This window comes from Tyto alba, unplaced genomic scaffold, assembly GCF_018691265.1.
Source record: "Tyto alba isolate M040663 unplaced genomic scaffold, T.alba_DEE_v4.0 Super-Scaffold_16, whole genome shotgun sequence".
NCBI lineage: Eukaryota > Metazoa > Chordata > Aves > Strigiformes > Tytonidae > Tyto > Tyto alba.
Window position 1 is genome coordinate 8,422,579 of NW_024881278.1, and position 71,799 is coordinate 8,494,377.

Genomic DNA, 71,799 nt, shown 5'->3' on the forward strand with positions numbered 1-71,799 from the left:
GTGATTGTGGCAGATCTGGGGGACAGGTTCTTTTCCCTCTGTAAATCCTCCACTTCAGCAGACTCTGAAAATCAGACTAGATTTCCCTTAGACTCACTGGTTTTGGTTTAGAGGAGGAGAAAAGAATTCTAGTGGAGAAAAACCTGGGTCTGGGGAGTGTTGGGCTGCCCTGGCATAGGGTCATCGCTGGGATCTTTAATAAAGCCATTTTAGTGATTCTTTCCTAAGAAAGATTGCAGGTTAATATTTCCCAGTGCCACGCAAAGATGAAGCAGATCCGAATTTTCCTTTTTTTGTAGAATGGTTGCAGATATGGTTTTAAATATCCTCACTCTATTCTTGGGTCCCCTGTGACTATAGACCCTCTGAGTGGGATTTCTTTGGTTTTGTCCTGTGATAGTTTATATGCCTGTGGGCACTAAAGGGCGCTTGGTCTCTGGCATCTGTGGGAAGATTCCTGGGGGCTCTCCCAACCTGAGCTATTCAGCAGAGAGTTTGGGGTGTGCTTGCAGATGTATTGAGTTATTTTTTTTCACCGCCCTATAGAAAAAGGATGGGGGGGGGGAAAAGGAAGCGATACTGTTGCAATCAGCATGGTGTGTGATAAAGATTTATTACAGGTAGAAAGCAAATAAAGGTATGGTAGGAACTTCTTTATTACCCATATCATGATTGCTTATGTGATCAGTGACCTGGAATACATTCAAATTCATGTTAAATAAAAGCCTAATAGAATTTTTTTTTCCCCCCCCCCGCCTTATGGTGACATGTGGGCAGTAGAAAGAGCAGCCAATTGCCGTGTTTACCTGCTTCCTGCTTTTCTGGAAAGTCAACAGTTTTTAAAGGCTTAGGCTGGCTCTGAATTAAGAAACCTGCACTGGTTTAACTAAGGTCATTGGAGGACAAATGGGATGTAACTGTGGGTTTTTTTTTTTTTTTTTTTGATTAAGCAGCTGTGGTGCCAGGCTCACCCTACCCTGCCCCTCCACTCCCACCGTGCTGTCTGGTCCCCTGCCTTTCTCCAAGCCCTTGTCTCACTGGTTTGAGAAGAGGACATCACCACAGGCAGGCTGCAGAGGACTAAAACCTTCCCAAGGCACACAGATGATGCTGAGACCATGTTCCTCACTGCCCTAAAGCTGTTGCCATCCCACCCCGGCACTTCGGTTTGTGAGGCAGCCCCAGGGGTGCAGAGGGCCTGCTGTCACCCCATTCCCAGGTGGGCATCACTAGGTACACCAAGCCTTCTTCTTTTGGGTTAAGACCCCAGAAACCCACCGCTCTGAGGGCAAGTCCAGGTGGTTGCACCTCCAGGAGGGACCCACAGGCTCAGATAAGGCCTGGAAGGTCTTATCTGCTCATCCCTTTCAGACCTTTCTTCTTCTGGAGGTTCATCCATCACTAGTTAACAGGGTACCCTTGCGAGGCTGTCTTGCTTTGTGTGGTATCTTTAACCTCCTACCAGTAAATACCCTTTGTACACATGTATCTCGCTCCCTGATAACGTATTGTATTCCTTCCACCACCAAAAGCACTGGTGGCATGAGGAGAAAGAGTCCATTTAGATAAAAAGCAATTAGCACCTCCCAGGCTGGCTTGGTATATATTGTTAAAGAAAAGGGCCCTCACAGGAGGTTGGCAAAATTCCTTCTGGCTGGAAAGAATAATAAAAAAAAAAAAATGCCGAGGTTGTTTCAAAGGAAACCTCTCCTACAGATTTGGAGAGGCTATCTTTTTTTTCTGAAAATTGGGCAACAAAACCATATTTTCTTGCAGCTTTAGGGCAAGAGTTAGGTTTTTTTGCTGAAGAAGTTGTTGTGGTCTCTTGAGAATGGAAGAAAAGTTACTGATGAGCTTAAAAAAAATTAATAAAAATCACGTCTTTCATTTGCTTCCCTGTGGTGTGGTCCTCGTGCACCCTTTCAGCAGGTTTGGGGTGGGTGGCAGGAAGGGTTTGGGGGCTGCAGCTTGGGGACTCAGCCCAGCAAAGTATTTTGATTTATAGTCCCCTCCCATTGGTTTTATCATTATACATGATGGGCTTTAACAACACAGTGCGAAGCAGTTTCTGCAAGTCTCTAGGAAGAGCCATGTATCTTCATTTATATGTTAATTTGCATTAAATAAATGTCACTATAAACAACTTGTATCTCGGGAGAAGGTGGAAAACATATGGGCATTTGCCAACCAGGGGTTATTAATTTTACACTTTCCATCTGGAGCCTATAAAGGGTCCATTCTCAGAAACAATAAAGACCCAAGGTCGCCGGAGAGCACGGGGAAGGCCACGGGCAGGGCTCTGGCGTGTGTGACATGGGAGCCCTTAAAGCCTTTGTTCCCCCTCCAAGGTGCACAGGCCCCTCTGCGATAAAAGCCGGCGTGCACGCTGGAACATGCTCTCCTCTTCTGAGGCACCCTCCCACTCCTCCAAACTCCAGAACCAACTGACGGCGGTGCCAGGAAGAGGCACAAAAAGGGGACACCTTGCTGGCGGGGGGCCGGGGAAGAAGCATGGAGCTTTCCACCTCCTCCTCTTCCCCAGCCGCGCCGGGGATGGGAGGTGCTGCTGCAAAGTCTCCCCATCCATGGAGAGGAGGCAGGGGGGAGATGTCCCACGCCTTGGAGAGGTCCCAGTCATGGGTGGGAGGAGAAGAGAGCTCAGTGATGTGCAGGACAGGGGTGGTGGGAAGTGACGAGGTTAGTATTTCATGCAAAAAAGTGGTAAGATGGTACCCAAAAGATCACCCCTTTCCATGATGGCTGGTTTCTTAAGAGCTGCAGGGGGAAAAAATAAAAAGACCTAAGGAAGGTGAACGGGCCCATCCCCAGCATCCTTGGGGCTGGGGACACCGGTCTGCACCAGCCCCCCCGAGGTCAGCAGAGCTGCTGGTGGTGCAGTCACACCCGCTGAGAACAGGCACACGCTGTGAAATGCCGTGGTGGTGTTACCCCTCGTCGGGTGCTTGTGCAGGCAGTCCCTCGCCCGACCCTCCCACTCCTCCTAACCTGTCGTCCTCTTGCTTTCCGTGGTTCTTGTTCCCTTTCTCCTCCTTTTGTTGCAGCCCTTGTTTGCTTTTCTCACCGCCTGCCCCTCTCCCTTCTCACCCCTGCGTTTATTGGATTTCTCTCTTCTTTCTTGTTTCTCCCTGGTTCATTCCTTCACCCGCTTTTCCTGAGCAGGAAACAAAACTCGGTGGTGTTGGCGTTGGTTGTCTGAACTTTTGACCCTCCTGGGCGATGTAGTGAGTCAATTTGAGATGTGGTTGCAGAAAATATGTGCCTCTACCTCTGGCACCTGGATCCCAAACATCCTCCTGGGGTGCTGGGGCTTCCAACCAGGCTTAGAAATTGTGTCCCAGTGGGACCTGATCTGGTGAGAGCAAGGAGTGACCCCAATATTGTGTACAGATACCCGTGCAAAGGCCAGAAACGTGTTAGCATTGAGTTTGTCTGTCTCAAAGGGAAAGGAAAACCAAAACCAGTCAGATGAAGCTGTACTGAAGTACCTTCACCGGAAACAGGCTACTTTTTTAATTTTTTTTTTTTACATATTCCCTCCTAGTCTCCTGTTTTTTCCAAATCTCCCAGTGTTTCGGCCAGGAGAGAATATTCCCTAAACCAAGCTGTGTTTTGTTTAAAAAAAAAAAAACAAACCCGACCAAACACAATCCAAACAAAGAAGCCCTCATCTTAAGTTATCACAGGAGAAAATGTAAAAAAAATACCCAGATTCATCTGGGCACCCAGGTTTTATTCTAAAAAGTGAGTGAGGGGGCCAGATTTTTAGAGGGTACCTTGAGTTTTAGTGGGGGTTTGCAGCAGTGCCAGCCTATTCTGGAAATGCTCCCTGGATACTGGCCATCTCGGCATGTAAATGTCTTTTAAAATTGGTTCCCTAGGAGCCTTGAAAGTCACCAGGACTTATGCTCCTAGGTCATTTAGGAGAGCTGAAAACTTCAACCTGGAGCTCAAAGTAGAGCTCCATTTGTTTGGGGTGTGATTTTGGTGTGTAAGTTTTTTGGGGTTTTTTGATTGAAAGTTGATTTCCTTGCCATTTGGGGAAGGGAAAGCTAGTGTTGTTTTGAAGAACATTTTGAGAGGAGGAGTCACTGGGCGGTCATTTCTCAAGAAGGCTGTTTCTGAGGTGGCCCTGTGCAATCATTTTCTAGCCTCCCTAGGCTGTAAAGGGGGAAAAGGATGCAAATAATAACTTTTTCCTTCTGTAGCGGAAATCAACACAGCCCTGCATCCAGGGTGGGTGGTCAGTGCAGAGCCAGGCTGGAAGGGTTTGTGTGTTAAGAGCTGGTGCACCGTGGCTTACAGGTAACACATCCCCGCCTCCCACGAGGGATAAAAAAAAAAAAAAACAAAAACCAAACCTTCCCAGGGGAGTTTCTCCCACCCAATTAAAAGCAACCGCGCCAGCTGCCTGGAAGCCCCCGATTTCCAAACACACATGTTTTATTTTCCAGACGTGGAAGGCTAGCCGGCCTCTTGCTGGGTATTTCCATACTGCTCCCAGCTCCGTCCTGCCCCGTTCCCAGTCCGACCTGTCCCGTAACAAATCTATTCAGGGAGGCCTCTGAAAAGGGAGAAAGAAATGCCATCCATTCAGCAGCCCCTGCTCCTTCTGACACCCTCTGTCTCCCCATCCAGTTCATAAAGGACTTTCTGTTGGTTCGCAGCAACCGGGGAGCAGGAATGCCGCCGGCCGATCATGGTTTATGTCGTCTACAAAACGCCAACAGTATGGGGATCAGATGACCCTGGACATGTTTATTGTAGTAGGGGAAATTAGCAATAAATAAAGGCAAGTGGGCAGAAGAAAACTGGGACCCTCTGGGACTCTTGTGTCTATAGGGTCAGAATCAAAAGAAGGCTTGATTTGCTCCTATAATTTAACCCAGCCCCTGGGCTCCTTTATCAGAGCAAGGACAAGGACATGCTAATCTGAGTGCCCATAATTTAGCAGAGATATACTGTACTTACACTGTGCATTTAGAGGGGGCTGGATGGTCCTGTGGGGCCCCTGGTCCTGGCCGAGCCGGCGTTTCCCGTAAAGCTGCTGCAGCAGGCTTGTCCTGCCACCCAAAAGCAGTCAATTTTGGTGTTTTGAGGCTGTTTAAAGCCTACGGGTGTTTTCTGGCCAGGGCTGCCTGAGAACAGGGTTTTAGAGCGTGTTATTTTGCATTGGGGTGCTGATTTTCCTCATCCTGTCCCTTCAACGTGGTGAAGTGCTGGGGTGACACACACCAGTGTTGCTGCCTTATCTCCAGGGGATGGGTCCCCTCACCCAACTCCAGTGTGGAGCTGGGCTCAGACATGTAGGCATTGCGGGGGGGGGGGGGGTTATGAGCCCTCTCTTCTCTCACACCCCCAGCACTCACCCCATCCTGCTCCATTCCCCTAAACAGACAGCCACTGGCTACCCTCTCCTCTGGGCTATTATTTAGGAGGTTAATGGGATTACCCCGCAGCTAAGTGGTGTGTGCATGGGTAAATGCAGTGCTGGATGAGGTCCCGAAGGCCCTGCACTCCTGGGAAGGGCAGGGAAAATGCCCCTCTGCAAATTGCCACCTCTAAGTCCTGCTCCTGGGGCTGCTGACGGCTTCATGGTGGGCCAGGGGACCTGGATTTTGACTTGCATCAGCCTGGGAGAGGTGTTTTCCTCCCTTCAAAACTACCTAGTTGCCTTGTTCCTAAGATAGTTTTCCCTTCACCAAGGATTGTTCTTCCCATGGAGGGAAAGTAAAAAACAAAACAAAACAAAAAAAACCAAAACAAAACAAAAAAACAAAAACAAAAACAAAAACCCCAACACACTGGGGTTTTCAATAATCTGCAATGGCAGAGCAAGCCAATAAATTCTCTGCGTGAAAGAAGAATGACTACAGTTAAAGAAAACAGAAAAAAACCACCAAATCCTAACAAAACCCTCTTCCCCCAGCCCCTGTGTGCTGTACCACAGGTGTCTGTGGCGCTGAACCAAACAGCTTTCTGCCAAGGAAAGGCAGTAGTGAACAAAGTGGGTTTTTTCCCTTGTAAAACTTGCCTCCCATGACTGAAAAAATTTCAGGCTGTGGGTTTTGGTGTTGTGTTTTGTTGTTTTTTTTTTTTTTTTTTTTTTTTTTTTTTCCAGTGCATGTGTGTGCACAGATGCTTTCCTCTATTTCTGCTATCTAACCACTCTGTAAAACTGCAGCTCCGGCAGCCTGCAGGTGCCTGGGGGTGGTAGGTGCAGGAGCTGGGGCAAGACCCAGTGGGCTCCCATCAGCTTCAACGTTGGTGCCCAGTGGCTTTGAAGGGGTTTCTGGCCAAAAAGCTGGCTGTGGGTGGCAGTCCCCTTGCCATCTCACTGCAATGACCCCTGCGCATGGGCAGTTTGGGTCTGTGATGTCGGTGTCACCACATCCCGCTGCCATGGGAGGGATGGAACCGCAGGGAAAACACTGATCCTGGGTGCCTGCTCCCTCACCTACCTCCTTGAGGACGCAGTGGGGAGCAGTTAGGGACCCCACTGAGGGGTAAAAGTCTTGTTATGTAAAATAAAACGTTAAACCAGGCGATAATGGAGGAAATTAATAATGCCCAGAAGACATTAAAGGTAAATATAATTGTAATGTAAACATAATGGCTTTAAATATTGGCTTTTATGTGACAGCTGCTCTCTAAGCACCTGCTTTAGGCTCTTATTCACAACACTAATTTACAGGCAGTAGCTTTTGTTGCATGGCACCAAAAAAAAAAAAGAAATATCCCTATAATTCCTATTGTCTTGGGGTTTTTTCCCTTCCGTTTCCTCGCACAGGATGTATTCTTGACCGCACTTCGTCCCCGACCCACTGAGACACATTAATGCCGTTATGGTCCTGATGCCAGACCACAGACCGCAAAGGGGCATATAAAAATAATGTCCCAACCCCTTCCCCGGGAGCAGCTGGTACTTGCTTTCTGGGTAGCCAGGTTTTTTTGGAGCCAAGAAATGTGTGGGGCTGGGGGCAGTGGCTCAGGGGGGCAGGAACCATGGGTTCCCCAGCTCAGGGGGGACAGATCCTGCAGCACCAGCTCGCTCTCAGCTTGAAATATATTCTTGCCTGGGCATAGTTTGGCTGGCTGGATATAGGATGGCAGTGGTGAAGTGAAGGGGTGGAAACAGCTTAAAGCTAAAAGTGCTGATTTTCTGCTTTTACACAAAAAACTGCATTTTCTTTTTGGGCTATATAGTGGCTTATTTAGGAACTGCACCGCACCTATGGTTTTCCCCCTATAGGTGCTCACCCACAGGCCCTGGCAGTGGTGGGGGGAGATGTCAGGCTTTGCCTGGCACTGGGGCTGGTGGCACCACCCACACTAGGCATGTTTATGGCCCCAGGGCCAGTGGTCCCTGGGCACCTGGTGCTGCCCCGGGAGGGACCGGGGGGGGGGCTCCGGCACCGGCGAGTCCACAGTATGGCCAGCGACCGTGTTTGTCCTCGCCGCCTTACCCTGCCGAGTCCTCCCCTGGGTTTCCTCACTCCTTTTTTTTTTTTTTTTTTTTTTTTTTTTTTAATTTTTTTCTTTTGCACTAGGTGTTTTCTGCCCTGCAATGAAAGGTGGTGCAAACCTGGCAGCAGTTTGCCTTTGGGCCCCCATGGTGTTGAGCTCAGTGATGGGGGGGGTGCAAGACTTGCAGCAGCACCTGTGACTATAGGAATTACCACAGTTCTCAGATTTTTACATATTTTGCTTATTTTAAAATGCTGGTTTCCAGAGTTGTGTCATTCTGCAATGAGCCTCTCACATTCACCTGTAGAAAAGGAAGCTTTATGCCTTCCCCTCCCCTTTTTTTTTTTTTTTTTTTTTTTTCTTTTTACAGCCTCAAAGCCCAGGAGGGAAGTAAAAATTACACTCATCCAGGATTTTTTTAATTATGTCCTTTCAAAGGTCATTCCATCACTGGGTATTAGTTTCATGGAGTCCTTTCTGAATTCTGGTTGTTACCAGCAAAGCAAATTCACCTCCCAAGAGTGGGACAGGGCGGTGGGTGCCCAGCAGAAAGGTCCCCCTGCACCCTGGTAGCTTTTTCGTGGCAATTAAAAGTTTTGCCTTGGTGTGGTGTTAGTTGTGATTTCTAATTTTGCAGAAGTACAGCAAGGCTGAGGGATTGCATTGTGCTGGATTTGTGGGCTGGAATATTCCCCCGGCCGTACCAATATGGAGAGGCACGGTAAACTTTTACCTTAAAAGAGCTGTGGGGATGGATAAGAGATGTGCCCGAGCTTTGTATTTACTTTAAGATTAGTGAAGAATTGGCTAGAACAGTGTGTTTTCTGTTGACTGTGGAAACAAGCACGGCCGTGGCCCAGGCTGAACCTGGCGGGGGGGACGAGCCCCATGTGAGGGCAGGGTCCCTGCCTGCACCTGGGTGCAGGTTAAACCTGACAGGAGCACTGCTTTCAGCGTGGGATGGCAAAGGCTGCAGCCGTGGTGGATAAAGCAAGCCAAATCTGTGCTGGGGGAGGGGGGGGTGGGGTGGCCGGGACACCCGCTCAGCTCTTGGCTACTTCAGGACGTTTTTAAAAGGCAATGAACGGACAAACATGGGAGGGAGAGAACGCTTGGGTAGCGTGGCTTCAGCTCGTGATAGAAAATTCAAACAATATTAGACTCAAAAAGTCAACATTAGACACACTTCTACTAAGGACCTACAAACAAACAGAGTTCCTCTGTACACACATTAACAAACACAGCTCGGGTGATGATGGCTGCTTTCACCTTTTCACTGCCTTGTCTTCTGCCCGGGTGTTGTGGTGGTTATCGGTGTCCCCCGGCACGGCGGGGGGGCCGTGTTGCAGAGTGCCCTTGCTGCTTGTTCTCTCTCGTCCATCCTCTCCTCTACCTGTCGAGCCTCCTCAGCGTAGCACGTCCTCTGGGGTTTTGTAACTCCGAGTTCAGAAAAGTTGAGAAGAGTCGCTGCAGTGCTGGCAGGGCTGGGGTGAGCCCCGCGGCAGAGCTCGGAGGGGCTCAGGCTTCCTTCCCCACTTTCCGGCGGGGTTTGGACCTTGTTGTCGGCTGGGGGCAGCGGCGGCAGGTGCTGGCGGTGATGATGATGATGATGATGATGATGCTCCTCGGGTTCGCTCCACAGCGAGGAGCAGGAGCACGAGCTGCAGCGGCTGGGCAGAGGTGGGTGCTGCACCCGCGGGTGCAGGGCGGCTGGGTGGGTTGCAGGTAGACGGTGGTGGTGACGCAGGGGGAGTGAGACCTGCAGACAGATGGATGGACAGCTAACCCTGGCTCGGCCTGTGTCCAGCCGCTTTGGCAGAAGCCACGACAGCTGCTAACAGAGATGAAGTGCCTCGGGCATGACTCGAAGTCTGATTTTCCACAACTTCACAGCCACCCTTGGGGCTGGATGTTTCTAACGTGTGATTGAGACTCTTCTTCCCCAAAATGCTCTCCTTCCCCCAGGCCCTGCTGGTGAAGGAATGAAGTGGGTGATGACCTCTTTTGAAAACCTGCCCTTAAATATTGAACTGAATAATGAGTCCTGCATTTGGGGAAAAGGAAGAGCAAAGGGAGCCCTTGTGCTCTGCTGCTGCTCTCTCCTCTTCCATATTCCACCCCGAAGATTGGGGGGGAGTGAAGGGAAAGCCTCCCTCCTAAAGAGCATCCTAATTGTCATTGTCCCCACGCGAGACAGTCAATAGCACCCAGCAGGCACATCCAGGGCTGCTGCTGCTCCTCCGAGTCCCTGGTAATGCAATGCTCTTCCACAGGATCAAGGTATTAAGGTTTAGGTTATTTGTATTGATTTTATGTGCTGCCATGCTGTGTCAGTCATGCTCATATTTGTGGTTCACAAATTCCTCCTTTAAATGTCACAGCCATTTCATCTCCCTCTGCCATCAATACTTCCAGCCACGGGGGCTGTTTATTAACCCCCGGCTCCTCACACACGCACTGCACTTCTCCTTTCCAGACCCCTTTTTTATTAGCAAAAAAGGAAAAATAGAGTTACTTCCCCGCAGAGGGAAAAGATCTCCCGAAAGCACGTCTCCCTGCCGCCGGCGTGTTGCTCTGTACAATTTTTGGGCCCTCTAGTGGTTAATGCCATTTTTGGACGAAATTTCGGCATTTCCCCGGCGCTGCGGTCGTGGCGGCGCACGAGGCTGTGGCTGCCTCCTGGCAAAGCTGGGACTGTTTGGATAATGTGATTGCTGAGCAAGCGAGTAGAAAAGAAATCGGCAGAGACAGCTTCATTGGGAGCCCGCCTCGCTCAGGGATTCCCCTGGAAAAGCAGGAGCAGGTCTGGCACGTCACCCGCCCCAGAGCCCGGGCTATCCAAACGTGCTGCCCTCCCAGTGAAGTGACCGGGAAGCCCCACAGGTACCTCCAAAGATATAGGGATAATGACTGTATTTATTAGTCAGTGTCCTATTTTCTTTGCAATCCTTTAACAAACAGGCAGTGGAAATAAAAACAGCAAACATGTTTTTCCTCTATTCCTCTGCAAGCGCTTACTTAAGCTTTTATTATATTTGGCCATGGGACGTTTGGTAAACTTACTGATGATATCAGAGAATGATTTTACAAACAGTAAAAGTTACACTATTGACACCTCCAAATTCGGGAGTATTTACATTGTGTTAGGTGCACACTTGCTCAGCGAGATTAACAAACATTACTCGAAAGGCTATAGCCAAATCCACCGTGGTTGTTTATAAAACCTTTACAACTCATCAGCTTCTACTAACACACTGGCACTGTTCAATTACCATCACTTTTAGAGAGCCTTAGCAAAACACCCAGTGCCCATGTAAATAGACAAATCTGAAAACTAGCTGGTCTGTTGGCTTACATACTGTAGGTAATGTTTTCTTTTGCTCAAATTTGTTCTAGAAACTAATCACGCTCTGATAAAGCCATCTGCAAATATGAGAAAGATTGACATCCACATGTCAAAGTTTACACAGCCTGACCAAGTGTACATATAGTGCGGGCGATGCGAGGGCCCCGCCGCGTTCCGCAGGGCCGTGCGGCGGGGATGCTTCTTCGGGGACTGAGCCCCCCGCCTGGGTGCCACTCGCCGCCGCCTGAAATGCAATGCCTTCCCAGGGAGGGAGGGTTAAAACCGAATTATTCCAATGTAAACAGCAGGTCTTGGTTAAGTCCGGTTGGGATGGAGATGCTCTGCTGCATCCCCAGCTCCCCTGAGGTGGTGGGGACCTAGTCCTGGGGTGCTCCCACACCGGGATGCTCCCGCGTCCTGAAATTATCTTCTGTGTAGCACTTAGAGTAACTTTGGCACATCGCCTTTCTCCGGGAGGGAATTAAAGCTCTTCTCTCACAGGTTTTTGCTGGGGTGCCTCAAAGAACAAGGCCAAAGGGGCATCGGTAGGATGCCGAGCCGGTTACGCCACGGTGGAGCTGGGGGCAAGCAGTTGTGCCTGTGCCACTGGCTGCCATGCCATGCTTTCTGCATGGCAACAGCCAAAAAAAAAGTTGGAAAAAGCTTCGAGGTGAAGCTTAGCAAAAGGGTTTGACACAAGACTTGTTATCCTGCCGAGGAGCGATCATTAGACTTGGTCCAAAGTACAGATTTCCGTTTGGCTTTCGGTTGCTAAACACGGCTTTTGTTGACTCCTAAACAAGGCCAGCGCTTGAGATTTGGAGCCGACCCCAGCGGCTGGCACCCGGGCCCTGAAAACCCAAATACAGAAGGAGAAAATAAATCACTAACGTTTCACTTAATCGTATTGCTAAAGAAAGGATTTAATGGACTTCCCATCCTTCTTTAAATCAAATAAAATATCCTGCCCGCACGGGGCTGAGCCTGGACATTTGCCTCGCCAGCGCAATGAGGGAGCCAACTTGGAGTGTGCACTGAGGGGAGCCAGATAAAACCCTGGGCCAGCCGCCCTGGGCTCAAATCTTAATTTTCAAGCCCTAAAGGCTTGGTGCAGGACCTCTAAAACCAAGAGGCTGGGGACCATAGCCGCAGGCTCAGGAGCTGCCACCACGGTGCAAGTCCCATCCATGTCATCTGCTGATGCTGCTTGGGGACCTGTGCTGCCCCTGGGAGATGGGGTTTGCTATTGCTTGCCTTGCTGCTATTGGTGATGTTTGCATGTTGTTACAGAGCCAGGCTGGGATGGAGAAACGAGGATTTCTTTATTTTTTGTTTTTGGAGCTGAGGGGGAAAACACCGCCTCCAGCACAGTGATGCTTTATGCAGAGCTACTCTCCTGGGGTCCCTTCGGTGCTGAGCTGAAAGGTTGGAGTCCTGGATGCTCCCTTTGTGCTAAGTGGTTGCCTTTTTCCATCGATTTTGCCTCTGTATTTCTGAGCTAGCAGTTTTCTCAGCCTCTTTGGTAGATAGACAGATATTAAAGGAAAATTCTCACCCCTTCCCTTTCTCCCAGCTCCCACCAGGGCTGCCTATGCTGGACTGCTGCTGCCCGCAGGCAGATCTCCCTTGGGAAGGGGCAGCTATGCCATCCTGGATTTCCTCACATCCCTGTGGAAATCCAGGCCTGATTGCCTGGGCTTCGTTAGGCTAATGGGGCCGTCTAGCAGGGAGCGACGGGGTAAACCCCAACTGCTCTAGGGCTGCTCCACACCAGGAGGCTGCTGCAAAGCAGACCTTGTCCGAGGGGAAAAGTCGGCCTGCAGAAGGACCTTTAGCGGAATAAATAAATAAATGGATAAATCCAGGCTCGCGTTTAATAGGGGGCTCAAGCTGCAGGTCCATACGTGCTAGCATTAGGTGTTTAAGGCGACTTGTTTGAAAGCACATCAGCATCAATCATTGTCTGCTGCTACTTGAAAAACAACGCTGATAGACTAGCGGGGAGCAAAGCTTTCTGCCTGCCTCCGCAGCATGCTGCAATTCAATTAGTCATGGTCAGAGGGTGGCATTATTATTCATACATTACTGATTGTTCCCAAAGTAAACAGCGCAAGGATGGGGTCTGTGATCCTCTCCGTGCCCTTAGCCAGGACACAAAGGGAAATGTGATGCAGACCCTGGGGTGGGACGTTGTTTGCAAACTTCACAGTCAGATCGTGCTGGTTTTCATCCTCCTTGCAGATAAGTGTCGGTGTATGCATACAAAAAAGCCTCGAGATATTTTACCCCAGTCAATTCCGTGATGGTTTCTTTTAGCACTGATAACTTTTTTTTTTTTTTTTTTTTAAAAAAAGCCACATGCTAATTTTAGATAGGATGGATAGCTTAAACTATGCAAATACAAACCCTGTCACTGCAGAATATAATAATGATCGACAGCTTAGCAATTAGCAGTAAATAACCTCGCTGTGCAACACAGTAATATCATTTGCATGCTCGCAAAATAGTCACCCAAAGCTGTAATGGCCTGTGAAGCCATCTGTTTATCGGCCGTACAGTGGCAAAAGCCAAAACACGCATGGCACGAGGACTGACCGAAGTGCTGGAGACCAACTTCTGTCATCACTTATGCCCAGGGCTGCAGCAGCCGGAGAAACCTTCCCCTGGAACAAACATAAGGAGGAAGGCTCCTGGCAAGACCGCTAATTGCTTTACACCTTCCCGTCTGTCCCCCCCCCTTGCCCCCCTGCTCCGTTTATCACCTCTGCTAATGGTATGAATTACCGCCCAGGCTGATTTCCTCGCCTTGTCCGGGGTTTAATAAGCGAATGCAAAGCCGTGGGGAAGGGGGTGAGTGTTGCAGCACCAGTGAAGGCAAAGCTCCCTCCAGCCTGGGTTGCTGTCTGTTTTCCTAGTGATGCTGTGGAGCAAAATTTATGGGATTCTATGGATCTGTGAGGGGCAAATGCGGGAGAAGCCGTCGCTCTGGGAAAGTCTTGGGCTAAAGGAGAAGTTTAGGTGGAGGTTGGTGCCCTGGTCTGGCACAGCGTGTAGGTGTGCATCAGTCTCCAGTGTGTGATAAAGTGTTTAAGGGCACGAGCTTGCTCTGAGTGGAATCGCATTTCAAGGAACAGAATGAAAATAAATGCAGTCACAATTCACATAAACATCACCTATGCAGGTATTTATATAGGATACCTATATATATTCAAAAATCTGTTTTCAGACATTTGCTTGATTAAAGACTAAATGGATTTCCAGCACTGAAAAATGCAGCACTTCCTGTGCTAGGTGAATCCAGAAGGGTTTTATAGGTCCTGATATATTTAATGAACTTGCAAGCTCCTCCTTAATCTCTGTGCTTCAGAAGCATTAATGAAATACTCTGCCCAAACAATCTTTTATTTTGAGGCAGGAGGCTTGAAGTGCAGAGGGTACTACTTCTCTTCAAAAAAATTAAAAATAAATTGTACGCATGCATGGAAAATTAATCTTCTCCCTGGAAGCAGCCCCTGGATCCTCCTGCGGTGAGGATGCTCTCCCCAGTGCAGCTTCTCCGCTGCTCCTCAGCAAACCCCTCCTCTGGCCGGCTAATGTATTTGCGCAAAACTTGAAAGAGTGTGATCTATGTGAGAGCCTCGCTGCCTCAGAGCTGTTACTGGGGCTGGTGGGCAGCTGCCCTGTGAATCAGTACGTTTGCTCCATTTCCTGGGGGAAGCCAGCTGGCTACAATAAAAATGTGCTCTTTCAAAACTGCCGCCCCACTCGCTCGATGAAATTCAGGTGCAAGGGGGGGAAGACTGTTTTGGGCAGGGTGAGGGTGAAGATGAGCTTCTTACTGCAGCTGTCCAAGGAGCGTAGGTTGAGCAAAGAAGTTGTGGTACCTATAGGTAAAGAGCTTCCAAGCTGAACAGCAGAGTTATTGATGTGGCTGCACCATTCCTGGGAGACATGCAGCACGTAGCTTACACATAACAAATCCTGCCCAAAGGAAAATAGCCGCCCGATATGCCAAAGGACTTCAATTTTCCTTTTATTTTTTATTAAGAAAAGAGGCCATCTTCACCATCTCATTGATATTCTTCCCCTGCCCTATTCTTCTTCCAAAGGACTAACCCAAACGTAGCAAGGGAGCAGCCGCAAACCTCCTGAAATGACAGATGCAATGCCTAGTGTCAGTCAGTGGCATTATTTTGCATAGCAGTACTGTTCTGGCCCCTTGACAGCTTGATTTAAGGCTGCCTTTGCTTGTCGTGTTGACATGACAACTGTGGGATATGTCGTAAATATCCCAGGAGTGGACAGGAATTGTGGGACTGGATTGTACGAGCGGTATTGTACGGCATGTGGCTGAGCCCTTGGCCAGGCCCGGTGGCCGAGCAGGGCTTGCTGTGGTTTTGTCTGGAAAAGAAAGAAATAAGAAAGAAAGGGGGGGAGAAAAATAATTTTAAAAAGTGTACATGTTATTTTTTGTTGATTTTGTGACTCTCTCCTGTTGTGGGATCTCTCATGGCCATCAAGGACCCAGCTGGCTGAAAGGCGTCAATCAACCGGTGGTTTTCTTAAAGACTCAGGGATATCTGTTCCCCTCCCCAAGGTTGAGCTGCTGCAGAAGGCAAAGCCAAGGCTTTTCAAGACTTGAAGTGGAGGACCGGCTTTTAAATCTGGGCAGGCAGGACGGTGGGAAGGAGTGCTATCAGAGTGAAGTCTTGACCTAAAGCCTGTCAAAGCCTGGACAGGGTCTTACCGAGTGCTGGGCAGGGTCCTGCCGGCTACAGGAGCTGGGTTTTGTGGCATATTGGGCTACACGTCATCCCCTAGCCATCCCAAATCCCACTGACATTATCAGCTTGTTTCTGGCCTTGGTGCCCGTGGAGCAGTGGCAAGTGGCCCCCTCCACGGCCACCCCATCCAGTGTGCTGGAGCAGCCGTACCCCGGCAGGCCGGGAGTAGGAGATGGAGACAGGGAGGTCCCAGAGGCACAGACACCGGTGCCTGCGCTGCTCTGCCCAGTTACACGGCATCTGAACCTGGACACAAAGGTTATAAAATAAAGTGGTACAAGTGGTACAAAATCTGATTTTCCGAAGAGACAGTGTCCGAGTGGTGAGTTGTACTGAAGCAACAAAAATTCATGATTTCCTGGACTTCTGACACTGTTCTGGGGTAAACCAGAGCAATCCATGCCTGGAGAAATACCTCCATCGTCGCCTTCAAACCCATACACTCAGACTGAACCATTTTAAAGCCCTTTTCTCAAGCTAGCATCTGCGGAGGGTGACATTTCCATTCTGTTATTTTCTCTTGGGTTTGGAGTTTATAAAGCAGCACACACGCATATTGAGTTTTGTTTCAAATTGAAATGAGACGTTATTGAAACAAAGGAAAAGTTTCCTCTCCTCTTCCCCCATTCTTTTCCGCTATTATACACAGTAAGACAAATGATGGGGAAAAGCTCCTTCCCACTTTTTCCTTTTCTTTTTTTCCCTTTGTAATTTTGAAAAAAGACCCCAACTTGAAAGGAAGATGAGCCAGAGCAGCAAGGGAACAAAAACCATCAGCAAGACCATCGCTGGGATTTTAAAATGTTTAAATGCACCAGGGTTACAAGGGAACAATCTCTGTCATCTCCAAAGTTTCCCTGAGCTTGAGGAGCTGCGGAAAGGAAAAGAGACGAAAGGGAAAAAAGAAGGGGGGGAATAATGACAATTCCTGATTATGAAGCATCAAATGTGAAACGTGAATTTAGACTCAAACTTCAGATTAATTTTTAGGACAATTCACTCTGAGGAAGGCGTGTGCTGCCTTCGTCTCTGCAGCTGCTCCCCTGGAGATGAGCTGATCCCGAGCCCCGCTCCCAGGACACAGGGGCACTGCGTCCTCCAGCCCCCCAGCCCAGTAAGTCACAGTCTTGACCAGGAATGGAGCCTGACAGCTGAGTAGGCTTGATCCAATCTGAGATGGGTATGAAGTTACCGGGAGCTTTACAAGCTTTACATTGCTACCCCTACCTTCCCTATCAATAGCCCCAAAGAGCTAGAAACAGGCCAGTGATGTCATCAAAACACTCAGGCACCCAAAATCCCCCCCATGGCAGTTCCCTTCCCTGCAGCATGGGCTGAGGGACCTGATGGGTACCACGAGCATGCCACCAAAGGTCCCTCCCAGCCCCTACCCCCCACCACCTGCAACAGCAATGCGAGGCAGATGCTCCAGAAAGGAGGGTCAGCACAAGAGATTCCCTTCCCAAATATTCCTTGAGCCTTCAGAACCAGTTTGTAAATGTTTAGTAACTCTCCCCTTGAAGCACTGGTTTATTCCAACTTCTTCCAAAGTTTCTTCTGTTGCTGCAGGATGGTTCTCCTGAAGCAGCCCCCTGTGCTGTGGTTGTCAGAGCTCCCATCCTGTTTTTGCATGATCCAGCATGATCCATCCTCCACATGGTGCATCGTCATATCCATGTGGATAGGTGTTTGCATGGGTGGCTGTGTGGGCTCAATACCTGCTGCCTCACCCTCTTGGGTCATTTCATAACTTTTAGCTGAATATGTTTTTTAATGAGCAAACTGTAAATGTGATGGGGAAGAGCGTCTGATCCCAGCACCAGCTAAAGCATCACCTCTGTGCAGGTGGAGTGCAGAGCCACCGAAGGCAAGGGCCATGAGAAATCCCAGGAAGGACCTTTAGTATTGGCCAGGGCACATCCCACTACCTGGTATGTGAGCAGCTCAGCTGGGCTTGCCAACAGAAATCATAAATGCAACACTAGTCCTTCCTTTCCTTCCTGGATGCTGGGAGAAATGTCTTGATTAGTTTTTGTTTGCCTGTTTGCTTGGGCTTGTTTGTTTGTTGATGTGTGTTGTGTATTTGTAGGTGTGTGTAGGCTTTATTGACCGAGCGCTAAGTTGATGCACAAGTGGGGTTGTAGGGAGGCATCGAGGAGGAGAAGCAAGCTGGCTGGATTGATAGATATGGCATTTACATTCTCCGTTCAATCTGCATCAGTGAGGAGGGTCACTGCAATATTAGTTTTGACTGAGATGTGCTTTGTGGAGCTCCGAGGAAGCCGCAGGCACAGGGCTGGCAGAAGGAAACCCTTCAGCCTCCCCCAAAGCCTGGCCAGAACCACCACCAAATTGACTTGACAAGTGTTGTCCCGTGGGGTGGTGGGAGGAGAAGGGGAATGTCACGGGTGATGGGCTCATAGGGAAAGTTCTGCTGCTGGCAGCAGCCGTGGGGCTGCCTGAGACAGTCCTTGTCATTGCCAATGCCATCACTAGTGCTATTGCCATTGCCATCACTACTGCCATCACCATCACTAGTGCCATTGCCATCACCATCACTAGTGCCATCACCACCAACAACCATCACTGTAGGAGTGCCAGGAGAGCTGGAGCGGCTTGGCGGGCACGTCACCACTGCTCTGGGAGACAAGTGCTGTGCTGGGAAACTCAGCTCTGACTCCCTGATGCGGTGGTGGGGGCTTCAAGCTATACTTCGAGAGCACTTATCAAGTTTCAGGGCCCAAAAGGTAAATAAAAGGCACATTTTTTTAAGATTTCATACTTACCAAACCAGTCTGGAGCTTTTTTTCTTTGAGGATTGGCTTGAGATTTTTAATCACTGGGCGTAGGGAAAGGAAGATGAGGCAAGATGGGAAAAAAATTACTTTTATAGTCACCTGCATTCTCTCCCTGGTGGGACAGCCAGGAGGTGGGGTGTACCCTGGGAAGGTGCTCCCCCAGCCGCAGCTTTCCCTGGGCAAACAGCTCCTTTCCTTCTCTGCCCACAATATGTAAAAACAAGGTATTTATGCACTATTTGTGATTTGGCCACTTCCACCGTTGGCTATCTTAACCTGAGACTGTCAGCAGAGGTCTGGCTTCCAAACAGCTCAGGAAAACCTGTTCCAAAACAGTGCCCAGCACCAAAACCCAAACCTGCAAACCAAAAATAACATAGGGAGGCTCCAAGATAAAAACAAGTCAACATAGATTCATCCTGCTTGTGCTGGCTGCCTTCTGATTTACATCAGCCCAGTGCTCGAGCGACAAATATAAAATAAATATCCTCTGCATCCAAGTAACTATTATACAGGTGTGTGTGTAGGCGAGCGTGGGGCTCACAGCCTCCACACAAATGGGCAACATCTGCAGCTGCCCCCAGACAGACAGACAGACAGATAGTCTGATGTGAATTATTTAACACAAAGTGCCGTGACCTCTATTAACAAAGGGAGATGCTTCCAGACCTGCGGGCAGCACCATGGGAAGCAGCTGGATCCAAATCAATCTAATTGAAGACGGGCTTGAATTTATTATGGGGGCTGGTGGTGAGCATCCTGTTGAAGGTGCTGGGGGGGAAGAGATGCCGGTACAGTATCGTCCTTTGAGCTCAGCTGGAAAGATCATGGCCATAAATTGTGCTTAAGCAAAAGCTCAGCAGCTGAGCGTGCCCAGACGTGCATGCACATGCTCTGAGAGGGGGGATTGCTTCGTGCCAGGGTGCTTTGGTAAAATAAAATTATCTTGAAATTTCCTGATTTTTTTGATTCTTTTTTTCTTTCTCCTTCCCCTTCCTCTGCAATCAAAAGAAAGAACTGAAAGAAACGTGCACTTCAAGGCTTTAAATCTGAAACTTCCTAATCCCCTGAAGTCCACACTAGACTTCTTGCCTCCATGGAAACCCCAAAGCATTCATCCAAGTGATTGGCCTCCAATGAATTTTAGATAAGACAGAATGGAACGGAATTGATGTGATTTTAATGCAGAAGAAAGCGGTGGAAGGGAGGTCCACTTGGTTCATATTTGAATAAAGCAAACATGACAGACAAAAGGCTGACAGCTGTAAATGACATTGTCAGTACAAAAATTATCAGCCAGTTTACAATCTGTTTGCTTATGTTGAACAAACAGAATGTGTGTGGCATCCCTTGGCTTCATGAATGGCAGAAATACTTGCAGGCTCCGGAGAGAGGCAGATATCTGTTCCCTCCCAGCCCTCCCACTATAAGATATCCATTTGACAGCCGCGTGAAAAGGAAAATGCTCTCTTCTTCCCCCCCTCCCCTCCTTCTCCTCCTGCTTTTTTTCTTTATTTTTTTTAGCATTTTGGTTTTGGTTTTTTTTTTTTTTTTTTTTTTAGGCTCTCTTTCTTTGCTTTATTTGTGTTTTTTTTTTTTGTATTTGTTTTTTTTTTTGGTGGTGGTTTTGTTTGAGGCAGGGGAGGGCTGCAGCTGGGTACAGCATGCGCCAGTGCGGCAGCGGTGCTGGATGAAGCCATTCGGCGGCAGCGGCAGCTCCGGCATTCCAGGCACCAAAAGCTGCTGTTCCCCAGTGAAAGCTGCTGCTGAACATGCCTCCGTTTCCTTTTTTTCTTCCTTTATTTCTCTTCCTGCCCAACACGGGAAGCAGGTCCTGGGTGCACCTTTTTGGGGACGGCACTCTCACAGTGTGGTGTAGGCTCCAAACCCCTTTGCTCTTTCATTCCTCAGGCCAGTCAAAATGTGAGTGCACCCCCCCAAAATGTTAGCTGCAGCCAAAAAAAAAAGACAAACAACTTTTTTCTCTGGGTGCAGGTTTAATGGAGTCATGATCTTCCCCTGAAAACGTGGGTCTGAGGCACAAGTGAAGTGAGTTGTGGGGTCTCAGCTTTGTGCCGTGGGGCGTTCAGGGCACAGAAACCATCCCCCTTGGTTCACAAACCCCATTTTCATGTGCATATTTAGTGTAAGTGCTGGATATATTCCTTTTTTTTTGGTTGGTTTGTTTTCTGGAGGATTTCTATTGTCATCCTGCGTCCTTGGTTGTATTTTGCCGTCTGTGATTTTACGGTCAGACTTTGCTGAAGTTCTTGCCCAAGGCCCTTGCCCCCCCAGCCCACCCCTGTGGTGTCAGGCTGTGTTCGCACCATACAACATGTGGTTCCTGGAAATGATCTTCCAACCAGTGTAATGCCATCCTCCGTTAAAAAACAACTGAACCTGAAAGCCCACTTTCAGGTTTCCTATTTGCCCTGCCAAGCCTGCTCATTTTATTCCGTCCTGACCTGAGCCTTAAAGATAGAAGGAAACCCAATGGCTTGTTGCAGTGAATCAAGTCCCCTTCTTTTATGTAAATGTAAGGGGGAAAAAAAAAAAAAAAGAAAACAACAAAACAACCCACGCCAGAATTTGTTTAGTGGCACTTGGCTTGTTTGATCAGAAGGAAAAAATAATGACAGGTGAGTACAGTCTGTGTGGGGCAGATAAAGGGACTAGAATAACACCGGGAGAATACAGCAATTGCTTTCTGGGCAGCCAAGCATCCAAACACGGGCGTTCGTATCAAAAGTTTATCCAATTATGGCAAACCGGATGACGCTCGTTATGTTGTGTTACTCTTTTCATTTTAATCTAAATTGCCGTTTCTTTCTCTCTGATATGGCAATCGGTCATAAAGGGTTGACCACCATTAAAGCTGTTTGATTTGGAACCCTGTAGTGTTTGACTAAGAGGGTAAATGCAAATTTGATGACAGAATAAGGATAAATTTACATATCAGCTTCGGCTCACATGGAGAGAGTAAACATTCTGTTTATCTCAAGTGTCACTTTATGATTTCAGTAGAATATAAAACTGACCTTGGTCCAGACATTGCAAAAGACCTGAATGAAATATATTGTTGTCTAAATACAATTTACTCAAGTAGAAGTTGTCAGCAAACCCGGCGTAACTCAGCAAACAGGGTTAGACAGCAGGGTCGCCGGGACAAAATTGTTCCGATCGACTCCGAAATGAAAATCTCCGCGGCTTTGTAGCCGGCAAGCGGGTGGGAAAGGGAAGGAGCTTCTCCCGCCGAGGCCATTCCCTAAATCACAGCTCCTTCTTCCAGCTGCAAGCCTGAGAGAGAATCTGAGGAGCTGCAAACTCTGTGATGAAGCAGGCAGGGTGGTATTAATGTGGGGAGGGCAAATTTATTTGGACCAAATTCTGTTAAAATGCTACATTTGGTATTTTAATTTTTTTAGGCAATTTTTTTGTAACCTTACGGCTTCTTTCACTTTCCTTAAGTTTACACCCATCCTTTACTCAACATCACCTACAAATAACTACTCTGCAGGTTGCATATATATTTCGACAGCCCTTTCTTTCTTTTCTGCTGCCTTGGGGTGTGTAGTTGTGGGGAAGAAACAAGAAACTTTAATGGTTAATGGGGATTCTTCCATTGCACAGAAATACTTCCAGGCTATTTAAACTACACCGAGCATATTTCTCCCTGCTCCATCAAATCATCCAAAAGGAAAATAAATGTACAAAGGAACGGAGATTTTCTCCTGCTGTCAGCTAAGCGATGCCTAATAAAGGGTCAAACCCCGGAGCGCGATGCTTAATGAATGACTTTGTGTATTTAACAGAGAGAGGAGCGAAAACGACTGACCAAATAAATAAGAAAGTAATCGGGACTGACACACAGAAGCAAGAGGAAGCACCATCTATTTTTCCAGGTAACTGAACAAATCGGCTAGTGTCAAGATGCCGTGGGATCTCCCCTGAAATGCAGAGCTGCCCGCAAGGCACGGCACCGGGGTGAACGCAGCAGGCAGCGAGCAGGGAGGGGTGTGATTTGGCTTGGTACCCCCACACCAGGGCAAGGCCCAGGCAAGGTAGGGGCTGGCAGGCCCCCTGGTTTTGGGGAGGCAGGGAGGGCAGAGCATCCCCGGGGCACCAGCCGCAGCCCCGGGAGCAGCGTGGGCTCGGCAGAGACAAAGGCTTGGAGTGGGGGGGAACAAAAGGCAGAGGGAAATAAAGGCAACTCGTGAGTGGTCGCTGGTCTTGCTGCAGATGGGGTTGGCAGTGAGGTTTGGTTATTCGTTAGTAAAACTGTCTGTATTTTAATGCTTATTCTGACTGCCTAGCGATCGCGTTCCCGGGGGCTGGATCGCAGGAGGGGTTCTGCTGCCGGTGCTACTCCACAAGTGGGACCCTTCACTCGCAGACGGTGCTAACACGGGTAAAATATACTCAGTGTGGGTGACACCCCCGTTCCCCCACGCCCTGGCATCCACACCATGTATCTGGGGCTGATTCATGCTCTAACGACAGCACACACCATGGCTGTCACGGCACTGTTTTTGAGATTGCCATTTACCTGGGCCTAAAAGACGTTTAGGATCCCTTTTTAATTCATGAGCATCGATTTAATGAGGGTAGCTTGCAAAGCCAAAAAAGTCTTGTGATACCACACAGGGACAATTTCAGTCCCCACCCGGGGAGCCACAGAGCAGGGACGGGTGAGAAGGCAGAGCCTGGAGACCTGCCACCCTGCATTTTTTTAGGTGCCAGCCTAACCCCTTGATAGAAAAAAAAAAAAAAAATAGAAAAAACAAGAAAAATAAACCAAAGCCGATGAAAAAGCAGGGAGGGACAGCTCTTCCCCAGGACAGCCCCGTGCTCTCCCAGGCTGCATGGAGAGAGCTCCTGCCCCACCGCTTGATCTGTTCCCCCCATTTATAGAGATTATTTGCACTTCTAAAAGCCTGAACAAGGCTGCAGCTCCTGGGGGCCAGGAGCAGGCTGGGAGAACAAGGGATTTGGGCTGACCCCGGGAATTCCCCGCTGCTGCATTGTTTCAGGGCAGCCAAGAATTAGCAAAAAGGGGGCACTTCGCATTTCGAGGGAGGGAGGGGATGTGTTCTCCCTAGCTGGGAAAAAATCATATTCTGCTGGGTAGAAAGATTCATGTGTTGTTGAATCTGATGTGATAGTTAAATATAAAAATCCCAGGAGGGGGAAAAAGTTATTTGGAACAAGACCTGGGGTTCCCTGCTCCAGTGCTGGCCATGTTTTTCCTAAATTTCAAATCTCAAATGAGATTATTTCTCTATGTTTTCAAAATTATGATTTTTGCAGTTTGTTTTCAAGAGAGAGAAAAGGAGTTTCTGAAAGGAACAAAACTGTGACTTCCCTCTTCTTCCCTGCCCACAGGACATCTGGTCCTGGGCTTTATTGTGGTTGCAATAATGCAGGTACCAGCACCTGCAGCCCTTTCCTGGGTTTCCTTGGGTGGGCGATTTCCTCAGAGCAATGCTGGCTCAGTTGCTCTCTCTGAGCTCAAGTGACCTGGGCAAAACCTGCCCGGGGCTTGGCTTCCCCTCTTTCTGAACCCCTTTGCTCACGAAAGTGACTTGCTGTGGCTCCGTCCTCTTCACAAAAGGGCAGACCTGCTCTTTCTGCACTTGAAGCTGGTGAGGTGTGAGCGAGGGCTGGGCCGGGGGCTCTGGTGATGATGGTCCCATGGGCATTCTGCGGAGATGAGCTGCTTTCCCAGCGAGAAAGACAAGAGCCTGTTTCCCGGAGTGCAGAGCACAAGGTGGGATTTGCTAAAGCAGTATTTGGACTTTGCTAATGATCCAGGGCAAGAGTCAAGAGGATGCTCAATGAAGAAAGGCCTGTTAATTTGGAAGAGGATGGTCCCTGCAAGTCCAACCACCTCCACGATGGTCCAAATCTTTTGCTTTAATCCACTCACTCCCAGGCAGCTTTCCCAAAGCCTAATGCCAAAACAGCTGTCTAGAGGGGAGACCAGCCAAACCTCAGCTTTGTGGAGAGCACCCAGGGCATGGTGTGCATGGGTCAGGGTGTTCCTCACCGCTCAGCAGACACCAAGGCCACCCTGAGCCAGCCTGCCAGGTCATCATGGGTTCCCAGCCTCCACAGAGGGATGCATGCATTTACCAACTGCCCCCAAAGCCACTTTTCTCCTGCTGCTTCCCCTCCTGGTACTCACCCAGCCTCTTGCTACTCTGAGGGCTGGGGCCAGCCAGTGCTGCCAAAACCTGTCTGGCCCCACCTCTCACAGAAGCCCTTGGCACCCACTGCTCAGCTCATCACACCCGCCAGCACCTTGGTGGGCTCCGAATGGGGCCCCGTGGTCTGGGGATGCCCTTTGCTGCCCATTCCCGGTTCTTTCCAGCCCAAAGCCCAGCTCTGTAGCTGGTGTAATCCCACCAGCTATCACACCTTGTATCAATCTCCCCAAACCAGGACTGCTCCCACAGGTTGCCGTACGCCAAAGTCGCACCTGAAGCATCATCCTGCCCAGCGATACCTATAAAAAGGAGGAAAGTGGCTGCTCTGGGCTTTCAGCTGACGCCACCTCAATTACTGTCGTGCTACCCGCTGCCCCATAATGAAGGAATTTTCCTCTTTTTGTGGTGTGAATACTAATTGAGACGGGCTCCAGCACGGCACCAGCGCAGGAGGATGGTGCCATCTAAAGGAACCGGAGGCAAAGAAGAGCAGCAGCTGCCGCCGAGGGGGTGCAGAGGGACCCACAGCATCATTTTGGCTGCTATGAGGTGGCTCAGCAGCAGGGCCCCGGCTCAGCAGAGGAAGATTCTGATGGGGTTTTGATGGTTTCATGCCACCTTAGAGATAATGTGGGCCCTCATTTACATAGAATTTGCCTATTTCCTACAAAGCTGATGTTCAAGGGTATTTTCCTCCTGGCACCTTCTCGTCTCCATCATGTACCTAGGTGATACCAGGGAAATCAAGGGTGACATCTGGCTGTCTTGGATCCTTGACCCAGGTGGAGCAGGGCCACCCACTCCACAGCCAAGGTGTTGTGATCTTAGAGGACTTGGTGCAAGTCTTTACGATCAGGTTTTGGATGTGCCCATACCAGATGTGTACAAGCTGGGTCCTGCCCCAGTAGCCTCGCTGGAGCATCAGCGATGATTACAGTGCAGGAACTGGGAACTGGGACCACTACAGAAAAGCTTTTGAGCTAACCAGTCCAAGTCAACCTGTGGGCACATCTGCTGGCGCTCTGACCCAGCTTAAACCCCCCTGGATGAATTCCCTTTGTCAAGAGGGCTGCAGTCATCCAAAAAAATCCTCTTGGCATATGCAGCTAACAAGCCCAAACCAACCCCAGCATTCCTATTTTACCTTTTTTGACTCACTGCACGCTATGAAAGAGACATCAGTCATGATTTACAGAGCCGCCGCAAGAACCCTGCAAGATAGGACTGCCTGCCGAATTCCAGGTACGTGAGGAAGGCTGACACTTTTGTTTCGGCAATTAATTAATTTTCACCAGGCTTTCACTTTTACAACCTCTTTTTCCACTTCCCAGGTTGCTCAACTCGAAATCAATAAGACCACCCCGTGATAAAGACGTCATGCTGAATGTATATGTCATTAATCACTTGAGTTACCTTTCAACCCAGCGCGTTTCCTTTGTTGGAGCCTTCCCTCGAGGTACTGGAAAAACAAACAGACACATTTATAACAACCCCTTAGGGCTAAGTCAACAGTTGCATTCACCTCCTTAATCAACATCTTGGGCTTAACCAAGATCATCTGTAAAACTCCTCAAAGAGCTACAAAGCAGTATCTGTACTTTCCCAGTACAGATAATTGGGATATTTCATGGCATGATGATAGACTTAATTGAAAAAGGTATCCTAACATCACTGCTTGCTACTGGGAGTCCTAAAGTCATTGCCCAAACTGAAGGGAGCGTTCAGATACCCGATGGCACCGTGAAGACGCGCTTGGGCATGTTTTCCAAACTATTAATATTTGGCTGTGGTGCAACAGAAGATGAAAGACCCGGAGTCCTTTGCTTTCAACCACCCAAACCACATATAACATGGACCCGTAAAACAGGCCCCACCATGCCTTGATCCTATTTTTATGCGTCTCTCGTAGAAGAGAGATGTGAAGGTCAACAAGTCAAGAGCTGGAGCATCCAGGACCATCAGGGTTATGCCAGACCAGCTGTGGGGTCCATCTCACCTGCAGTCCTTCACCCAACCAGGCACTCTCCTCTTCTGAAGAGCCTACCAGGAACGATAGAGCTTCTGCTGAAGTATTCAAAATATTTTTGAATGAAAGTGTCAGTTCGAGATCCTCAGCATAAAACATACCTAACAAAGCCTATTTGCAAAGTAAATTTACTCTGGATTTCCGATACCTAGGAAAGTTTTTTCTATTATATTTATTTAAAATTACAACAGTTTACATTAGAAACAAGCTCAAACAATTAAGGTAAAAGATAAATAACTGCATACAGTTTAATTTTACAAAATGCAAACATACATCTTTCATTGTTCCATTATCCGAGTATTAAGTGCAATATAATTGTCCGATGTATTTTCGCTGACTTAAATGCTATAAAATTAAACTGGCCTGACTTTTATGAAATAATCTTTATTTTCCTTCATCATGCAAGCAGCGGCCTGCGATGGCTCAGAGTTTTTGGGAGGCACGGGGGACACACTTTCAAACAGAATGTTTGCTTTCTGCTATGCAGCAAAGTTCCTCTGAATTTCAGATGGCCAAAAGTACCACCTGGCCAGATGCAATCCCGGGAAACAGGAGTTGGAGGTTGCCTCTGGAAAAGCAGGACAACACCCCAGTGAGGATGTGGGATGCTCTGAACGCCACGGTGAGCAAGCACACAATGCTTGCCATGCTTCCCTTGCTCCCCTCACTAAACACACCGGGGGGGACATGCTCTTTATCTGGGATGCAATTATAAAAATTGGCTTTGAAATAATCCTTTTAGAAGGATTAAAAAAAAAAAAAAAGGAATAACAGGAGGTTTATGTGTTTATGGTGTAAGGTTGGTACCGTACGTATTACGGTGACTCGTAAGGGCAATATTGTATCAACAGCAGAGTGCCCAGGGGTCTCCGAAAGAGTGGGTTAGGTTTTTAAGGAATATACTGAGTCTGAAGGAAGAACGGGGGAAATTAAAGCTGATGTTATCTTATTAGGGCCCTATATATAAAGAGGCTGAAGATGATGATGTTGTTTAACTTCAAAAAGTAAACGGGAAAGGAAGGACACGGCGAAATAACAGCAAAGGACGCCCATCCTGGAAAAGGCAGGTGGGAAGCTGTGTCGGACAGGGCGAGCTGGGGGCAGAGGGGGTGTCACCACACAGCCGTGGTTGCCGGGGGGCTGGGTGAAGGCGGGCTGGCCATGTGCTGCTGCGGCATCGCGGTCCCGGGCGACACGAGCCAGAGGCCAAGCCAACACCCCGCTGCTAAAAACCCAGGAGCACTTGGCGACTAATTGGGGTGTAAGTTACGGATGAATCATACCGTTTCGAGCCACGGGCCAGGCTCACAAAGGTCTGCAGGTGCTTAGGGCTAATCCTGTAAACCCCTTATTTCTCCAGCTCTTTGAAAACACCCGCGGCATTCAGCAAGCCACGGGGAGGGGCGGCCCCTCCTGCCGCTGCTGAAGGGCTGAGATGTGCCCTCTGAAACACCACCCTCAGCCCAGCCCTTGGCATCCTTAAGGCGTGTACTGTCAAAGGCAGCTCCCCTCCATCACCCCCCAAGCACCTGTCATCTCGTAGCTACCTTTCCAGCCCACTTTGGGACCAAGGAGGGGATGCAGCCCCTGCATCCCACCCTGCTGCTCTGGGAGCATCTTATTACACCCCCTGAGTTATGAAGACTGTATTTGTCTTGAAAACAGGCACATTCCTCTTGTGCAAGGATGCCTCCAGCGACCTCCTGGGTGGGCATGAATCACACCAGCCCGCCGAGATCGGCCCTATAACTCCTGCCTGTGCGGGATGCCGGCGAACGCCCTGAACGTTTTCCAAGGCAAATCGAGTGTTTCGATAAGATGAGCCCGACGTGCAGGCACTAGACGTTGATTTGCGGCAACGACGCTGAAAGGGCAGACCCTCAGTTGGTGTAAATTGGCACCGTTTCTCCTCCCCCCCCCCCCACCACCGGGGCCTCGGGTCAGCTCGTAAAATGGTGTAACTCAGCGTAGCCCTGTGGATGTCACCGCAGCCCCACTAATTTACCCCCATTGAAAACCTGCTCCGTGGGATGGAAGCATTAACTCTGCCGCTGGACAGCCGCAGGGACACCCCCCACCCCAGACCTCTGCCTCCAACCAGAACTGAAAAATTGCAATGCAACTTTTTTTTTTTCGCCCCTCCTTTTTTTTTTTTTTAATAACCCTTTAATTCTTTCCCTTACAGCTGCATTCTCTGTTGTCTACTCCTGCATCCCCAAAGAGGGGCTGCTAAAGGAGAAGCCGGCATGCTAATAACTCACTACCAAGGCAGTCGCAATGCCCCAGCCTTCACTCGCACCCCCAGACAAAAAGGCCATGTGTCACAGCCCCGAGACAAATGCTCCTGGCACAATGCTGCGACACAAGCAAGGGGGCTGGAGGTCAAAAGTTATTTGTGTAAGCCGGTATGCTTTCAGCAGGAAGACATAGCTGGAACAAAACTTTAAAGGTCAGTCTTGTCTCCTTTTTTTTTATTCTTTTTTTTTTTTTCCTTTTTTTTTTTTTTTTTTTCTTTCCTGCCTGTTCTCCTGCCTGCACCTGTCCTGAGAGCCCTGCCTGTACAAAAGGCAGGCAAGGGGTTGCAAAACTTTCTGGAAAAGGGTTAGAATCATCCCAGGAGCAGGCCTGGGGAGAGGTTTGTTCCTGGAAAGCAGGACGGCACCCATGGACCGGCTCAGTGAGTTGGGGGCACCAAGGAGTGGGAGATGCATTTCAGTTGGGCACAGCTTTTTCTGTCGGGATGTTCTCAACCAGACCCGGGTCTGCCTGCTTTTAGAGAGGTGGTGTTCATGAGACGGAAATTTTGGTGATTTGCATACAAACGCATGGACTGGAGGGGGGGGGGGGGGGGCGGGGGGGGAAGAAAATAAAGAATCTAAAAGAAAAATAAGGAAAAAAAAAAAAAAGGGAAAAAATGCCACAGCAGGCATGAGAAGACAATGGTGTGTCTATGGAGATTGAGAGGGGGAGAAGGGGTGATGACGCCTGACAGGCAGACACCCAGCTGCCAGCCTTCTTGCAACTTTTTGGAGAAAGCCCCTTGGATGCATGTGTTTAGGTAAAGCTTCATTTACCTGCAAATTTACCCAGCTTGATGTTGCACTTCTGCATGCTTGCTAACAGAGTTGTTGTCCTCAAATTTAGTGACCAAGAGCAGAAGTGCTGTTCCTGGCTGTGCCTCCTCCAGTCACTAACTGGTTTAAGCTGGAGTACCAGCGGGCCAGTAGAGATGCACCAAAGGGATCAGGAAGCCTCAGCACACTCTTGGATGGATGCTTTCTTCTCTGTATCAAGGAAATCTGGGCAGAAAATGATATAAAATTTCCAGGAGCCAGAGACTTTGCTGGGATGGTCAGAAAAGAAGACAGAAATGGGGCAAAACCCCTTTCTCCATCTAGAAATAATTTTCATTTTGCAAAATAAAATAAAAAGGTAGCTCTAAATTTTATCCAATAGATACAGCTTTTTATTTCCCCATATGGGATTCATGAATTGCTGGCTTTTCAAAGAAAATCACCAGTTTTCCTTTTACACCCTGACGACAGGGGACTAATAGCTGAGATGTTGCCTGACGGGGGAGTGGGGTACCACGTGCTCCAGAAGCTCAGACCCCCCTGTAGCAACGCATGCTGGGGAGATGGGAGGAGAACAACTGGAACCAGTCCAGCTACAGGACAGCTCCTTCCTTTCGGCCATTCTCCCCCCTCCCCTGGAGCAAAAAGGACCGGCAGCAATTCGGCAGAGATGCACATGGCTTATACTTGATGGGAGATGCTGAACTCCAGCCCAGGTATCCTCTGGGCACAGAGGTCCTGTGCTATGGAGAGATCCGTCGGGGAGCAGCTCAGCCCCTGCTCCAGGAATGCACGCCCCCCCCCCCCCCCCCCCCCCCCCTTCAGACAAGAGGGCATCCTTGGAGAGCAAAACGGGGTCCTCACCTTCCCCTCTCCCTTCAGTTCCCTGGGACAAAACATAAATACCTCCAGCCAAGTGCACTCAGTACGTCCTTGTTTGCCAAGCCATTATCTACTCCTGGGTTATGAGAAGGCATTTGTGTTTCAACGGGAATCCAATCAATAAATTCCACAGTCTTTCACCCTCTCTTCTCGGCAAACATATCCATCCCATCCCACTACACCAGGTTTTCTCCCTTTGCTGGAGTTAAATATTTGTGGGGCCTCTTGTTAAAACAGTGGGAGCACTGGGCTACAGAAGAGGACTCCGGCCAGTGCTGGGTTCTTCACAAGGAAAGACTCTCTGTCCTTGGGAAGGGGTGGGTGATGGGGAAAGGCTATTCTCCTGTGCTTCTCCCCACACCAAAAAATGTTTTTGGTCATGGAAAAAGCAAATCTAATGAAAGACCATCTTCTTTGGTATTGGACTTGAAGATACTTATGGATCCCTTCCAACTTGATGTATTCTATGATTCCTAATACGATCTTTTAAAATGGTACCTTGCCTGTACTTGGTTGATGAGATGGATCTTTCTGTTTTCAAAACAAGAAAACCTCCTCATTCACAGAATCAAGGATAAATTGGATACCAAAAGGTCCCCTTGGAAGTCCCTTGGGTGCTTCTGAAACTCATCCTTGGTTTGTAGGAGAGACATCAGGAAGGGACAAGGCTAAACCCCAGGTCAGCCGGTGCAGGAAGGGCTTTGGTCCTTCTGAAAGCACGTGATACGAGGTGACAGCAGCCCTTTAGTGGCTGCCGGTGCCTCCAGGTGTTCCCAGATATGCCCCAAACCTTCTCACACTCTCCAGCCTTCTGCAGGCATTGCCTCGTCAGCTGCTGTTTCCTTCTCTCTGGCAGGGTGCAAGGGTCTGCCAGAGCCACAGCACTCCTAGCACCAGAAAAAAGAAAGCTTGTTTTTCTTAAGCTTTATTTTAGAGGCAACAGCAAACTCAAGTTATGGGAAGGTGTTTTCCTGGTGCCAGATCTGTTCCCATTCTCTCTCCTGACAAGGGGAACTGCGTATTCCAGAAGTGCTCAGCACTGATTAGGAGGTGTTATTAGGAACTTGCCAACATCTCTCACTGCCTGCAGAAACTTCCACTCTCAGCTCTGCATTTAATAATTATCCATGTCTCTGCTCCCAGATTTCTCTCCACAGCCTCTTTCTGTCTGGAGCAATGGCATCTGGAAAAGTATGTTTCCAATTAAGATTATCAACTGTGTTATTAAATGAACTCGATGAGCACTAAGATCTGGAAGTTTTTTCCGTGCCAGATAGGTACCAGACATGCTATGCAGACACTCTTGCGTCTTCTCAACATATGGCCTTGCTTTTTGCATTCACGATGTGCATCTCCAGCGACTAGCTTAGAGCCTGACTGTCCCATCAAGTTGAGATGTTAGACCAGTCCGTGGGAACTCTCCCACTGGTGCCAGCAGTAAGGTGGCGTGGGTTATACTGCTGTCGGCACCACATGCAAGCAACCCTTCATGTACGGACAGGCTTTTTGCCCAAAAATGGACCTTCTTCCATGTAAGTAGGGTCCAGTTGCAGATCTTCCCTCCTCCAGTTGCACCCGGAAGCTCTCCTCACCATGGTTAGGTTAGGAAATTTTGATGTTTTCTTAATATGTTATTATATAATGAAGCAATGTTGCCACCTCAGACTGAGCTGGGCTCCTCCAAGTCTCTGATGCCAGGCTTTAAACAGTCTTCTTGTACCTGTTCATGTTTTCCATAAGACGCTAGAGAGCATGTCACCCATTCACAGACTTGAAGATAGATGTTAAAAGTCCAAGAAAAACAATCATATCAGTGTATTCTCATTGTTAAAGGCTCGTATGGTAAAACACTGAAGTCAGCGGAGGCAGAACTTTGGTGGCAGCTGGGACTCCCAGCCACTGCCTTTAACAAAAGCATTTGCTCTCTGCATCAGGAACATCTCATGGAAAAGAAAATGTATCACCAGAGCAACGGGGAGTTTCTGACACAAGTAATGGGAGTTGAAAGGCATTGGCCCCGCTGCAAGAATCTCTCAATCAAAAGCCGATATCAAACAGCAAAGGCTGAGGCAGGGAGGGAGGAAATTCATAGCAGAGCTTGTCAGGCGGGCAGGAGCTGCAGGCACTTGGCGGGGAGCTGGGCTGGCGCCAGCCCATCACCATCGAGCCCATCACCGAGCATCTCGAGCTGGGACATCCCGCAGGTCCCGAGCTCCCAGAGGGGATTTCAGGCATTTTTCCTGAATAAAATAAGACATTCCCTGGCTTCTTTTCCATTCCTCAGTCATGGGCATCTGCTTGCTAGATGAAGGCAGGGACATCCCTGTGGCAGGAGCGTGTGGAACATCAGCCAGCTTGTCGTGCGACGCCGTTGTGTCAGCAGGGCTCATCCTGCAAACAGCACGGCCCTGGCCGAGCAGGGGCTGCTCCGCACCAACGGGAGCCCAGCGAGGTGCTGGAGCAGGAGATGGGGCAGGAAGGGAAACCTGTGATTTTAGCCCAATTTCACGGGGTGCTTGGCTGGGATGCAAATGGACAGAAAAAGAGGGGCAGAGAGTCATCCCATGCTCCCTAAAACCATGACACTGAGACCTTGGGGTGGGTAACTGGGGATATGGGAGCCCCAGATTTGTCCCAGAAGCAACTCCCCTGCAGCAAGGGATACTCTGGCATGCCATGGTTGCTCCTGATCTCTCAGTTTACACATAGCCATGGGCAAGGAGATTGGGGTTGACCCTGGAACAAAGCACATTATCCAACGGTATGCTCTCCCTTGGCTCCGTCCACAATAAATCATAGGGGGAGAGGCACTACTGGAGAATGAGGGGCATTGTGGCAGCATCACATGTATCCCAAAAAACTGAAATAAAATCAGACTCTATTATAATAAGTGTATTATATCAAGCTAATTCTTAATTGGGGCTATTAGAAGGATAGTTCTGTAGTCATTGAAGTAAACGGGAACTATCTTTAAGCCTTAACCTTTTTAATCATCCCCGCATGGCATGCCAGAGCTTGTGAATAGGAGCCTTTTGTTCCTCCAAAAACATCTAGCAGACAATTGCATGTGAAGGCACCGTCTATATTTAATAGACAACCTGTCAAGAACCAGGCAGCCTGTCACCCTCAAACCACATGCCTAGGTAAAGGAGAGGGTATCAGGCCTGATTTTCAAAGGCAAGTGCGCTGACAAAGGCGAATTAAAGGCCTTGGGAGCTGTATTTACTCAGAACCTCTGAAAATGGTGGCCCGGTGGCCACGATCCAGGTGCTATTGAATTCCTTGGAAGGGCTCCACCGGGCGTCAATGGGCATTGCATCAGGCCCCATAGAGGCAGCAATGTCTCAAGGGAAATGCGACCTGAATTAATCCAAATAAATAAATCTCTCTCTCTCACACACAAACCCAACTGTTTAAACCGTAAATGAACTATTTGGGACTTAATGTGTATTCATGAGTCAGACAACGGTGTGAGGGCTAACAACTAAACTATGCTGGTAAACCACAAATCCTCTGAATCAATATTGTTCAGTTTACTGTACTAATAATGGCGAGTGGTGCCATATGCAGTGTTATTGTGAGGGCGTTACAGCAGGTTGGGGTTTTTCTGCCCTTTGCATGTCTGCAGTCAAAACAGGCATAAAACACACCTTCAAAGTAAGACAGGGTCCGACAAAAACCTCTGAAGCACCATCATGTCCTCCTCAAGGTCATGGAGCTGCCAGCATCTTGCTGGATGGGTGGTAGACCTCAGCCAGCTCCTGCCTGGGCTCCTACACTCAATGTTTCTCCCCATCACACTCTTACCAGAGAGAGTTTATCCCAAAAAGTGAGGAAATCTGCTTCAGATAAAAAGGGAGGGATCAACTGTCTTTCAGAGGAGAAAGGCTCATCGCACACAAGGTCCTGTTAAATGGTCTGAAACTTTTCTCTTTGCTCTCCTCCCTTTCCTGTGCACACAGGATGCCACAGCCCAAGAAGTGATGTTTGGGGGGTGCTGGCCCCAAATTTTTGGGCAGCTGAAGCAGCAGAGGCATTCACAGAGATAAACCAGCGGTGAGGCATAGAGGTTCTGGGGGTGGAAGACCTTGCTGGGACCAAGGATAGAGCTTCCACCCAGCAGCCAGTTCACACACCTAAAGCACATTTTGGGCACAACAGCTAAAAGACAGACTGTGAAAGCCATGTGAGTACCTTGAGAGATGGGCAGGTGCTGGAAGACATTTGGAGAAATGGCTTTGCAAAGCTCAGGCCCCTCATGATCTCCCTGTGGGAGGCCACCAGACCCACCTTGTGATGTGGTCAACATCACTCGGTACATCCCAGCACCGATGTCACCATGCAGGAGGGTCCTGAGGGTGCAGGGAGGACAGGGGTGCTCAGGGGGGTGTGAGAATGAGGGGGGTGAGCGACAAGGTGTGAATTTGGGGGACACACACACACAGACGCTTCTCACCTTCTCTTATCTTTCCTTCATGTCACTGAGGTTCCGAGGGCCCCCAGGGACACGGCAGTAAGGGCAAGGACCAGCATATATTTTTGCCTTACCACTAGATAAAACTGAAGCATGCACTGATGCGTGACTCACCAAAACTGGAAAATATTGGAATGGTACAGATTCCCCAGCAGAGTACTTGGTGATTTCTAGAGCTCCCCCCAGGATTTCAGCTGATTTCATTATGTCTGTGCATGTATTTTTCATTTATTTAAAAATCAAGGTAACTGTGTTGAGTTATAAACTAAGCTAAGGGGAAGCTCCATGTGTTGCCTGGAGTTTCTTTGCCGGCTGCCTTCCCTGTAGGAAAAGCACTCCGAAAGGCAAAAAATCAGAGACCAGAACTAAACAAATTACACTTCTCTCTGTTTTTTAATGTATTTAATATTTTTCTTTTGCTTGACCAAACACTAACCACACTTCCCTAGCCCTCGTTTCAACGCAAACCTCTTTCAAACCCCTGCCCCGTGTACTGAATTGCTTGCCGTATGCTCCCTCCAGTGGGCGAAGAACCTCAAAGCAAAGGCTGCAGAAATGATCCAACTTTCTGCTCCAGGACACGACGACAAACCTTACCCCACCAAAAGACCCGGGGTCAGTTTGGATCTGACACCCAAAGGCTCAGCCTGCTTTTCTGTGCTTGCCCTGCTAATAATCCGCCTGAAAATGTTACTTTAACTGCAGGACAAAGGTTAAGTTTTGCTGGAGCTTGTTTAGTGTTGTTCAGTCCAGCTCTGTACAAGTTCAGGAGGTCTCAGGCCACCTGTTTCTTTTCTGTTTATTTTCCCTGGCTGGTTTTAGGGTGACTTTATTGGATCCCTCACCCACCCATTCCCATGAGCACCTTCAAAGCCTTAGCCAGGACCTTCACTGCCTAAATAAACCATCACAAACCATTTCTTCCTTGGAGAGTTAATATTTCATTAAAAAAAAAAAAAAACAACACCAAAAAAACCCTGATGTGCAGCCTTCATACGGCTACAAAATCACCTTGTTCCTCTTGCCTCGGCCATAACTAACTTTTCAACACCCGCAGCTGCAAAATGGAGACCTTTGGTTAATGAACAATGGGAAACCCATTGTTTGGCAGTTTTAGAGGCTAAGCAGAAAGAATGCACACTGTCAGTGTGGCTCTGGGTCTCAGGGGGAACAGAGTGAGAGCACAGTGACCCACAAGCTGCCATCCAAAACCAGAGTTCCCATTAAAGCAACACGTGTGCTCAGACCAGTGCTTTTACTCCTCTGGGTTCCTCAGATTTGTAATTTATAGTGCACTCAGACCTTGAAATTGGGCTAGTGGAGGGGGTCACAGCGCCTAAAGAGGCTGACTATATCCCCAATCTATGCTGTACCCTAAAAATGGGGTGTTAATTCTGCAATACCCCCAGGCCCAGGAGTGGGAAAGGGCACATCGCCCTGTGCTGCCCATACATTTGTTTAGCCAGACTTTAGCCCATCTCCTTCTAAACCACAGATGTATTTGACCTCTTCAGCACCCTGCGGCAGCCGTTTTCCTAATTTCTCGTCAATATTGAAAACGTATTTTCGCAGTGCTCCCTGCCAATTCAGCGGGGCTTAGAAAGGCTCCTTTCCGCCCATGTGGCTGGATGTCTGCAGACAGACGGGTTTAATTGCGGGATCACGGCCTGTGTCATTACTCCTGGCATCCTGCGCTCCCAGGAACAATAGAGCTCCCTCTGCTAACACAAGCACCTACAGCATTAGTTAAATCAAAGCCCTTTCAAACTGACCAATTCCTCCCCCTCAAGAAAATGCAGTTTTCCTATTAAGCCTGAAAGCAATTATCTGGGATTAGCATCAGATCAAAAGGGATTACTTCCAGTATTGTTTTCAAAAACCCTCAGGGCTGGCAGAATTACGATACCACGTCGGCGGCATGCGGAGCCACAGCGCCTGTGCTGGGCTGCCAGAGGATGCCAACCATCCTGCACCTCACCACAGCGGGGCCTTCTGGTGTCCCAGGGTTCAAGGATGGATCACGATTTTTGCAGATATCTTCGCATGGTGGTTTGCACACCCTTCTACCCCTCTCGGAGGCAGGGGGGTGTGGGGAGGTGTGTGACAGCAGCACATGGGGTGCGTAGGTACCCGCTGTGGGTGGGTATCGCTCTCCGTGGGAGCACCACGGTATGAAACCCCTGTCCTGCAGATGCTGGAGCTGCACTCAGCTTCTCTGCCGAGCAGCTGGGCTCATCGTGCTGGCTGCCTCAGTTTCCCCACCTGTGAAAGGGTCAGGGGGGCTGTGGCAATCACCTCTGGAAAGTCCTTTGGGAACACCCACTGAAGCACACTGCATAAAAGCCAAGTGTTTTACCTGCTGTGTCTCAGAAGCCTAATTAAGACCCCCAGAAGATGAGGTGAAAGCTTCAGTGAGCAAAGCAGCCAAAAGTGCTTTATAAAGTTTCTCCTTAATCCTGCAGCTCCCAGGGACTTGTTACTGCATTGCCAAAATAATGCAAAAAGCAAGATGTGTGCAGATGCTCAAGCTAAGCTGGATGCAGGTGTTACTTCAGGTAAGAGGCTGCAGGACCTCGAGGGAGGGGAGGTCTGGACCCCCTGGATCCTGAAGCTCCACACCCCCCCCCCCCCCCCCCCACCTGCAGCAGCTCTCCCAGCTGATGCTGCTGCACGATTTAGTGGGGCAGGTCCCTGAAGGAGCAGGAGCCATAGATCTGCTGCAAGGGGGAACATTTCATCCTCCTCTTCACGCCCCTGCCCTGCCCCAGGGAAGCAGGAGGTGACGCTGGTTTGGGGTGATGGGGCAGGAGGGCGACCTGTGAGCAAAGGCAGCTCCAGGTGTTGAAGCAGCCAAGTGCAAAGGGTTATTATTAAACCAGCAGTGTCACGGGGCTTGCAGAAGTCTAGGGATATAAGCCATGTAGGCTCTGTGAAGGGAGGTGAATATTTTTTATCGGGCAGTTGGAAAAAGATAGGCTTTTGGACAGGCTGAGCTTGGAAACTCCTGATTTCTGTGTTTGTATCAATCAGGCTAATAAGACAGATCAACTCTTATTGTTTGGCCGATTTTATTTTTAAAGTTTGTTCCTCCTTCCCAATGTGAACAAACTCCCCTTGGCCACACAAAGCAAGCCTGCATTTTAAAGGTTTGGGCGATACCACATTTGAAAACAGTTATTTTAACTGCTTCATGCAAATACTATATAATTCAGCATTTTTGAGGCAAGGTTTAGTCTCATCTTTATTAAACTGCTGGAAGTAAACAGAATATTATTAATGGCTGAAGCACAGTTCCTCCTGTGTGTGTGGCCTGGAGGATGCCAGCAGCATTGGTGATGGCCAGAGGGAGGACCAGGTGGGTCTTTTCCCCCGTGGCAGCGTGGGGCAGGGCTGGCACTTTTCCAGTGGTCTAAGCCTGGCTCAGGAAAGGCCAGAGTAATACAGGGGGATTAGACCTGTCCCAGCGTCTACAGCAGCCTGGGGGTCCCGGTGAGGAAGGGAGCAGCCACTCTGTGATGCTCTGGGAGATGGGAAAGGGCTTTGCTTGTGACCTCCTGCCTTTTTCTTTCCTCTCACTTGGCTGATCAGAATTGTATCTGTTTTTAAGAAGTGTGTTTCTCCAGCAAACAAGTTACAACCAGAAAAATTACCCTTTGAGGTTCAATGGAGAGGGCATAGCAGGCCCAGGACATGCAGGAGTGTTAAAAGAAAATTAGGTAAACATCACATCTACTTATGGATTGGTCACAACTAACCTTCCTGACTCAGGTTTAATGGTAGGGATGCTGGGTTTTCTTCTCCTATTCTACCCTAATATTTAGCAGTTCCTAGTTATCTGTCGTGGCACAGTTAGTGATCTCTAATTTTTCTTCTCCCACTGAAAAGGAACAATTCTTCTTTGCCCAGTGCCAGCAAGGTAATGAAAGTCAGTCTAATTTTTATTTTAGAAAAAGCAATTTTCATAAATGGTGTTCCACTAATGGCTCATGATCACATATAAGCCCCACAGCAAATTACTCTTAATCCAGTTTGTCTGTGTTATGTTACCTGAGGGAAATAATATCAATCCTTTCTCTTTGCTAGCAAACTGTTCGCCGGGACTTCTCCAATATATATTAATCCCATCATTTATCTTTGTCAACTGAGAACAAAAATAATTTGCGGGAGAGTAAACGGAAGAGCATACAAGACAGGAGCTCAGCATTATTAAACAGCGGAAAGCAGGTGTTCACAAAACGGAGCTTATTTTTATTACAAAAACTTGAGTAATTCTCCTTCTGCATCCCTGCATAGTAAACAAGAGTTTAGGGAGATTCTAATATTTTGGAGGAAACTGAAATTTCATCACTCCAGGAACAATGTACAGATAATCAAATATGTCAGGCAGCATTTTTATTTGCTGTGAAATTTTTTCAGGCCGAGGAAAGGAGACAGCTCCTCTTCTCCTGGTACATTCAGTGGGCCTTGCTTTTCGGAAGGGGTGCTGGGTTCAGTGCCGGCTGGGGGGCAGGGGACACACCCCCCTCCCCGGGTTGCAGCAGGGCTCCAAGCCAGCAGCGGTGCTCCCTGGAAGTGCTTTTTGGTGCCGGGGTGGGGGCGTGACATCTCCAGATGTCCCATATGCTGGGAACCCATACCCAGTGCTTTGATGACAGTGCTGGGTGACAGCTTGCTCTGAACCTCCCGTTTCTAAATGGCATTAAAGCATTGCATTGCTGCTCATCCATCCTACGGGTGTGCTGGGACGCCCCGTTTTGTCTCGTTTTCTCCCATCAGTGCTGTTTCCACTGATACGGCATCTCTGGAGGTTTGTTTCCAGTGACTTTGGAGATACTTTATTTGGGTTTCCACAGTCGTTGGAGGAGGAAGCCCCACCATCAGCGGCACACCTCTAATTGGGGCTGCTGACCCTCTCCATGCAACAGAAAGAGCTATTTTTCGTCTGGCTTAAATGGGGCTTTAAATAGAGCTTCATAATGAGCCTCATTACAGCAGGTACTCCGATGTAGCAGAGATTAAATTACCCGCAGCAGGTATTCCCCCTGGCCGCAGCCTGCCCGTGCGGCTGACAGCCCCGGGGAGGACAGCCCAGGCGTCACCCCTCGCCCCATAAAGCACAGGCGAGGAATGAGCTTTCCCACGGGGTTGTCACTGGCAGTGGGGGGGAGCCGAGGGCGCTGTCAAGGAGCGGGAGTTATGGGGTGCTGGGTGGCAGTGGGTCACACCCCCCTCATTCACCGATGGGGACATGCGCCCCTGCCCTGAATAAATAAATTAAACACACACACACACACACACGCTGGCTGTTCCTGGGGCATAAAGACCGCTTTATTAAACATTAGCATCCATCAGCACGTTTGATTGACGGCATCGGGGAGGGTGACCGAGCCGAGCACACAGCCAGCACGGTGCCATGGACTTGGGGACACGGCAGGCATCTCCCACCAACCAAGAGGCCACGAGAAAATCCTGGAGCTCCCCCTATCCTCTGACACTTCCTTTTTTGGTGTTGTTTTTTTTTTGTTGTTGTTGTTTTGTTTTGTTTTCCACTCCAGGTTATGTTCAACCAAAACCTTGTAAAAGAAATCATAGCACGAAATCGAAATGATGGTTTTCATACCTAGCTGGCCCTTTCGTACAGCTGGAGGTGCAGTACTCAGCAGGCTCTTAAAAAAACAAAGGAAAGAGTGATTTCTAAATGAAAACCTCTTTGCCAAACCTTTATTATCATTTTGTTGCCAAAAGACGTTTTCTCCAGCTGTCAGATGTTCCCCAGGAGCTCAAACCAGGGTGGCTGGAGGCAGAGCTGCCCAGCCCAGGTTCCCCTGCCTGGCTGGGGCAGGGAGCACCAGGCTGGGATGTCCCCAGGCCACCCAGTGCCACTGGGATGCAGGTCAGCACTAGTAGCCCTTGCAAGGGCTGGGTGGCCCTGCCACGGAGGGCATCACCTCTCGGACCGTGGCACTCAAGCTGAGCATCCTTATGTGCCAAGGGCAAGGTCTCGAGGGAGACCAGGGGGGTCACCACCACCACCATCAGTGGTGGTCTTAGCTTCCCGAGCTCACTCTTGAGCCCAGACTTGGTGGGCAGCTGAGATTTAAGATGGAGCAAGGGGGGTGGGGGTGGGTGGTGGGCAGGTGCCCTGGGGAAGCTGCGGCTCTGTGGGCTGGGGTCTGCTGCCTTGGGTAGCGTTGGGAACACAGTGGGATCAGGGTGATGCTGTGTGCCCAGCACCTCGAACAAGCAACTTCATCCAATGTGTGCGCAAAGTGGACCCTCTAAAAGGGCTGGTCCTTCGGCTTCAGAGTCACTAGGTGGCAACCTAAGGCATCCTTTGTGTTTGGAGAAGTCTGGTGGAAGATGGAAATGCTTCTGCTAATGCCTCGGACCTGCTCCCCCTTCTTTTCTCTCTTCTCTCTCTTTTTTTTTTTTTTTTTAAAAAAAAAAAAATCCTGAATTGCTGACAGACACTATAAAAACATCTCTTTCCCCATGTTCTTCAGCATCTGAGGGCGGAGGGCGCTTCTGGATCTGCTTTATCCCAAGATTGCACCCGGTAACGAGGCAAAGGCAAGCAGGTGACCACATGCTGCACAAAGCCCAGAAAGGATGAGCTTTCCAGAAGGAAAAAAAGGGATTGAGGGTAGAAAAGAGGATGAAGAGTCCTTGGCTGGTCTTGCTGGCAAATGGGCTGGTGAGGTAACAAACTTCGGAAATCCCGGATTTGGGCCGTGTTGGGGAAGTCTGTGGCCAGCTTAATAGGAATTGCTGGTTGGGTGCACATTTTCAGTGTGGTTTTGCCTTTATTCCTTGCCCATATTTTGTGGGTTCTTTTTCTGGGACTTTTCATAGAAATATCTGAAAATATTGATTTCTTTTTTTTTTTTTTTCTTCTAAAAGAAGATGTTCTGCCCAGGAACACAGAGTTCACCATGCATTTGCAGCCTATCAAATGCAGCCAGGATTAGAAAAGAGGATGTTTTTTTTCCCAAAAAATTTCCCATCAGCATTGACGTATTTATCTCTCTTAACCCTGGCAAGACATGTCTTTTTAGCTGAACTTGGACACGGGGAAGTCCCTTCCAGCTCAAACAGCAACGAGCTTTCTCCATCCCCCCTTGCCACCAGCGATGTCCCCCAAAAAGGGAGATTTGCAGCTCTCTCACTCCATATCCCTTTGTTTAACCCACAACTTGTCACTGCTTAATCCATCTGCTCTCACAACTTTTTTTTATTAGCATCAAGTCCGTCTCCCCAGGACTCTGCCTCTTTGCAGCTCCAAGACCCACCAGCCTTCATAACCCCAAGCAGAAGGGAAACTTCTCTCTGGTCATGGGAGGCAGGAGACCCCCTGCCCATCCTGGTACCCACCCAGCCAGAGGATGAAATCACAGTCCCTTGGGAGCGCATCCTCCCTGGGCATCTCCCACCAGTGGGACCTGAGCTGCTCCTTCCCTGTGAACTGGACTGGAAAATGTCCACTAGCTTTACCATTTCTGCACTCAGAGAAAGGAATCCATTTACACCTTCCTCTTATTTAATTTGGCTCCCAGCAGATCTGTTTTATAGGACTGTCTACTCTGGGAACAGGGTTCTTTCTGAGGTTTTATTCTCTCCAGATGTTCTGACTGTCTTTGGTAACCCCGTTCTAGTGTGAATGTTAGACAGCATCCTCCCTCTTCACAGGGTGTGATTAGGCAAGACAGCTTGCTCCTGGGTATAAATGTTAATTGCAAATGAAAGGGAGTCGTGATTCAGTGCAAATGCTGGGCACAAACTTTTACAAGACCTCAAACACTTCCCTTGTCCTCTGAACTGCACTGAAAAGTCAAAATCTCAAGGGAAAAAGTCAGAGGGGACCAACAGCTTGAAAAGGTTTTCAGATGCAACCAACAAAAGGTTTTGACAAGTTTCATTTTCAATTAAACCCCGTGAAAATATAATTAGGATGTTCACAATAATTGAGATTTTAGAAGAAAAGGGGTTGGGCTGGTTGGTTTCCAACACCATCGCTGTAGTTGTCTTTACAGCAGCACAGCTGGCTGTCAGGTAATTCCTGAGTTCAGGGGACAGTCAGGTCAGTGATCCTACTGAAGAATAACCATCTTCAGGAAAAAAACTCAGTACTTTTCTCCTGGCATGGTTTGCTTCTTTTTTTTTTTAATCATCAGCCTTCATTGTCCAGAGGAGCCATTGCTCCACACAGGGGAGAGGAGGTGGTTTGCCCCCAGGACATGCAATGGTTTTGCTGACAGAGCTAGGAACAACACCCAGCATCGCTCCAGCTTGCTGCTGGACCATGCTCTCTGAGCTGCCTAGGAACTCGTCTGTCCCACCGGTTCGCTTAAAGCTGGCCTCTTGTTCATGCCCCCAGTTCGTGCCTCGGTGACCAGTCCTCCTAGCCAAACCCAAGCCCCAGCGTAGACAAGACAAGGCACAACCAGAGCCGAGTGCTCTGGCCAGAGAAAACAGCCTTTGCTGGAGCACGGAGAGAGAATGGCCATTTATGGGTTTCAGGCTACAGAAACATGATCTTTTACTAGGTTTATAATGTGGAAATAGCCCAAAAAGACTGGATCTCTCAGACTGGGCATTTGGCTTTTGGACAAAGGGCCCCACACATCATTACTTTGGCTTTGATTCCTCCCCTGATACAAAGGGCTGCTTTCTCAGCATGGCTCTTGCTCTGGGATGGCCACCTCAATGTGTCAACCACTGTCTAATTTCTCACTGTAATTAAGTGGCGAAAGTGAAGAGATTTTGGTCTATTATCAGCCAAATGCCTCTTATGCTTCATTCCTTGGTTGTTTAATTACGATTCCCTCCCCACAAGCTGAGGAAGAACCTGAGAAGTAAGATACCCCCCTATTCTTTCTGCCTTAGTGTTCAGCCATGTCCAACTGGATTTTCTAAGTGTTGCAGACTTCATGTCTGCATTTTGACCCATTCCATGCAGCCCAGATTAGGAAAAGGCACAAACAACCATGACCAGGTCTTCATCTGCCAAGAGTGAATGGAGTCATCCAGTCCGATGGAGACAACCTTGCTCCTGGCTGCTGTTAGGTGGGAGCTCAGCGCCCCGCAGGAGCACACCGATGCCACGACCTGCAGATTTGCACCCTCACCCAGCAGCTTCTCCTGGCTCTCAGACACCTGCAGTGGTGGGACAAGGGCTCTGCTCCTCCCTGGTGCTTCCCTGCTCTCTTTAGACCACAAATGCTTCAGGAGAGGCACCACCTCTCCAGCACACATGAGAGCCATCAGCTCCAGGAGACGAAAGCTGGCAGCAAACAGGATCCTTTTGTGGAATTTGCCTGGTTTTGGATCAGTTCACTCATTAACAAGTTGGAGCTTGTTTTTGGTGATACTGTATGCTTGCTCGTTCAGTGTCACCCAATCTTTCTCCTGCCACTATGGTATGAATATTTCTGTTTCCCCTCCCTGTACAGACCTGACTCCATACCTCAAAGAACTATTTATTTTATAGGGTTTTTTCCAGACAGATCACTGAAAAATATTCCTGAGCGGGTGTGCCAGATTTCGATCAGCAATCCTGGACAGAAGCACAGACAGCAGCTGTGGGACAATATAAACGATGTGCCAGAGTCCAAACACATTAGACAAAGCCCAGGTCATGCCGTCCTTGGGATGATGTGACATCCAGGTCCCTGGGCTGGACCAGAGCAGGTTTATTGAGCTCAGTGGAGTAACCCCACAACCACCAAGTGAAAATCTAGCTCTTATGGGCTCTGTGCATGGACGGCTGTCCTTGCTTCTTTTCAACAGCAATGTTAACATGGGGATTTCAGCTGTTGGGATGCAAATAGAAAGATTTGTCACCTTCTGAAGATGCTATTTTTTATTAGAAACACATCACAGGGCAGGCTTGTTGAGCAGACTTCTCATAGCCTTCTTTAGCTTTGGGAAGAGTTAAAGTAATTTGTAGCTGGGTTAATGAAGAGCTGGCCAAGATCTCAAAACAATTCAGTTTTGCTTTATGTACCCATATTTATCTGACCTCAAAATACTGGCACACGAGTATATTTCATTGATAATTGTCAAATAGTTGTGTTTCCAGAACCATGTAATCCTGGGGCCCCTCTTCTCCTTTCTCCTGATGGGCTGCTTTCACTCGGTTTTAGACACAACTGGGTTCAAAGAAAGGCGTGTACAAACTATCATGATTTTCTCTGTGAAACAGCACCATATTCTTTTACTTCATTCAAAAAGCCAGCCAGATGCTTGTGATGCAAATGAAACCCTTTGCTGAGGGTTTCCAGTGGCTAAAATTCATGTCAGATTTTGAAGCCAGCAGCTGCAGGCTGAGTTTTTAGAGATAGAGAGTTTCAGCAGAGGTAATCAGGGGGAAAACTCAAATATGCACAACAAAGACAGCAGCTACACTGTCAAGCTGCGGTGTGCGACAGGGCAGGTCTGCAGCACAACACCCAGGGGACTGAGAGTCTAACATCTGCCTTACTGGTATTTTTGGTGATTTTATTCCAGCCCATTTGGTTGGTGGGAAGACTGAGAAGGAGTCCAGGAGGCACCACAGAGAGCGGGCGAGATCCAGAAACCATAACCTGCAAGGAAAGCTCCAATTCATCAGTGCTGTTTCCTCAGCAGGCTGAGAAAAGACACGATAAACACATAAGAAATTAAAACAGCTGGTGGGCTCAGGAGCATCGCCCCTTCTCTCGTTTCTTCTACAAGGATGGCAGCCCACAGCTGACAGGCAGACCATGGTACCAACACAGGGAAATTTTTACCCAGAGCTAAAATAACCCATCGGGGGTTGGAAGATGGGCTGGAGCCCCAGCTTGGTGCCTGGGGGCTGCTGCCTGCTGAACCCCCCCTCCCTGGCCGCTGCTCCCGGGCGCCTGCGTAGCAGCCTGGCCCCCGCCAGGCCTTTCAGGGCTCAGGGTTTCATATGAGCTTTATTAGTTTCAGCCAAGTTTTATTTCCTTTCGAGTTTAGGAGACGGAATAAAACGTGATAAGCGGAATACAGGAAACGCTGGCGGCGGGAGGAAAAATGCTGGGAAGAAGCGGGGTTTCAGGGTAATGAAACAGCTAGCGGGTGTTAGCACCATCCCCAAACCAAAACCAGCCCATTTCCCCCCCCAGGGCCATGAGCCCGCAGGGGCTGCTCTCCAGATCGCTCCCACCTGCATCAAGTGCTCAGGGATGCTCGCTGGGGGTGGGAGTTTAGGGGGGAGCCCACTTTCCCGCGGCAGCACCCCGAGATCCCAGGCTGCCCTGAAGCCCGGCGGGCAGAGGGACATGGGACAGCAGGGTGGTATCTCCATCACTGTGTCCTTGCCTGGAAAAGGCTGGAAGAGCAAGGGTGCATGTGAATCCTGCCTGACATTTTGCGGCTGTTTCTTGGCTTAGAGCTGTTTTGGGATGTTTTCAGCCACCCTCGGCAGGTCTCTGTCCCGTCAGCCTGCCCAGCCGCTTCTTGGAGCTGCGTGGAGCTTTGGCGACCGCGAGCGGCAGCAGCTGGCGGTGGCATGGTGTGCACGGCAGCAGCCCGGTCCTTCCGAGTCCCAGGTCCCCCATCTTCTGCCTCCGTAGAGCCCAGTCCACGTGAAGTTGGGTCACCTCTTTTGTAGCTTCTCTGATGTCTGGTACTAAGGCTGAGATCCCACTCTGCAGCTGAACTATGGCTCTTCAGATCCTCCGAAGGCTCTGGGCACATCATTCATCTCAGACATCAGCTCCTCTGTCTAATTCACTGCACCGAAAGGTCCAGGAGTTATTTAGGGCAGGGAAAGGGGAATTACAGGCAGGCAGCATGATTGCAAAAGCCATGCTTCCTTTTGGAGACCCAGCTAACAAATCTTGGGGTGATGAACTCAGGGTTTCTCTGTACTTCCAAGTCTATAGGTATGTGTGCTCTGAATCATATTCCTCAGCACAAAAGCAAAAAAGATGTGTCCTATCTTTGGCCAAAGAGAGAATGAAAATGAAAAAAAAAAAAAAAAAGTCAGTGATGTGCCAGAACTTTTACTTTTTATTAAAAACTTAAGTGCAGATGACGAGGAACCCACCTGTTTTTGATTTTTTTAATAAAAAGTCAAATAATCCCCACAAACAATTCCTTTGCAATGGTTTCAATATCGGAACCGTAAAGATGAACTTTAAAGGCGCTTGTAAAAGAAAGAATATTACAATAATTTTAGTGCAAAACTCCAATATCATATTTTCTTTTATTTGAAAGAAGAAGAGGAATGTACAGAGGATTTCTTTTTTTCTTTCTCAGGATGCAGCAGTTTCAGATAATCTATTTACTTATGAGAAAGGAAAGGAGAGGAGGAGGAGCGCCAGGAAGCTGGAGCCGCGGGCAGATGCCGGGCAGGAGGTGCCCTGGGAGCAGAGGCACACTGCCTGCCTCACACCAGCAGCATCCTCTTCCTCCCTGAAATTAGGAGCCGCAGCCTTGTCTTCCCTGTGACTGCATGGTGTCTAATAAGGGCCGTGCTCCTTCATCATCCTTGCCCTCAGTGAAGGAAGAAATTGTGGCTCCCTTGCCTGCCCACTTCAGTGACCTCATGAATCTGGAGTGAATCAGCATTTCAAGATGTTTGGGTTCAGTAAATAGGTAAAAGGGGCTCAAAAGTTCTGGGGGACATGGGCAGAGAATGGGAGCCTGGGGTGGTCATGGTGGCTCACCTCCCTCTCCCGAGCAGGGCAGGCTAGAAAGCTTAACTGCTTGGAATTCCTCCCTACACTCGAATCAACCCAAAACACAACCCAGCTCCCCATAAAAGCACAGTACTATTGCTTCTTAAAAAAAAATAAAAATAAAAAAGAAAATAAATTCATAACACTGAGAGAAAACAGCCTTACCCTAACTTGAACTTTTCCTCCCCGAGAAAAGTGCTAGAAACATCATAAAATGTCTTGGGGAGTGTTGTGCAATGGGGGGGATGCTCCAGCCCTGGCACCCACCTGGGATGCTGACAGGCCATCGGAGATTGGGATGGGCTCTGACCAGGGTGAAAAGCAGCAGCTCCCCAGACCAAAGCCCTGCAAGGAGCAGCAGTGCCAGTGATGAGGGGCTGCAGGATCCTCTGTGGCTCCTGCCCGGAGCTGCAGGGACTTACTTTGCTGGTAAGGGCTGTTGGCCTTCCTCTGAAATCAGAATTTTAAATCATACGAGAAGCGATAAAGCAAACTTTAATCTCCTTTAAAATGTATTTCAAACTGGGGAATTAAAACTGGTGAGGATTAGGAGGTGGTTGAGGAGCGCATTTCAAAACTGCTGGAAATCCGAGGATTTAAAATATATTAGCAAACAGAAGCGAAGCTTTGGGGAAGCTGTGCGGAAGGGAGTGGGGCCGGGAGCAAGCAGCATCCTCACACTGGCTGTGCCCGGCGGGAGGGAATATGGGAGGTGTGGGAGACGATGGGCAGAGGGGCTTTTGCTGAGGAACAGTTAGCAAGTCCTTGCCATTAGGTCGGATTCCTCCACGTGCGTGTAAATGTGAAGCAATTTGCTTCCTGTGGTTTCGGGGATATTCTCATGATGTCCAGCTTTTTCCCAAATTTCCTGCTCCTGGAGTCGTGGGATGATGTGTGAACTCCTCCTGCCTTCAGCCACAGTGATGTTTTCCACTCTGTGGGTTGTGCAGGAAATTCTGGAAATAATTGAGGATGACAAGCATGAATTTTGCCAATGATGTGATTTACGCTTTTTTTTTTTTTAAAAAAAAAAAAATCCTCCTGATGTTCAGCCCTCCCAGATGTGTTTGGCTGCCCCGAAGGCACTGGCAGGGATGAAGGCTGATGCTCCAGTGGTGATGATAACTAACTGCATGCACTTTCTTATACTTTCAACCTGCCCAGGCACCTGCGTTGTCCCGCCAGCAGCAAACACAACTGTCCCACCAAAATCATTCAGTTAGGGACCCTGTAAAGATGTGTCAGCAAGCGGGGGGAGCCTGGCCCCCCATCTTTGTCAGAGCCTGCTGCCAGGGAGGAGCAGGGCTCTTCCCCACAGCCCCTCTCTGCTTGCCACTTGTCCAAATAGTCGTAAATCACCAGCAAATTCCTGGGTCTGCTGAGGGGGTTTGGGCTTCAAAGGCAGTGAGGGGCAAACAGGAACCTTTTATTAACTGTGGGAAAACCCCCCCCGTGCCTCGGACAGCCTGAAAAGTCCTTGACAGGTATTTGAAGTGGTGGAAAAAAGGGGGAAAGCATAAAGAAGTGCACCAGTGACATCATAATCTGCTTGTCTGGAGCTCTGCTGTGGTTTGCACCCCCTAATAATTCATGGAAGATGGCAAAGCGAGAGTGACAGGACGCTGAGTTTCGTGTGCAGTTGTATTTATCGATGTTTTTGCATGTGTTTCATCCAATTAAGTGGGATTCTATCCAGCAGCACTAAGCTGTTGGTCATTGCTTTTACACCCTTGGTTTTCCTCCCTTGTTTTATTTTTTAATATTAGGCTTTTTAATGCTGCAAAAGAGACACGAGTTGTGACTGGGGCCTTCATGGCAAAGGGGCAATGTGGTGTCTTCATCTGGGATTGTCATTTCCTTCCAGCGTGACCCCAGCGTCAGACGTTTGACTTTTCAGGAATCAAGGTGAAGAAGAACAAACACATGCCCTGACCAGAAAAATAAAGATACAGAGCGCCTGAGCTGCGTGGCTTCTGGAGACAAATCCTCCTAGCTGCCAGCGAGCTGCTGGGCTTTGGAAAACTCATCAGTGGGCGGTCTGCCAGAGCCAGACCTTGGCGATGGGTGGTCACCAACAAAAAGCAGAGAAAGAGAAAGGGAAATGTATACAAGCAGATGATTTTCCATGAGGTGATGGGTATCTGTTTTACTGCCCGGCATAGCTGCCTCCCTCCTGTTGAAAGATGAAATTCTGCCGATGTGAGGAGGAGCCAGAGGAGGGTTGGCTTTGAGCAGGGGCAGGCTGCCTGCAGGTCCTGGATGTGTCCCCAGGCCACGTGCGGCTCAGCTGCTGTGGGCTCAGTGTGTCCGGGGGGGCTTTGACCTTGTCCCCATAAGGCAGCGTGGTGGCACCTTCGTCAGCTGCACCTCCGGGGCCACCTGAAGCAGCTGAATGGTGATGGGGAAGGGCTGGTGGTCACCTGCCTGCGTCACTGTGCTCTGGTGTGGCTCTACCACCCAGGGCAACACCTCCCACAACAGCCTCTGTTCCACATACTCACCCCATTAATATGTCCTGTATATTTACTCCACATATCCCTACTCCTATTGCAAGCAGATCCTCTTAAGATCTAAGAAATCAAGTCAACAACCCTGAGGAAACTGAGAAGGAAAGTGTAAAAAGGAGAGCAAAATCCAATGTATTTCTCAAAATGTTGAACTTTAAGTGCAATGCCTGCTCCTGCCCTGCACATGTACAGCAAAGTGATTTCCTTAACCCCCAAATACACAAACACTCAGGTGGGGATGGTCTCGAGTCAGCAGAAGGTTCACAACTGCCTGCCATCGCATTGAACCCAGCTTGGAGCAAATTAGCCCCTGGATTTACAGACTGCATCAAGCATGTTCACAGCTCTGCACTGGGACTAACTTCATCAACCCCTAAACTCCCAGCCACCTGCAGTTAATCTGGATTAGGGAAAGGCTCAGCCTCATCGCAGTCACCTGGGAACAACCCAGCCTAAGTGTCAGGGAAGAGGTTAATCCTCCCACTCTCCACACCTATGCCTAACCAATACCTTGTGCCAGGTGGCCTTGGAGCCTACTTAAACCCTTCCCAGGGTGCTCTTTGATTGATGTTAGTCTGTCCTGGAGGCTAGCTTTGCTCCTGCCGAGCTGTGCCAGGGATGGGCTGAGCTGCCTTGCTACTTGTGGAAAATGCTGCAGCTTTCCTTAAATGAGGCGTGCTTGGGGCATAGAGCTCCAAAGCCATGAGTGGAGGCTGCCGGAGGTGCTGGTGATGTCTTAGCAGGAGGAAGGATTTAGAAGATGATGCTGAAGCAGAGCCTGAGTGCAGCTAAGACATGAAGGTATAGGAAAAAGGAGAAGTAGATGCTGGGAGGCTTCAGGAGAGCCAGTGGCTGGGCTGCTGTGTGAATCAGGTTGACTATGGAAGCCTGAGCACAGCTTTCTGGAGAAGCAGAAACTGGTGCAAAGTCAGCATGCTGCCTCTGTGGGGGCTGGTCTTGCCTCTAAAAACAACACTGAAGAGCTGCTTGCTTGATAGCTGGAGGGCTGCAGCTCCTATGTGTAGAAGTGTGTAGTAAGCATCGGTGCTGGTGTTGCTCTGTGTTGGGAGGAGCTGGACAGCTTGTTCCTATGGCTGGCAGGGAGGAGGGATGTATAATAAATCTGCAGTGCTTCTTGTGTTAGTCCTGGACTAAAGGTGCTGATCTGGTTTAGCTGGAGTCTCCCATTCTGCATTTCCTGCAACAAACAGGTTGTGTTTTTGGCAAAAACTCCCGATGCTTCAGAGAGCCTTCGGGCTGTTGTCTTACAGGTGGCAGACCTTAAGTTGTTCCTTCATGTCAACATAGCCCCTTTTGCAAAGTGTTTCAGTCCTAGCTCACTGGGAGGACCCACTGGGATGCATGGGGACACTGGGGGTGCACAGAGGGCATTGGGGCAGCTCTGTGAGGGGTGTTGGGACTGGATCTGAGCACTGAGCTGTGCAGAGGAATGATGATGCTGCTTGACAGGTAGAACATCTGCGTTTGGATAACACAGACCTATGAGAGACTCAGAGGCACCTAACTGAGCATCCTTGAGATTCCTGCCCTACTGCAGGAAAGATCAAAGCACAGTAGAAACTATGTCTGTGAAAGTTCCTGATATAAAGCAGCAGGTTTGAGATCTTTTCTTCCTTCTATCTAGCAAGGACTGAGCTCTGCATGCGTGCCTCTGCCCGAGTGCTGCTGTGGGGATCACTCAGATCATAGGGTAATGAGAATAAATTTGCTCTTTGCATTTCATCCGTGGGTTTGTGGTTGTTTGTGTCCTGCTGTGCCGGCTCACACCAGGGGCAAGGCCACTGGGAGTCGCTCAAAATCCTGCTGCGCCGTGCCTGGGGCTCCTGGATTTAGACACATTTTTGTTAGTGAACAACAGCGCTGTGGACCAGATCGATGTTGTGTGTTGTTTTTGTTTTTCTTTTTTCCCTCCCCCCCCCCCCACCTCTGGAAATAGGGAACAGTAACTTGCCCTGAGTTTTTGGAACCTGGCCCAGGATCTCCAGAGGACCTGGTTCTCAAGTGCACTGCTGTACAGTATAACTGAGTTTATTTTAGCAGACTGTATTCTCTGAGAGGCCTGAAACGCTGTGCACTTGCACGCGTGTGTGTAAGGGTACCGGTTCCTGCAGCTCAGCTGTACTGCTGCATCACGTTTCCTCCTGGCTCTGGGGTTTTTCTCCATGCTGGGGGTCCAAAGCATGTCACAAAGCATAACCTTTCTGCTCCAGCTGCCAAGACACCCCACCCCCCTCCCCCTGCCAACAGCAGGCAAAATGCTGCCCTTGGAGCAGCAGGAATAAGGAAGCCTCATTTTGGGGAGACTCTGTGACTTTGGAGGGATGGGAGGATCAGAGGCTGCTTTTTTTTCTCCCTTCAGCAAATCCATGGGACAGCTCAGTGAGCAAGGGATGGTGTGGATACTTTTGGCTCTCCAAGATGGGTTCTGGGCATCCAGCAGGCACAGAGCAGCTCTTCCCTTTTAGAGTCTCTCTTCTCTGGACAATTGCTGGTTTTTCTTTTATTCCCCCCTAATTTGTTGAGCTCTAATTCTCTTTTCAGTCTGGCTAGAGCTGAGCAGCAGACTGAAAAGCTATGGGGAGAGACTTTGGTTTTGGTGGAGAGATGTACACTTGAGAGATTACACAAACCTCATTTCTTTGGGAAGCCAGGCTGAAAACCCACAATACTTATTTTCTTAGAAAATAAACCACTCCAATACATCAACTGTCTGCGCATAGGCAGGACGATCACTGTTTAGCAAAATAACTATAATTTTCCCTTTTCTGTCCTTCCAAAACGACTCTTCTAGGCTTGGACCTCAGGCAGCTTGTAAAATACAGCTACCAAAAAAGCTCAGCGTATGCAGATGCTGTTTATTACATTACTGCTGAGTGCTTCTGTGTCAAAGAGCTCCGAGTTCAGGGAAACTGGGCAAGCGGGATTTTTATTCCAGATGTGTTTAGTGTGAGCTCTGAAAATCTCCTGCTCTGGGGGCCGTGGGGGTACGGCAGCAAACTGTTCTTGAGGTTTGTACCCGAGGTGCAGTTAATGTGCAGATACAGTGTTCGGTTCCCATGGGATTTCTTTGCATGGGAGATGCGCCATGCGATGTGGCTCTGCTGCTGACAGCTCTGGTGACTGTAACGGAGGCTCTTCCCTGTCATGTGCAGACCATGAGCTGTTCAGAGTTATCTTTCCGGGAGAAAGGGATGGTCCAGATTAGGAGAAATCAGTTGTCAGGGCTCACCAAAGTTCTGTTGCTGATCCTCTGTGTGAGAATTAATTTAACTTGCTACTGAGCATGGACGTACCTGCACAGATTTCTAGTTTCCCATTAAATAGTTTTTGCAGTAATCATTAAGAAGATGATGCAAGGGGTCTTTTAAAAAGCTTGATGATATTTGTTATTGGTTTGAATGCAACTGGGGATGACAGCTTCTGGCACTTCACTGGAAGCTTGTATTTCTGATTGCTCTCTAGAAATTTCTGATTGCTCTCTAGAAAATAAATGCTGGGTTTGTGATTTTTTTTTTTTTTTTTGTCAGTTCTTCATTGCCCTAAGGCCCAGCACAAAGGGGACTGCCTTGCCTTGGAGGGGGGAAAAAGGGTTTCAGAGCAGAGCTGCACTCAGCTCTGCCATCTCCTGGTTGATGAACTTGACCCACAGCCTTGCTTTGAGGTCTGGTGTGGATCAGCAATTTCTGATCCCATTTGGGCAGGGATAGCAATATCCTGTGCCTGACATAGTGGCAAGTGGTTTTGATTTATTGCTCCCCAGCGCTGTCCCCTCCTTTGCTGCAGATCCCCAGTCACTGCCAACGTCCCACGGCCTGGGCAAGAGCTGTGCCTGCAGATGCCACTGGCAGCAAGACGTGCTGAGAAAGATCCTGCTAGACTCCCCACGTAAAGTCGTCTTGGACTCGACTCTGGATGTCAAGTCCCTCAAATTTAGGTGCTTTTGAACTCTTGTGCACCCAAGATATCCATTGGATCTTGCCCTGGACCAGAAAGGTTCAATGAGCTCCCACACACATGCTCCTCTGAGTTTATATGCTTGTAATATTCTAGGTTGCTTTCTGGTCCCTGATGGCTTAATTCCTTGTATTTTGTATTTGGTTTATAACTTGCAGGCAGTCAATGTTATTGGCAAAGGAGTAAATAAAAGGTAAATGGTGCCTGTGTTCTAAAAATAAAAACCACACTGCTCAAAAGAAAACTAGGTACCCCAAAATCCAAGTTCCCTGGGTTTGTCCCTGCAGAGGCTGAAGCTTTGCCTGGCCTCCTGTTTGAGCTGCGTTTTGTACCTATTCTCATTTGCCCAATTTAACCGCAGTTATTCATTAGCCCAGGGCGGCTGGTTAATGGCAGTGTGAAATCAGACTCTCCCTGCTGTCAGAGGAAGAATGTCTCCAGCTCTGGAGGTGGGATTAGGGTTTGCTATAGTCCTGCCTGGTAGGAAACCTCCTTCCTGGCAGCTTCCACCACCCTGCTTGGCTGCATTCTTAAAAGTTGCTTCTATTATTTATATCACTGAGCTTGGAGGGTAGTTGCTGTACAGGCTGCTGAAGAGACCCAAGAGGCTCCAGTATTTTGAGAGGGGAGTGAAGAAGGGGGTTGTCTAAGAAAGTGCAAGTCTGGCAAGAGATTTGAAAACAAGGGAAATAAAAATAAGTGCTACTCTTGGTAAAGCTGTCTATTAAAATTTCAATTTACCAATTTTAGTCCTTCATTAGGGCTAATGGACAAAACCATCTCAGTCTTTTTTTTTTTTTTGATATCCCGTTTGGTGCATTTGTAGGCTTTAATTTTTTATTAGATACCCCCACTGCAGCACTAAAACCAGAATTTTCCCTGTGTAGAGCTCCCTTTGTTTTAAAGGTGAGACCATGGCCTGCTGACGTCAGTGGCTAAGTTGCCATTGATCTGAATAAAGCTGGGATTTCACCCAAAACGGCATTCTATATTCTCTGGACTTTGCAAGCAGGAACTCGTGTGTGTGTGTGTATAAAGCTTAATAGCTGGCATCAGTGTATTGAAGCTTAATCTTTATTTTTGAGGCCTTTCAGGACACAAATGAAGTACAGAAATCGTGTGCAGTTGCTTCCAGGCTCTTCTACTGCTTAGGCTTGCATGCTCTGGGTCAGCTCTCCATCCCTGAGCCCCACGGGTGCCACAGGGAGAGCAGCTCAGCTTCTGCTCGAGCAGAACAAAAAGGGCTACAGTTACACAGTCCGAGGGCTGGAGTGTTTCTAGATGTTCAGAGTTGGATGATGACTTCCATGAGGGGGGTAAAAAGGGTGATCTGATCTAATTTCTGCTTCCTCATCCAGCTAGATTTCTGTTCAAGCCAAGACGTATTACTTACATTTGTCTTTAGAACCCCATATATCTGAATAGAAAAAAACCAAATTCTCCATTGTGCAGGATGGAGCAGGTACGTGGTACATTTTGCAAAACCCTGCCTCAGGGATGTGCCTTTTTTAATCTCGATTTGAATGCCTGGAAGAGTGGGCTGAGACCTGAGGCGTGCGGTGTGAGTGTGCCTGCAGGAAATCTGTGTCAGAGCTAGGTTATGAAACAAGAGCTGCATCCTAGCCGAGTGCTCTAACCACAAACCCGCACTTTCCAATAGACTATTTTTTTTTCCTTGTGTCCAAAACCCGTTCAAGTGTCTGGAGCAGCTGAACATCTGGTATTAACTGCTCATCCCAGCACTGGGTTTTGGAAAAAGAGTAGAAACCACTGGAGTAATCATATCCCAAACAGATGAGTTTATCCCTTTAACTGACCGTTTCATTCCAGTTTCCTCTGTGTTTCTCACTCTTTTGCTATCTGTCCCCTTTCAGGACCAACAAAGCAACATTTCCTGCAAAATTCTTACAAAACACGGGGACTTCGTGCTGGACAAGGTGTAGGAGAGGATCACTGCTAGAGATATAGTCGTTATGGAGAACAGGTAAGGTTTTATCTCTTGTTTTTGCTACTGTTGTCTTTGTACTACATTTAAAAAAAAACCAAAAAAAACAAAACAAAAAAAAAAAAAAAAAAAACAAAAAAAACCCCAAAAAACCAGCTCTGGCTCTGAGCAATGATGGGTTCAGCCCAGCATCCTGTGGCTGATGCTGGTCAAAAATAAAAAAAATGAACGACTACATGTAAGAGATGCCAGGGCCAGGGGCTCTTTATCTCCAGCCCCACTCCTCAGGGCATGGGCAGGAGCTGCTGCTCTCCTTGACGTCGAGCTGACACCGTCAGCATGCCATGGTCCGGGAGCAGTGTGAGCTGCCGTAGGTGTGTGGTTGACCCAGCACCTCCAGCCCCCCCCCAAGCACGAGTGCTCCCCACTGCTCCTGCTGCCAAGTCCAAGGTCTGTGGGGGTTTGTTGGCGGGCAGGAGTGGCTGATAGGAACCCCAGAAAAAGGGGCGAGGGTCAGAGCTGGGTCCTGGTTTGCGGGAAGCACCTAACACGAGTCAGGTGCTGTCAGAACTGAGCTGTACATCAGCCTGAAGGAAGAAGAGGAAAGCTGGGGGTTTACCATACAGCTAGCAGCCTTGTGTCCGTTGAGTGGAAACTGTTGTGTTTTGATGTTTTTCACCCTAGATCAGAGAGGAAAGTAAAGACATGCTTGTTTGGTGGCACAAGAATTTCAGCATTATATATGCTATAGGAAAGTCACCCTGTTTTCTAAACAAAATATTTTGGCGTATTCAAGCCTGAGACATTTGGACTCAAGTGACATTTCGAAGCGAAATATTTCACTTTAAAATATCTTCTCATAAAATAAAGGAAAACATTGTTGAAGTTGGTTTTTTTCTGCAGAGATGTTGATTTTGATGGAACTGCCTATTTTGATGAAAAAGCTTTTCAGCAGAAAACATTTCACCAACAGGACTATTAGGAAATGCCACTCTGCACTTCTGTGGACACACGCTGTTTCAGCTTTAAATCGTACTGTATTCTGTATTCAAACACCATCTTACACCAGCAGCTCTGTGTGCTCATTGTGCCTTAGTGAGCTGGAAGGGAGTGTTGTGTTGAATTGTAGTTTCATGAGTTATATCGGGGCTTGAACCATGGCTGGTGTCTTATAAAAATGTGCTTCCATGTTGTAGTGAACATTATTGTGAGGATGCACAAGAGTAATGGGGATCAAATGAGAATTAAAACTTTGCCTTGATTTTTTTTTTTTTTTTTTTATAAATATATACCTCGCTTTGAAACAGCCACCCTTCCACCTTCAGACAGAGCCCTGGATTTAGATGTCTCTATTCATGGGCTTCAAAGTAAGGAAGTGGGAAAATAGCCCTGCTAAATTCCACCTTAGGTTTTCTGGGGACAGAATTTCCCCCTCTGGTGTGAGGCCGTGCGAGCAGGTCTTCTTTTGAGGTGGGGGTTTCATTGCTGCTTTACCTTCATCTGTATTAAAGCTGAGGCTTGACCACATCCCAGCCTGAGCTCTCCGAGCCCCATTTCTCGGTGTCTTCTGCCCAGTGCTTTTTCCTGGTGAAGTTCTGCCAGCAGAGGATGGGTGAGATGGGGCTGTGGGAGGGTTTCAGTGGTGTTGGGGGGCGGTTTTTTGGGCAGTAGATGCTGCAGCTTTGAGCCGTGCACAACTCAGATGCCTGCTGGAAGGAGCAGATTTACCAGTGGGGTAACAGGGTAGTATCCTCCTGTCCCCATTTAACACTCGGTGAATACTGTGTTGATGTGAGTTTTTCAATTTTTTAATCACATCCCAGACCTACCCAGTGACCCTGAGGGAGCAAGCTCAAAGCTAACAGCAGGTATAAGATTGCATTGCTCTACCTGTGATTCCCTTCTCAAAACAAGGACAAATCTTAACACCAATAAACTGGAAGACCTCAGAAAGACACCAGTAAAAATAAGCCCTCCCCACATTATTTTTCCAGTGCAGATACTTAAGCCTCTGGGAGGGAGGGGATGAGATATTTTTTTTTTATTATTATTATTTAGAACTGAATGAAAAACATAGATCTGGGCAGAAAGTGCAGTTGAGAGAATGAAGAGTGATTGGAGAAGCAAGATTCACCGGTGCCTCTCCTGGAAAACAGTTTTTATTTAACTTGAAAAACACGCCAATAACAGAAAGCATAACTCATCTCGTGAAAGTTATGGTTGGCTGTAAAAGAGAATACAGAAAATTTTCCTACTCAAGCTGAAATGTTTTTCTTTTAATTCTTTGGTATTCTCTCTGCAGCATTATAAACTCTAATTCATGTCTTGGCCTGGGCCACAAGATCTAGCTGTGCTTAGCAGAACGGGGTCCACTTTCAAAATTTTTGATATTTTAAGTCACACACCTCCCATAGCATTAAAAACCACCATATGTCAGTTGGGTTTTTTTGCATTTATGAGACCTATGGCTTAGGGGAAAGGCAAAGAGAAGGATTGGAAGGTAAATAGCTAACTAAATGGGTTTTAACTGCTGCATGTTGTTTTAAATATCCTTTTAAAAAAACTAATATTGTAAACTGAGATGGGTTCCAAGCTCAGGGGATTGCAGATGTCATTTATTTTCTTTCCAGGTAGTTCTCTTAGACCATATAGTTCCGGCTGTGATTTAACGTCGAGAGGTTAAATGGAACCGTATGCAATTAGCCATTGGGCAATATAATGATGTGGATTTCAAAGCACATGGAGTCTCCCCCAATTTTTGTTAGGAAACAACTTCCTGTGAAGGTCCCTTATGTTTTTTAGAGCTACATAACCCACCAGCCTGGCTTCCCCCTGGACCCCCACCATATGAAGAAGGTGTCTGGGCAGATACTGGGCTTTCCTTGCTGGGCAGGGCTTGCAGCTGCCTGGGATTGGGGGTCCTGGGGCGAGGGGTGGCTGCCCAGCCTTCCCGCTCCATCCCCGGCTTGGATTTTGCTCTTGGTTGGACGTGTCACCATCTCAGGCGTTGTTTTTGTTCTGAAATAGTGTGAAACTAATGCTTTGGAAACTTCCAAGGAAGAGAATGAAAATAAATAAATTCCAGTTACGTTTTCATTCTGGTGTCTTGAAACCCACAGCATCATCTTGGATTTTTTCTTTCTCCAAACCATTACATAGCAGGATATCGCTTCCACTGGAGCACCAACTCCCTTCTGGGAGATACTTTAATTCCCTGAAAACTGTCTTGTTTCCTGAAAACAGGCTCTGACTTGCACTTTCCAGTCTGTTCCACACACAATATGTAATGTACTTACTGGGTGTATTGAGTAGAACTCCAATGTCTTGGACAAATACGCACAGAGCATTAATTGTGGCTTGTTCTCTACCCGGATGGTAGTTGTGTTGTTACTGTGCTTGCAAAGTCAAAAACTTGGACGTTTACTGTACAGGTTAACAGGACTTATTCTGCAGACTCATGTGGTTATAAAAATTTATTATGAGTTATGAATATCTGCAAAGAGCAGGAAAAAAAAAGGCAACCGGCATTCAGAAAGGTGTCTTCATAGCTTTAAGGGCTTAATACTATTTTTAAAAATTTGGTAGTATTTTTAAGATGGTATGCTCTTTTTTTTTTTTTTTTTTTAGTGGGAATGTTACATTTCAAAAAGTAAATGGGAACTACCTCATCAATCTAGCAAACCAGGAATATAGACAAACAGCCTGACGAAACAACAAAACACAATCTGTAATACTTCAGAAGATAAACTCCTTTAATTCCAACCTGAAAGCCAGAAGTTTAAAACCTTGACAAAACATGAGTCTGAGAGCTCTGGAGCCGTGTGCTTTCCCAATTTGGGGTTTGCTGTACCCAGTACCAGGCTGCTGCCACCAGCCCCTGCCCCAGCCTCCCCGCTGCAGGAGCAGCTCCTTTGGACTTTATAATGCTCTGGAGGGGAGGAACCAATAAAAGTTTAGGAATGTCTAAGAACTTTTTTTAAAAAAATAGACTAAATATGGAAATATTGATTTTTAAAAAATAATTTAAAAAAAAATTTTAGGGGACTTGCTTTTAGGCTTTTTCCTCCTGTCTGGTGGCGCTGGGGGTGTGTTGCATCGAGGCTGCCGGGGGCAGAGCTGCACCAGTGCCTGACTCCCTTCACATGCGGAGGAGAAGCGATGCTCTTTGCCTTGCAGGACTCTTCTGTCTGTGAGAGATGTCTGACCATAAGGTTCATAGAAACCTGCCTGGCCCTGAACCCTCTCATGATCTAAAACTGATGTAGCTCAGATTATTATTTTTTTTTTTTCCTGGTTGAAAATGTGCTCCGTTTGCTTTCAGATCGGTTGTCCTTGCAGACGCTCTCCTGGACCCGCTGCCAGGTGGCCACATCGTTGTTTTTTCCAGTGACAGCTCGTAGTTAATAATAATGAAACAAATGCCACAAAGAGCTCTCCTATGAGAAAAGAGAAACGGCGCAGGCAAGTACTAGGCAGGCCAGACAGCTATTCATCTGATGTTCATAATTCATAAAATATAGATCGTTTGCAAAGTAAATGATTTATCATAGAAAAATAAAGCATGGTTTCCTATAGGCTCCTTTTCAGAAACCTTGCATTTATTTGCCTTCTCAGCATGGCTGTTTGGAAAATGTATCTCTCATGAAATATTAAACATGCTTTCTATTTTTGAAGAACTGTCAACATTTTGGGGAAATAGAAATAGAATTAACTAGAAAGAAATCTAGAAAACTGCAAGTGAGCAGAAAAACTGCAGTTTTTTTGCTGTCTTTCAGATAGGGAAAATTTTGCAAGTATCAGTAAAATGTTGGGGTGTTTTGTTTTTTTTTTTTTTTTTTTTTGTGGTGCTCCCTGATCAGCCATGGTTTAAAAATCGAAGTGTGTTTGTGCAGGATAGCTTCCTCGAGGTCTGATGTTAGTACCTTATGCTGGAACACTATTGTACCAAATTCCCTGTTTTTTTTTATCCTGATACAGCTGGTGGGTGCGCGGGGCAGTTGGGAATGTGCTGTGGGAGGATTTATGGCATGTGTTGCCTGCCAGGATTCAGCTGAGAGTAGCCCTTATTTTAGAGGATAGCTGGATATATTTTATCCAAAGTTTTACAATAATAGAAATACAACGGCATGTGACTTTTTTCATTTCACAATGGAGGCAACCAGGGCTTTTAAAAGGCAGAAGAAAGTTTTGTTTCAGTGAGTCGGGTGCTCGTTTCCAGGTGAACAAAATGCTCCTTTACGAGGGCTATTTTTAGCAAAACTGAAATTATTTAATTACTGAGAAAAAGCGGCCAGTAGAATACCACTTAATTTGGATGAACAGGTATATGGTTTATTCATATTTTTTCCTGAAGATATTTCCCTACACATCCTGCTTGTATTTGCACAGTGTTACATACCTAATTGACAAGCTGTAAGGAGCTCAGCAGTGTGAAATAAATACCACATGCTATTAAAGTTTGCCTTCATGTCTGATCAGAAATGTCCTTTCTGGGCTGTTCAGATAAGCCCCTCCGATCACAGCTGAATAGTCCCCTGTCCTTAATAAATATTTATTATTTTTATAATTTTTAAATAACTTTTTTTGTTTATGTCATCTGGGAATGGCACTTTTTCTACATAAGGCAGTCACCTTTCTGGAGCGTGGGGTCTCTGCCTCACCAAGGCACGAGCAAGGCTGATTCAGTCTGGGATTTCTTCCAGAACTGGGAATTTCCTGGTAGTGGCTGGTTTAAGCTGTTTTATTCAATGTACAAATATAATGGATTTACATAGTAGAGTAGGATTTTTTTTTTCAGTCTTGAAGATACATAAAAACAGTATCTGATAATCAAAAGCGTCTGGAAATATATGGGATGCTGCATTTGTCTGAAAAGGGATTGCATCAAACAATGAAATGCCAGGATGGTAAATTGGAGTTTTAACTGGTTTCAGGTTTTTTAAAGAGTTTTCTCATCCAATTGAATTCAGAATTGCTCAGGGCAATATTTTCCAAAGCACCTACCCGTGGGTCGGTGTGTCTGCTTGCTGAAGTATTATATCTCATGAACATTGTAATATTATTCGTCTGACGCTCCAGGTCCTGGAGTCATGTTATCTGAGATTTTTCTCCTTTCACTTTAAAGTAATTGTCTAGCAATTTTGGTTAATAGAAATAAGAAAAGTGGGGAGCTTGGAGAAGCTAAGCCTCTTTCATTTGAAGTTAAGCTGAACCCTTTGGGGGATAGTGGATGTGTTGCTGTGGCTGAGAGGAATGCAACAGTGCTACTCTACCCTCTTCTCTGAATGCAGCAGCGGGGGGAAGAAGGGAGAGGGGAGCAGATATACTGGTGATGCGAACATGTGGAGAAGATCCACAGGGACAGAGTGGATTTCTCCTGGAGGAAGCCTTGTCCTGCATAGCCTTTGAAGCTGGTGTCGGTTTTAATTGTTTTGTATTGGGACTGACACATCTCCAGTAAGACAAGGCTGCCCAAGTTCAGGTACTGGTTATGTGCTGGTGCTGGGAGCCTGGGTACCTCTGTCCCCTCAGAAAGGGGCTCTGAACTCTTGTGATGGGCTTCCAGGTGAAGTTGATGAAATAAGTCCATAGGTTCTCAGTGAATATAACTCCCCAAATACCAGAGCACCCCTTGGCCTGGGGATCCCTTACGCTCGGTGGTGTTATCCCCCAGGATACAACCCAAGAGACCAATTTCACATTACACTGTAATTAGTGTTTTCAGTTTATTCCCTGCTCTGGCTCTGTATGTTTGTGTTTCTAAGAGTGGTTAAGGCAGCAGAAACTTTTTTTTTTTTGACTTTGGCTTTGCACATCTTAAAATCTTCAAGATTAGGAAGGGGAAAGATCGAAAATGAAGTCACTGAACAGCAGCTGTCCCCAGGGCTGTAGAGAGGATGATCCATTCCCAGGGCATAGCTTGTGCAATTTCCTCAGTGAAACATGAATTTTTGCCCAGGTCCTCCACGTGCCAGTCAGCTGCCTGATGGGTTGGTCTGTACTCCTCTTCTGCGACTTCTCTGTTAATAAAGTAAGTTTGGTCCTCCTGGCAAAGCTTCCCTTAAAGCTGCTGGGAGTCTTTCGGGAGCCTGCCCTGTCCATCTCCTCAGGGCTGCCGCAGCCCCCGGGCACGATGCGAAGCCGTTTCCGAACAGTCGTAGCTGAGAGCCGGTGCATTAAAGTAAACTGGCTCCGATTTCAGTTTATTTTAAAACTCCAGGCTGTAAACCCAAGCGGTTAGTTTAATCTACTGACAGATGTGAATCAACACCTTGGAAGGCTGGGCTCTAAGCTGGAGCAGCCGAGGTACCAAGTCCCTGCTTCCACCTTCGCTTCCAGGATGTAACCTCTGCCCCCAGCTGTGATGGAGCCACCACCCCCCATGTCCTACCGAGCTGCCGAAAGGTGCCCTGCTGCCAAATCCTCCTGGCAGGCAGGAAAACCTCCCTGGGGGGAGGGAGGGGTGGTGAGAAGGGCTGATTTAGCTGCCCCACTTCATTAGAGCTGAACCTCGTTGCTCCTGGGATGTGGCTGCTCCAGCCCTGAGTTTTCCATTATGGCACAGGTGGAGGGCTCTGATTTATTTTAGATTCAATTATTTGCTGGCTATCAATGAGATATGACCTGCTGCTTTGGAGAGAAGCTGGCTTCTGTAGGAGCAGGCTTGCAAAACAGTATGCCAGAAGATCCTATATTGAATGCAACCCTGGCCCTTCAAGACGTGGGTGACTTGTTTACAGTCTGTTATTTGCAAACACTGGCACACATGTCTTCCTGCATAAATTGATTTGCAATAGGAAAAATCAGAGTCATATATTTAGACTTAAAGAGCTTCTTGCGTGCTTTGTTCAAGTGGATTTGCTAGGTGAGTTTAGACTTGCATTTTGTGCACCTTGCGGTCTTTAACTGGTTAAAAATTAAATTTTGTGGTTTTGCTGTTACTACCAATAAGTATTCTCCCTTTTCTACCATCAAGTGCTCAGTCTGGAAGGTTTCAAGTGCATACACGCTTCAGTCACCCTTATTTCATCTGCCAAGCAAAAGCATGAGGAGTGTTTTACAGTCGAGCTATGCCTGGAAAAAGACAGTGCTCAACGCCCATTAACGCATGTAAAGCAGAGGAGATGACACATTTATCTGCATACATTTGGCTACTTCGTGTGTCCACAGAGATAAACGTGGGATGGTGAAATCTTGACTCCCCTGGACACGGGCAAGGGGAGGGTGGAGGCTTCGCCTTCGAGCCTCTTCGGCTCCCCGCTCCGGCAAGCGGCGAGGGAGCTGTGCTAATGAAGATCTCGCCGGGCATATGGATCCCATTTGTGAGCAGCGGTGAGAATATCCAGGTCAGGCTGTATACGCTGGGGTGTCTGTCCGTCCATCTGTTTTCACATGACTGGCGAATGATGGAACCCTCCAGACCCGAAGGATCGTAAATCTCCGCGACGAGCGTGGCCGCTTTTCCCATCCGTCATAAAACAATGAATTAAATTCATGCCTGTCAAAATACGCCGCTGCGAGCTCGCCTTCTCCTGCGGCCAGAGGAATACAAAGCCCCATCTCATTGCCGTAATTTATGGCCTCCCAGGGAGATTTGGGTGATTAGGGCTTGGCCCACCAACACGCAGAAAAACAGTAGGAACTCCAATAACTCCAAATGGAAATCTTGGGTCAAATTTATCAAACAAATCAGAGAGAAATCTATTTCTGTTTGGAGAAGGAGGAGATATATTACATGTTTAGTAGACGAGTACAGCTCTGGAACATTTGGCTATTCGGTATTTGTGAGTTTTGGAATTTCTAGCTTAAATAGTATCACCAGAGGACATGTGATGTATTAGACATGAGCACATTTTTAGCCAAATAAAATATACAACTGCAAGCAAAGAGGTTTTTCAATGTTAACAACAACATATTTGTGCAAATGATGTAACCGAAAATTTTCTAGGTAGGACTTAAAAAAGCAGAGTTTTTTAGTAATGGAAAAATACGCAGGGGGAGGGGGGCAAGATAAAATATGCTAGAAGTGGATGACAACAAAACCAGAGCTGGGGGGAGGAGAGGGTGATAAGGTGCTGTTATTTCACTTACAGAGATCTATGCTACCAGTTAATATTTGATACTTGGACAAACGTTTTTTTTTTTAGATCAATCCCTCTTTTTGCTTGAACAAGCCCATTAATCCAAAACATGCACTGGCCATCCCATTGCCTACCAAAAACACTGTTTGCTGTTAGAGATGTGATGAAAAACAAACATAGGTAAGCAAGAGCATGTGACAAAAGGCACACATGCTCCTGCTCCTGAGGGGGTCTCTTGGCACCCACCCCAGTGCCACTGCATGGGGATATCCCCAGCATGTCAGAGCCCCCTTCTTTCCCCTCAACAGTGGGAACTAGTGTAACCCTGCTTCTCTGCCAGGCAGGAGGCTATTTATATGTGGTTTAAGTGACATGTGTGTGCATGCTGGCAGCTGGAAGGAGGACATCTGCAGGTTCCTACCACAAATTATGGGGGAAAGGGTGCAGGGAGAGGGCAGAGAGTGACCCGGTGCACCAGGGGACGTGCTGTGTGCATGCATGTGCACACATATATTTGCCTTAAGAAGTTATTGAGCTGGTGGAGCTGCCTGCCATGGGCTGCACAAGAACCATGAGAGGTTTTATTGAGGAGTTGGTATTCAAATGGGTTGTGAGGATGCAAGGATGGCAAAAAAAAATTAAAAGGGTTCTGGAAAGATGTTGGTTTGTTAGAGATTTATTGCTCTCTATTGCCATGTACCTGGGCTGGTCTCTCTGATCCGTAATCTGTTAAAAACGCCCCATTGGGTTTTCCTTTTTTGAGATCAATGAGCTTTAGACAGGCTCTGCTGCTTCTGTGTGACCCAGCATCTCCATCAATGGGTTCACTAGAATAACTCCTCGGTAATGGGAGATGGGGCTTGCCCAGCATCTGCATGGATTGCAGACATGTTAAAATAAAACTTGAGGACTGGGGGGAAGGGGGAAATCTCTGCCCTAATTGCACATCATTAGCCTCTGTAGGAAAAAGTAACCTGCAGAATCTAAAGGCACTGGTTTATTGGTTCGCACTTCATAAAATAAGCTGCTGTTAGTTTTATTGCAGCCATGGCTTTTGTGTTTACTGGGGGAAAAGGTAGTTCTGTACATGGCAGCCTCCATTACCTGTCCAAACTGTGCACGGGCTCTGTTAAATGGGAACATGTTGGGGTTTTTTGGGGGGATGGGGGTGGTAGGAGGCAAGGCTGCTGCTTTGCAAAAGTAGGGGTTCCACAAGCTACCCTGCTTGCACCTCACCAAAACCTACAAGGGGGAACCTGGGCAGGGGCCTGGGGCTTGAGAAATGGCAGGAAAAAAGCTGGGTGCATCACGGGTAAGACTGCGAATGGCGCAGGGGGATGCGCTGGCTCCTACAGGGTTGCCGGGGCTCAGCCCTTTGGGAATGGAGGCTGCTTGTTTAGGTTTTATTTATGCAAGGCAGGAAATGCGTTTTTCACTATAGGAGTAATATTCAAGTATTTAAAAAGTGATTCTTGTCCCAAACTGGGACTAAATAGTTGATTTCAGAATAACTTGCACACCCAAAAGGTTTGGAGAATAATGGCTCTGGGTCACTTAAACTGCTCTATTTTGATCACTTGAAAATGTCTCCCTTCACCCACCCAATGTTATCATTTTTAGCATATGTAATTGCTTACATCTAAAAATGGAAATCCTTTGAAAACCAAATTATGTTTTTGGAATGTAGTGAAATAAATCAACATTTTTATTTTCAGAAGTTGTTTGTAGCAGAGGAAAAAAAAAAAGTGTTGAAATTAACCCTTTATCCTGAAAAACTTAGATTTCAACAAATTGTGGATTCCTGTTTAAATCATGTCCAGTTCTTTGCCTTTCCTCATTCATGAAAGTGTAACAAAAACTATTAGGAAGGGAACAGAAAATCACAGTGAAGAGATGTAGGTAATCCAGGAAGCGGCAGTCGGCTCTCTGTTGAGCTGTTTTAAGTACTTGTCTGTCTTCCAGTCCATAAAAATCAGATACTGAACCTATCAGTGAAGTGGGAGGGAGTTAAGGCTGAGGTGATGTTCAGCAGATGCCACCAGCTTCTTGCAGGGCCTTTCCTTGCTCCAGAAAAACTTCCAAGAGTACCACTTCCCAGGGGGTGGGTACCCATCACGGGGCTCCTGGCTCAGCTGGGAGATGCTGCGCTGCCCAGCTCATGGCTCTGTTGGTCACAAAAACATGACAAAACAGCTCAGCAGTTGTCATTTCTGTACTCAGCAGTCTCATTTCAAGCTCCCTCCTTGTTCTTACCTTCTCATCAGGATGGAAAAGCAATTGTGGGATTTTATTTTTTTTTTTCTTGTAGTGAGAGGAAACTTCACAAGCAAACAGGAGTGGTGAAATACAGTCCTGTATAATTTAGGTTATCTGGGAAGGGTTAAGTCCCAGTGCCATTGAGAAAGTGTATTGAGAGGTGGTTGGGGAGAGAGGTAGCTGCAGAAGACCAGTGCAATTAATTGATAGTGCAAAAGGAATTATTTGCCACAGTGAGGAGAGGGGGGGAACTGACGGGAGAGCCATGCTCCTGATGAAGCAGTAGGTATTAATACAGAAAATAATTAAAAGCACTGTCAGGAAAGCAAAAAATTCCTCTGCGTGGCTTGAACTCCCACTTTGTGTGCCTCGTTTACCTGTGAGCCAGTGTCTCTCGCCGGTCTGCGGCGCACAGGAGCGCCTGGCAGCAAACCTGTGAATTACATCGTACAAGGCATCGGTTATTTACGATCGCCATCTCCGAAAACGAAGGCAAAGGGTCCCACGCCTGGCAGTAATTTCAGTATTTCGGAAATAGTTTAAGTGTATGGTAGCCACGTGGAATCAAAGCTGCTACAAATCATTTCCAGCCGCCCAGAGCAGCAACCTGTGCCGACACCTCTAGCAAAGGTGTCCTGCCAGGCAACCGAGGGCTGCCTGAAGCCAAATGCATTTTGATCTGATGTTAAATTAAAATTGGCGTGCTTTGAGTATCTCCTTTTTTGCCAACTGCAGTTCAAGCTGGTGGGAATTGCAGAAGACAAAGCTTTGGGACTGTGCAAAAGGCAACCTGTTTCTTCTTTCCCTCGAGGAGTTAGATGTAAATACCTCTTGTTCTTCACAACAGCTCATGTGGAGGGAAACCAAACAGCCCTCTTTAAATAGGTGCAGATTCATTTGTGGACCTTTAAACGAATCCTAAAGGATCTGGTGAAGGAAACCAAATAAGGAAAAAGTAGTTCACAGCCTTTTAATAGGTTGAGGCAGGTTTTTAGCTGGGCATTGGCACAGGTCTGCAAGAGGCAGTGCTCAGCAAATCATCTCGGCTTATCTCCGTTCCGTGCCTCATCTTCCAGTGAACGGGAGGGAAAAGCACCATTTTGGAAATCTTTGTCCTGGACGACAGCTTACGGTATTTAAACGATTTTGGTTTGTTCATTCATGCTGCAAACCAGGCAAATATTTGCTCTGTTTGTGGGTGCCTGGAGTCCCCCCAGGCACTCTTGGGTATATAAAAGCTCCAGGAGAACCTCCAGGATCTGGTGCTGAAACCTCAGTATCAAACAGAACGTGTAGGCAGAGGAACACTGGTGAACCCCTCCTCGAGCAGACCTCAGGGAATCTTTACATTCATGTTGTAGATGATTTTGCCTTTTTTTTTTTTTTTTTTTCTGGCAATGATATGATTTTAGTGCTGCTCGTGCTACCACAGCACTTGTTAGTCACCCCACAGCCTAATGAAGCCACGGGTGTAAAGGGCTTTCCTAGCTTGCCTCCCACTGGATTTCCACATCCTCAGCTGGGAGAAAGAAGCAGCTTTTCATGACTTTCCTTCATGTTTTTTTCATACATTCAAATGAATATATTTAAGGTCTCCCTTGCCAAGGGGTGCAGTGTGTGCTTGTGCCTCCTGGACCTTCCCTGACCACGTGTAGACAATATATGCTTTAAAGTATTGAGGGTGCTTTACATTCAGGGTAAAGCCCTCCAAAGTCAAGAGAGATAAAAACAAGCAAGCAAAGCTCCCAGAGTTCATACCAACAGTCATTTTTAAAAATAACTATATTTACCTTCCTTACGTTAAACCACAGCAGAAAACACTTGTAACTCGATGTAAGACACTGACACTGTTCAGCTTCAGTCATGCAGCTCAGGCTTACAAACGAGCTCCAGGTTTTATATGCAGTTCATTCTTCATATTGCCTTTCTTGGCTTGTTTATGTTAGCTTAGCCTCCATCAAAATGATGTCTTAATTAAATCTGAAAAATGGACATTTGACTTTATTTTAAGTGATGATTTCATTCTGCCATGGGTATAAATTTAAGTTATACATAACAGACATGCACACTGCATAGCTCATTCCTGGATTTTATATATATTATTTAAACGATAGCATTTTTTTCTCTCCATATTTTTCAACTATTTATTTAAAAAAAAAAAAAAAAAAACAGCAAACCAAAAACACAACAAAACCCAAGCCAATCACCATGCTTTCAGCTCACATCGAAATGAAAATCTGTATAAGATTTCTAGCCCTGTATCCAGACAATGGCTCTGTAATGTATAGCGTAAATCAATATTTCTTTCAGAGAGTAAAGCTAGGGAGTAACAGTATGTGTTCAAGGTGTGTCTGCTTGTGAACTTCGAGTTATCTCATGTGCAGGGCATCTGCACCCAAGTGTGGGATCTCACTGCTAATGGGGAGCCCCAAAATACCAGGTCTGAGCTGCCCATCTGGCTGTTGGTCACTGCTACAGTCCCCTGGCCATAGGGTTAATCCTGATATTTGGATTTCTTTCATGTCCTGCAGTGAAGGACACGTTCCTTGATGAGTGGCTTGTGGGAGGAGGCGCAATGTTGCGTTCAGTCCCTAAGTACCTTTACTGAGGGTTACCTTTTATCCCTGGGTTTTGTTTAAAGATCATGCTTTACTGTTCACAGAATTTGTGCATTTATGAGAAAATAAATGACCCAGCTCCAAAGTGCCTCCTCTTTCCCCCCCGCAACTATCCAAGTCCTGTTTGTGGGCATTCTGGATTTTACATTTCCAGCAACTGTGTCTGCCGTGCCTCCTGAATGATCCCTCCTCCACCAAATAGAGAACAGAGGCCTTTAAAATGTGGAAAATTAAGAAAATGCAGAACACATCATTAAATCATATACTCAGGAAGCTGTGGCAATCTTTCCTTCCACTCACAGAAGGTCCACTATAACTGAAATCTATATTTTAATGATTTCCAGTTTGGATGCCCCCAATGTGCAATAGAGAACCTCCACTGTTTGCCGTAGAATAAAAGGGAAAATTGGGTGGTAAAAAGAAGAATGCTGCAGCTAATGCGGAACAGTTGCACGTTTATATTCCACATTGCCCTGAGCGAAACTCTTCCTTTTATTTTGGAGAAAAAGCAATTGCTTTCCTCCCCGGGTACGGCGGCTGTGCTCACGTTATGTTTACTCATCGGCTCTGACAGGTTTACCCGGAGTAGCTTTTTGAAGCAGCTGCTCCCCCAATATCCACCGGCCTTGTAACTCTTTTACATCGCAGGGCTACAGCATATAAAGTTCCTCTGGCCTTTCAAGCTGCTAGGCAGGCTGGGGGGGGGTGTGCTGTGACATTTTATTTTTTTGCATAGCATTCCCAACTGCAGAGGGCTGGAATAACTCCAAGCTGGGTTTTGCTAAGGTTGCCCTCCACCAGGCATCCATCGCAGCGCGCAGCATCCCTTAAACCCCTCCGGGCTGGGCTGCTGGCTTATTTCAAGTAAAATATCTGATGGTGTGTGTTCAGGTTGAGATGTGGGCTACTGCTTCAATGTATTCACTTGTCACGTACAACAGGTCTGTGTTATGGTCTTATTTCTGTCAATAATTTTTGTTTGGTTGGTTGGTTTTTTACATTTTTGTACAGCTCACTAATAGACTATTTGATTTTCTTTTGGCATTGTTGGATCTGACCAAAGATTTCCCTTAGAAAAATTAAGAGCTTAAAGAGCTATTTTTTTTTCTGTTTTCAGACAAAACAGTTTTAGTCACAAAACTATGTATTTATGTATTTATGCATTTACATACATGCATTTCTATGCTCCCTTTTCCCAAACAACAGAGCTCAGAAACATGTATTTTTTTTACTAACTGGAAATTATCAGATATACAAACATTGTGTCTTTTTGTGTCACACTGACACATACCACAAGCTGAGGAAAGGCTGTCAGCAGGAAAAGAATGTAAATTAGAAAACTGAATATTAAATACTCTTTTACTAAGTTTTAACACTAAGATATATTTAATACAAAAAATAAAAATCAAATTGTGATAGGAGCATGGTTTATTCTGGTTTTCTCACTATTTCAGTGCAAACATATTGATTTGCTGAAACGACATTTCTGGGATTTAAGATTTAGTCACACTAAGGCTGGAAATGGGGTCGCAGCCTGGGGGATACCCCGTGCATCCATCCCAAAGGGGAAGGACCTCTCCTTCTCCCTTGGTGGCTGATGGCAGGAGCCAGAGCTCTTCTGCCGAGGGTGTTTGTCATCCACCACGCCCACGAGCAT